General features: G+C 44.1%; 1 protein-coding gene across 1 annotated transcript; it reads left to right on the forward strand.

Moving 5' to 3' along the window:
- Positions 1-28,791: 28,791 nt before the first annotated feature.
- On the forward strand, positions 28,792-33,988 carry LOC123024431 (iron-sulfur cluster co-chaperone protein HscB-like). The gene is made up of 2 exons (XM_044432147.1): positions 28,792-28,913; positions 33,129-33,988. The coding sequence occupies exons 1-2, from the start codon at positions 28,792-28,794 to the stop codon at positions 33,844-33,846; spliced, it is 840 nt and encodes a 279-aa protein (XP_044288082.1). The 3' UTR covers positions 33,847-33,988.
- The last annotated feature ends 38,101 nt before the right edge of the window (positions 33,989-72,089 follow it).

A 72,089-nucleotide genomic window follows, 5' to 3' on the forward strand; every position in this document is an offset into this window, starting at 1 on the left:
GGCTTCTGAGAACAGTTGAGGATGTGATGCGCCACATCGGCTCGTTTCTCCCTCATATGCTTCATTACGGTGTGTCCTAAATAATGGATGGTGCCACTTAGCAGCTAGAGCTCCTGATCCATCATTTTTTGAAAACACTGCAGGTGTCCTGCTGGTGCCATATGGTAACCTTTGAAGACTGGACAGCCCCTTTGTGTGGGCTCACGCAGTTCAGAATAGTGATTAATCTAGCTCTAATGAATTTTCTGAAGGAGTCAGATTTGTGAAGAGAAATCCAAAAGGAAGGCATGAGGGGCTTAACCATTGCTTTTCACTTATTTGTGCTGCATTTTGGTTTGGGGGCTCAATGGACTCTCTTCCAACATGTGGTGCTAACTTGCCAATGTGACATAGGATTTAGACCTGTTTCCCCAACCTGTTGCCCTCTAGATGTGTTGGGCTTAGGAAGGTAGGGATCTTGCTATAGCTGTTCTGCTTTGTGGGTTAACAGGCAAATTTCACTGCACATCATCCAATTATTGACAGAATAGGATTTTTTTTGGTAGGAGAATTCCATTCTACTTGTGTTAATTGGCATGTTTGCTAATTCACACTTGTGCATGTGTTGCAATGTGCTATTCCATATTTATTAATCTAGATTTGCACAAAAGTGAAGAAACAGGAAAAAATGCACCTCACCCCCAAGTCTGCACTTTTCATGCCCTAGTCTCCAAGGAAAAGTGTGCATTTTCACTTGGCAGGTTTTTCCACTTCATATTTTTGTACAACTAAATTCATGTACATTTTCTAAAAAGTTAAAAAAATGTCTGCAAATCTGTGGAATCCATGCAACTTGGAAAAAGTCAGCTCACTGAAGAACCTGTGGGTCTGAGTCATAGAAATCTAAATATATTTGATTCCCCTGTGGATTTCTTTGATATAGAAACATAGAAACAGCGAGTCAGAAGGGGTCTCCCGGGCCATCTAGTCTGACCCCTGGTTCCAGCCGGCTCCGCTCCCGACACGCCCACCATGTGCATGTCCAGCCTATCCTGGAACACCCTCACCGAAGGGGCCTCAACCACCTCCCGTGGAAGCCCATTCCACACCCTCGGGGTCCTGACTGTCAGGAAGTGCTTCCTGGCATCCAAATGGAACCTTGGCTCCCTGAGCTTTGCTCCGTTGGAGCGCGTTCTGCCTTCCTCTGCAGGGGGAAGCAAAGGTATCACTAGTTAGACTTCTGTTCCCTTCACCCACAGTTGTAAGCCAGAACATATGGAGGGCACTTCTGGGTTGAGACTGGTACACTTCACTGGGCATCAACCGAGGAGACGTAGCATCAAATCCCCGCTCAGTTGAAGGTTCCAGCTTTTGTCCTTAAGGAATCCCTGGTGTACAAAAACCTGCGTGTTTTTAGCAAGGTGCCGTCCTATGGGTGTCCCAGTTCTTTCCAATCTAGAATCCAGTTTCCAGCCATGTATGCTCTATAAACATCCAGCCAAGTATTTCTCTAGTGATCCTTGAGTTCCAGAAAGCCAAAGCAGACATTGCAATCTGTTGAGGAATTGGTCAGAATCTTGTAATATCACAGTTCTATGATATCAGTCTTCAAAGAATTAGTTCTTAGCCCAACCTGAGTTAGTTTTAGTTGTAGAAATCAGGTTACCGGAGCACAGGCTTCTGCATCTTTTAAAGGTGCTTAGGTAAATATTTGGGTACCTTAAGTATTTATTTGTACCTTTGAGTATTCATTTTGTGAGTAAATATTTTCCGCACAAATAATCCTTACATAATTTTCCTTTTTTCAGCTGTTTGGAGTATACCGAAAACCCTAAAATAGTGTCTGTAATATCCTTCAGACACTAAGGTGAAAACTCTGACCTAGTGCATCTAATTACTTGCCTTATTAGTTTCCCATTATATCAGTAACAGTGCAATAGGCAATGTAATTGCCAAGACTTGAGAAATTATTCTCTGCTGTACTATTTTATGCAGTGTGAGATAGTTGTATCTTCTTATTAACTTTTTGCATTTAATGAATTTACCAGATTTTTGCAACCCCCCTGTTATATTGATGAAACTAATAATTAGAGAATTGACCAACCTCACACATATACACACACACACACAGAGTCCCTTGCCATCATTCTGATAGACACGCATTAGGTAGAAGGAATATTATCTGAGTGCAAGCTAAAGTGGAGAATCTCCCAATATTTTCTTATCCAGGTGATGTAGCTTTTTCTACAGGTAAGTGAAATGTGCAATGCAACCCAGGGTTGATCATTGGAGAAGATGCATGTGAAGCTGCCTGGGCACTGAGTCTCTGCTCCAGCTCTGTGGGGTGGGGTGGGGGACCCAGACTAGGGCCTCAGTTCTTGCTCTCCTGGTATTTTCCAGCTAGCCATGGCCTCTTTCGCTGGCCACATCCCGCCTGCATAGATGTACCCTGAGCTAGCATGTGGAGTCACCTTTGCTAAGTTGGAAAGGCACAGGCCTGAAGCTGGAAGGGTGACCACATGTGGAAGCAGAGCAGGGGTTGGACTCAATGGTCTTGTAGTCCCTTCCAATTCTTTCATTAATTCATTTAAAAACATTTGTATGCTGCCCAATTGTGCCACAACACTGTTCTGTTCTGTTCTCTTCAGTTCGGTTCTATCCCTTTTGGCAGTCCTCCCTTCAGAAAGGTTAAAATGCCTTTCCTAAGGCTCAGTGTCAACGGTTTAAGCTAAAATATGGGGGATGGTCTCCCCCTAACTTTGGCAGCATCCCTTTGTCTTTGCCTCCATCCAGGTGGCCTTCAATCACACCCACCACTGAGAGGAAACCTCATAGAGCAATCTCCCAGAGGCTGGAAGAGGCCCCTCACCCTTCTCTGTGGCAACCAGCATCTTTCCCAGCCTTGTTGCCGAGGTCCTTTTGGATGGAGATGCAAAATGGCGGAGGTTAAACTTGGCATGGAGACCCTTTAATCTCTTCCCGTGGCAGGCCATGGGAATGATAATCATACCTTTGATTGGTAACTGACCATGCATCATCCCCTGCTTAAAGTATTTTGGAACCACAGGGCCCATGGCATTTTGATGCTGCGTATGTAATCTCATCCAGGCCAGACAGGTGCATTTGAACTGTCTTGGAAGCATGATTTCAGTACATCTGAGGCTGCCATGCTTTGTGTAGTGTACTCAGCCTCTGGGTAAGATTGTCCACTCTGCCAGACTTGTGCTAGCAAGGCCTTCCATAAGTGGGAATGCAGTCTTGTAATTCTTAAATGGTGGCCTGGGTACCATTTGATCCACTTTTGGGTGAATTTCCTCAACACTGTTTTAAAAATATTAAGGGAATATTCTGAAGACCCAGGTTCTTCATGGTTCTACCATAAGTCAAAGAAGAAACCTAGAAGAAAGAAGAAAGCAGAAGTAAGTTCTGCCTTTGTCCATATTAACCTGCCCATGATTGAGATTAACACAGGAGGCCCTGTTTGTGTACCCACCTATAGTAGCAATTATGCCGGTAGGCAGGAGGGATAGGGCCTTCCCAGTGGAACTGCCCAGCCTCATTTGAGGAACTGCCCAGCCCCGTCATTACAGGCTTTCTGGCAGTGGTCCTCAAACTGTTTCAGGTTGCTGCCCCCTTTCCTCCTGGGCAACAACCCTAGCACCTCCCTATGTCTTTTTTGTATTAGGTCTGTTGCTCTACTGCAAATTTAGAACAACCAATCTGGCACAAAGAAGCTTAAACAAGCATATGTGTTTCACAAAAAAGCTTCACTTTGTAAAACAATGGATTTAGTTTTTTTTCCAATTAAAAAATAAATTTAAGTCTTATTTGTAAATACATTGTTTTCATAGTCCCGCCCTCAGTACCACTCAATCATATCTTTATTTTAGTATAATGTAAAATTATGCATATTACAAGACTAAAGGTAACTTCCAAGCTTGTTTGTTCTGCTTTGAGCCCTAAACTGGATGTTAAGAAAAATGGTACCTATTTAGGTTTTTGGCATAGCAAGCGATGCAGTATGTTCATCTAACCAATGGATCAAAGCAGGGTGAAAACACCACCACTGCTTATTCCTGCCTTCTCTTTCTTCTCATCCTGTACCTCCAATGTACTCTGAGTTTCCGCTGTACCTCCTTTTCTCCCTCAGAGTCATTGAGTCATTTAAAAAGGGCTTGTGCTGATTTTTTTCGTTGTGTTGACCCAGAGATATCTGTAGGGAAGGCCGAGAAACCTGCAGTGGACTCAGATGGGCTCAGTTGAGTTCAACCTGCAGGTTCCACAATGGACTGGCTTCTCCCAGGGTGCACAGATTCTGTACACTTGTGAACTTTAAAAAAAATCCATAGTTTTATGCAAATTTACTTGTACAGAAACATGGTGAATTAAAACAACAACAACAACCAAAAATGTTTATTTCCCCTATGGGTTATGTTGAAGTATGCATTTTTTCAGGGATTTGCATATTTGGGGTACGCATATTTGAGAGTATAGCTTTGTGCAAGTGCAGCCTCATTCGAATATGTCCCTCCCATCTGCATTTCGAAGAAGTAGGTAGAAGATGACAGCAAAACTTCCACTGGAGATGCACTAGAGAGCTACTACTGCAAGTCAGAAAAACATTGTCCGAATTTTGCAATGGAGTTCTTCAATAGGGGAAATTCACACAGAAATGTGTACATTAGTGAAAGCCTTGCACAACAGTATAATATATAGAAAATTCTGTAAAATGAATTTTCATAGGAAAAAAATAAAATGCTTATTTATTTTTATGCTTAAAAAGTGATACTGTTCACTCAACTGTGCTGGCTCTCCAATATTCTCAAAGTATGACATAAATTCAACTTAAGATTGCTGTGGGGGGAGCAAAGTTCATGATGAACCAAGAGTAAGGCTGGAGAAATGAGAAACTCAGAGAAACAGAAACTGACAGGGAGGTCCGTACCGAGCTCTCTGGCCTTGGCAAGGGGATGCTGTTCTTTCCCATGGCCAGGGAAAGGCTGCCTAACACTTAGGGGTGTTGGAGAAATGCGCCTTTGGATTCCTCAGTGGACCAACTTTTCCTGGGGAACGCAGATTCCCCAAATGTTCAGACCATTTCTTAAAAATTGCATCATTTTCGCATACTCAGAAGTCTCCGTTTATGAAACGGACCCCAAGTAGGCCTTTCCCATATAGGCTAAGGCATGAGAATGCACATTTTTTCACGGGTTTGTGTATTTTGTGCCCTTTGGGCGAATTTGCAAATTGGTGTGACTCCAGATTTGTGCAAATGCATGTGAACATATTTGTGCACAACTACTTCCATCGGTGAGCAGATAGCAGAATGAAAGGCACTGGCGGGTCTGGCAGTTGTAGGTGGAGCCGATTTTATCATCTCTGTACACCCCTTCCAGCATGGAAAGGCTTCATGTCACTGAGTGAGGAACGTGTTCCGTGCCTCCCTCTGCATGGTGAGAGGAAGCTGATGACATCCAGGACGGACTCTTCTGGAAGAAGAAGCCTGTCCCAGAACATCACCTGGCCTCTGGGGTGGTCCCAGGAAGCCCCCTGTCTGCCCAGGCTTGGACCGTCCATCATCTCCATTTGAAGGACATCTTCTGTCATGCCCTCTGCAGTCCCCATGCATATTATCCTGCATTGTATCTCCTGTGTCAGCTGCCTGTCAGGTCTTTTGCTAGGCAGAAGGTTGGAAAATAATGAATAAACCTAGTGCTCATTGCCTACACCCTACAGGCCAAATCTCAGAATACTCGGAACAATCTGTCTTAGCATTTCTCAGATTCAGCATTTATTTATTTGCAACATTTATGTTCTTTACATTTATATTCTGCCCCACAGTAGATACATTCAGGAGCAGTGGATGAGAAAACCAGTATGCTGGGATTGAGGGGGCACTTACTCTTGGGGTGCATTCCCAGGACCTGCTGATCTGGCCTCGAAGGAAGAGGAATGGGGATGCTTGGAATGTGGGTCTGTTCCAGATGTTGAGATGAGGGAGGCAGAGGTGTTTACCCCAAGGCCTGGCTCCCCAGCGGTCCAGACGGCCTTTGAGAATAACCATGTTGTACAGTTAACTGGAGGGGTCTTGGAACAAAGGAGGTCCTCAGAGACGGACAAGGCTGGCTCAGTTCTCAACTCCATGACACAATGTTGGCAGAGGAGGGCAGCCCAATTGGAGAATTGGTGTGCTTGTTTCCAAAATGCCCCTCCCAGAAGGATGGGGCCAGGCATGCTCTCATCCTGGAGAGCTCATAAGGAGAGTTCTTGGAGGTGAACACTAGATTAGGTTCAACAAAGCACTCCGTGCATGCCCAGAGATTCATTCTGGATGATTATGGCTCTGGAAGACACTTTGGAGAATAAAGAATATTTTGCAGAGAAAGCCAGTGCCTTTGAATGTGTGATGGAAGGAAATCTAGCTCACAACACAGGAAATGATGTTCACAGTTTTCTGTTTGTCACCACGCCTAAATATTTAGGCACTTCTTTGGACAAGATGCCCTATACTGCCAGCTAATGTTCCTATGTGCTCTCTCATCTCAGAGGGACAGGCATGGCATCTGTGAAATGGTGTTCAAAGATATACTGGGCACGTCCAGTTCAACACAATCACTGATATGAATCGCACTATGATAGTAAGTGACCCCCACCCATGTTACACGAATACTGACTGCTGGTGAGGTGGTTCTTCTGGGGAGCTGGCATGCCAGTAGTGCTTGCCCTTTCAAACCGTGCTTCATGAACTGTTCCAGGTTAGCACCCAGTCCCCTGTCATTTTACCAGCAACAAGTACTTGAGGTATTTGCGTTCCTCAACTATTTCTTACCACAAACCTTCAGATCCTGTGGGTTTCTCATGAGCCATCATTTTCAGTTGGATACACATGAAAGGGGAGGATGTGTTAATCTTCCCTTACTGAGAAACCAAGTAAGAGGGAGAGAATGAATTTCATTTCCTTTTGAACTAAATTAGCGCAGACTAAACAAAACCCCCATGAGGAGAGCCTCTGACTGATACAATGAATAAATACACCAAGCCCTTCAAACTGTGACAGAGAAGCCAAAAAGCAGGTTCATCAGCAAAAACCCATGATGTGACTCTGTCATTGCTTCCAAATGAACTTGTCAGTGGAGACTGCTCCTCCTCATCCTCCTCGTCCTTCTCCTCCTCCTCCTGTATCAATTAATTTCCATTCCTTACTAATAATTTTCATGGAAGCAATTGCTTATTTCGAACCCTGGTTTTGGTTTTTGTTGTTGTTGTTGTTACTGATATAGGGTGCATATCTTTTACCAGCAACCAAGAAGGACCTCTCCCAAGTTAATTCATGTCCAGCTGCATGTGTGAACATCAGGAATGAAGCTGGCAGAGAAAGGAACTGTTGGGAATGGACCGATACAGGCAGTCCCACCTCTTCCTCCTTGCATTCCTTGATCACCCAGTGCCTGAACAGGGCTGTAGTCATTGTTTTAAATGGAAAGTAGGAGGAACACGGAGATGTGAGTATAACACCTTTTGTCCTTTGCACAATATGGGTAAAGTGCTTCTCTTTGAAGCCTTCCCACAAATTCTGTGGTTTGATTCTAAGCTCAGTGGGCAGAGTTTTGGTCAGGGACTGGGCCACTCACAGGTCTTGGCTTCCGCTATGGCCTCTGAGCAGCCAGGGCTTTTGTGAACCTGTTGGAGGTAGGGCTGCCAGTGGAAAGTGCCTTCCCCACCCCTTCAGGGAGCAGAAATCCCACTGACTCCAAGCTCTTTATGTTCACATGAGGGGCCTTGCCATGAAGAGGGGGACTGTCCTCTCATGGAGAAACGTTGTGGGTGCAGCTGTGTGCACCGGCGTTTTTAGTGTATATAGAGGCATAGAAAGTAGGAACACGGCAAACAAATGTAGAACACATGGATATGTTCATCTGGGTGTTCCTCGTGACATTAGGATCAGGAACGAAGGGGAATTTTTTCAGTTTGCTTCTTCGTGCAAACTCACCATATTTGTACTAGCTACACCTCTACACGAAGCAGAATATGCTTAAGCATCAATGTAATTTTCCAAAGTTTGCCATCAGTGTTTGCATATGGATTAGCATCTCCTTCTCCCAGCCTCACTCTTTTTCTCTTTCCAGCGGATCAAGACCAGAGGCCAGCCAGGACTGGCTTTGTGAATCTTTGTAAAATAAAGGGCATTATTAAAAGGCATCTATTGAGTTAAGTCTAATTGTGGAGTTAGTTCTAGCTCTAACCAGGAGTTGATTCCAGACTGAATTCCCCTCCTCCCTGTGAGTGCGAATGGGTTATTTACCCTTGTTATTATAATTAATAGCCATGTGTTTACATTCATATGTCACTCGCAGCATGCAGAATGACACGGCATCCTGTTACTGTCAGGCCCTTTGCTTGGAGTTTAATTTGTCATTACATTTACCACAAGACTAACCACGAGTTCTCTGCATCTGGCTCTCCGTGAGAACTTACTGGGACTTCAGTGTTGATCGACTACCTTTCTCCTTACAGCCATCCACTGAATGCCTAGTATATTCACCGCCAATGAATGGTGAGGGATGCGGGGAGGGAGATGAAGATGAGTTGGAAGAATGCAAGACCTTCTGGACTTGCCGTGTGCCTGTGGCTGATGGGCTTCATGGCTTGTTGGGAGTTGCTGAGAGAGGTCTGGCTATTGGGTGGTATAGAAATGGAGCAAGGCAAGGCAAGGCAAGACGGAGGGAGGGAGGGAGGGAGGGAAGGAAGGAAGGTCCTCACCATCCGCACATTCAAAGTGTGTCAGGAAGGGATCCAGTGTGGTGTGGTGGATAAGAGTGCTAGATTCCAGTTCTAGGTTCACAGGGTTCTAGTCCCCACTTAGCCATGGAGCTCATGGGTTGACTTTGGCCAGTCCCTGACTCTCAGCCCAACCTACTCACAGGGTTGTTGCTGTGAGGATAAGATTGGGAATTACATGAGCCACCTTGAGTTCCTCGAAAAGGAAAAGGGTGGGATGGAACTATAATGAATGAATAAATAAATAAATGACCCTGGTCATGCACACATGCCTCATGAGGAGGGAAATCCAGATTGTGCCGTAGTGATCATCTGTTTGGGAGGCTTGTGCGTAGCTGGATTCAAGAGGAGCATTCACCCTGTAACGAGCTGTTCAGACACTGTGCGCTGTGTCTGCTCCAGTGCAGAGGTCTGCACACATAGGCCAGCTGCTGGGAAGCACATGGGAGGTCCTGTTGCTCTCCTGCCCTCCACAGGCAGCTGACCGGCCACTGTGTGAACAGAATGCTGGGCTCCGTAGCCCCATGTTCTGATCTGGCAGTGTTGTGAACTGAGGTTTTTCTTCGAACAATCACCAGCCAGACCATTTTCCTTGAAAACTTCCTTTATTGCTTCAAGTAGAAATCACCCAGAAGGGATCTCTGAGCATGCACAGAGTGGTTTGTTGAACCTAAGCTAGTCATTATCTCCAGGAACATGCCTGGGTCCCATCCCCTTGGGAGGGGCTCTCTGAAGGTGAGCAGGCCTTCTCTCTGCATGCCGCTCATTCAGTTGGTCTCTTACCTTTGCTGGCGCCTTGCCATGGGGGTCAGGTGCAGAGGAAGGGCTTGGTCTGAGCATTCTTCATCCTCAGAGACCCTTCCCAATGCCTGTACATCCTGGCCATCCCCAGGAACTTCCTGGCCTGGCGAAGGGTCTGGCCTTGAGATAACCACCTCCTCCTGCTGCTTCTTAGGAGCTTGAGCTAACCCATGCTCCCCAATCTCACCAAAACATTCATCACCTTCCAGTTCTGAGTCAGCCTGTGGAACATGGCCAGTGGTCTGAGGGAACACTTCTCCAAGGCTCTTGCTCCCAACTAGCAGAACTTCTGTATGCCTGAGTCTAGGATTCCAGCAGTAGGAACTTATCCTGAAATGTGAGGCTGCTCCCTGACCTCATTGAAAAAAATCCTGTGCAAGCTCAGAATGGGGCCAGGCGCATTCCAGGGATGTGGGATGAGAAGGATGGAAATCACACAATGGTGCTGAAGGCAGGGATTCAGAGTAGCCAACTCTCAGTCATCGGGACCTGGAAGTGCATTCCGCCCTTCCTTCCTGCCTAATAGAAAGGGGCCATCTGTCAGCACGTAGCGAGTGAATAGCTTTCTCTGTGTTGTGCTGGCAAATCCCAGACTCCTCAACTTGTTTGTTTCCTTCTGTTTGAGCTTTTGTCAACAAATCCCAGCCTGTTCACTCGGTTCATCCCACGTTGCTGAGGCTTCATGCCAAACAGGTTTGTGGCATCCAGATGTTCGGCTTGCAACAGATCTCAACATGGACTGTACTGCCCTACTGCTGACGAGAGTTGCAGGTCCAAACTGGAGATGTGCCAAGCAGGGGAATCTGGCTTGTTTGGGCCAGATGGGCTTCCTGGCCGTGCATATTGGGCTGCAGAAGAACACGCCTTTTGCATTCTGATCTGTGTGAATCGATTTGGCACAAATCATGCTGGGACCACGTGGGTGCACGTGGATATACTGCTGCTGATCCTGGAGGTAGCACAGAGACCTCACATCCGGTAGCTGTTGCTAGGCCTCAGATGCTGACTCCTGCTATTGGATCCCTCAAACATTCCTCGCCAAAATACCTGGAAGGCTGCAAGCGGCCTGCCCGCGACACAGGAGTTCTCAGGCAAGCTCCATCTGGAGAGAGTCTGCACCCATTTGATGCAGCCTGTGAGAAGAGAAGGCGACACGGGCTTGATCACTCCAGCAAGTCTAATTCCTCTGCTAAGAACACAAGAAGAGTCGCGTTGGAACAGCCCAAAGGGCCACCCAGCCCAGCCTTCTGTTCACACCATGGCCAGCCAGCTTCCCTTGGGAAGCCTGCAAGAAAGACCTGAGTGCAACAGCAAGCTCCTACCCATGAACCCCAGTGACTGGAGTACCCAACGAACTGTCTCTGATACTATAGGAGGCCTATATCCATGAGGACTAATAGCAATGATAGACTTTTTCCTCCACAAAATTGCCCAATCTCCTTTTAAAGCACACTCCCTCTTAGGGATAAGGTCCGCAGCTTAGGAGTACTCCTCGACCCGGAGCTTTCTTTGGAAGCTCAGGTGACAGCGGTGGTGAGGAACGCCTTCCTTCAGCTTCGGCTGATTAATCAGCTGCGCCCCTACCTGGAGTACGACTGCCTGGCGACAGTGACACACGCGTTGGTGACTTCCCACCTTGACTTCTGTAACGCGCTTTACGTGGGGCTTCCCCTGAAGACAGTCCGAACACTTCAATTGGTGCAAAATAGAGCTGCCAGGTTGCTGACGGGGATGGGGCGTTATGCTCACATGACTCCAGTCCTCCGTCAGCTTCACTGGCTTCCCATTGAAGCCCGGGCCCAATTCAAGGTGTTGATTATGACCTATAAAGCCTTAAACGGCTTGGGTCCTGGCTACCTGAACGAGCGCTTATGTCCGTATATGCCCGACCGCCCTTTGAGATCTGCGGGAGAGTTCCTTCTCCGGGAACCCTCCATGAAAGAAATTAGGAGAGTAAGTACTCGGAGGAGGGCTTTCTCTGTGGTGGCGCCCAACCTATGGAATTCACTCCCCAAAGAGGTCCGCCTGGCACCATCGTTACTGGTTTTTTGGCGCCAGGTAAAGACCTTTTTATTTAAACATCATTTTAATTGTTAAAACATATGATCTGGCCAGGGCAACTTCTTCTTCCTTCTCTTTTCTCCTCCTATATTTTTATTTACTTATTTTATACTGATAATTTTAATTTTATATTTGTAACTCAGTGTATTTTTTGTATTTTTGTATTTAATGGTAATTTATTATGTTCTATTGTATTTCAATGTATTTTATCATGTTGTAAGCCGCCCCAAGGTTTCGGCAAGGGGCGGCATAGTAATGTTATAATAATAATAATATAATAATAATAATAATCTCCAGTGGGATGACCCCAGGTTTTGGCATAATGGTGGAGGAGGAAAATGTATCTTTCATTACTCTCTCCAATGTCTCCCTATATGCCTTCTATTGTTTAAAGCATCAGTGAGGTCTATCGGCTTTTATATCTTTTTGATATCTGCTTCTCTCATATAAGAGAGGTCTAAAGGACCATCTGCACCCATACGCACCTACCGGCCCCCAGCTCAGGAGGCCTTCTGAGAGAACCATCACTCAGGGAGGTGAGAGGGGTGGCAACTAGGCAAAGGGCCTTTCCCACTGCTGCTCCCCACCTCTGGAACTCCCATCTCTATTTTCCTTTTGGCGCCAAGCAAAAACATATCTTTTTAAGACTTTTTTTAACATTTAGCTTGCATGCTGTGGCCCTTTTTAAATTGCTTTCATAGATGTTTAATTCATTATGTTTTAATTGGGTTTGTATGTGTTTCACTCTATGAATATCTTTAATGCATTGTAAGCCACCTAGGAAGACCATGGCAATTATAGGCGGCCTATAAATACATGTATATAAATAAATAGCGTAACCCTACTCCGGCCTTAGGTCTATTCACATGCCAGGAATGCGTGGAGGAGGAGAGGGCTTAGAACCCTCCCTGCGATCAGGAACCCTGAGCATAAGCTGGATTCTGTATGCGTCCAGCTGAAGGTGTGAAGGTCAGGAATGGAGCTGGCAAGGAGGGAAGAGATGACGCAGCCCTGCCTCTTCCTCCTTGCATTTCTGGAACACCAGTTCCCGAACGGGGCTGCCGACATGGTGTTACCTGGAAAGTAGGAGAAACACGGAGACATGTTCTTTGCTCTTGCTGGTGGAATATTCTTTCCTGGTCGCATCGGCATGTCTTTTAATTTTTCATTCCCGTTTTTTATTGCTCTTCACTCCCCCAGGAAAGAAACTGTACTCTGACTGAATGAAAGCAAGAGAGAGAGAGGCAGAGAGGAAGAAAGGAAAGACTGAAAGTAGCAACCATGGGGACTTTCCTTAACGTGAACCTTGCATATATTGTCATATGTGATGGCATTAAAGAAATCACCTTTAATTAATAACTAAGTGCACTCTGATTTGGTAATCAAAATGAAGCGCCGTTGAGTCCTTCGAAGCATGGTGGCTGGAGCAATGCGGAGCAGCACCAAGAGAAATAAGGTGGCCTTAATGTCTAGTGGCAGCTGGTGCCCAGGGCGACAGGGAGGGCTGAGAAGGTCGGCAGGAATGGTGTCCTGGGGCTGCAAGAGGATTCTGCCCCACCAGGTAGAAATGCAGTGCAAAATTAAATCCATCCTGACAGGTTTTTAATGCCCACTGCTTTACTCCTTGGCAGGGATGCAATATACTATTAAACACAACAAGAGATTCTCCTGCTTAAATAGATTGATGGGCCAGAAAGGCAAAGAGGCAGGCCTTTCTTCCCACACCTTTCCAGTGCCTCCTTCCTCTTCTTCTTTCTCTGTCACACAAGGATGGGGGCATGTAAGGGCTGATCTACAGCCATCTTGTGCCTTTCCAAGGCATTGTTTCGGGTGGGACTGGCTTCCTGGGCCACAGGGCTGTGCCTCTGACTGTCTGTTTGTTTTCCTTTGAGAAATAATCTGCAGTTTTGATGTGCACACCCCCCACCCCTTTTCTTTCTTTTGCTAGTGGAATGCATGCATGTGCAATGGAGTTTTTGGAAAGAACTGATGCTGCCTGCCAGACTAGGAATTCTTCCTGATACTGCAGGGAGGAGGAGGAGGAGGAGGAGGAGACACAGCTGTCACCAGCACAGGATGGACTCATGCAGCACTCTTACATAAAGAAAGTTTTGTAAAGAAAGTATGTAAAGAAAGTTTCTTTCCTTAGGGGGATTAGCAGCAGGGGTGGGCAGCAAACCCCAGCCCCCTGATTTGCAGTGGTGCCGCATCTCCTCCTCTGGTTCACTGGTTTTAGTGGTAATTTATTATGTTCTATTGTATTTCAATGTATTTTATTGTGTTGTAAGCCGCCCCGAGGCTTCGGCAAGGGGCGGCATAGAAATGTTATCATCATCATCATCATCATCATCATCATCATCATCATCTCCAGGACCAGCTCTGCTCTCCACTGCTGCTTTCATTCCACCCACGCTACTCTTCAGGTTTAACTACCACCAAGACTTAGTAAGCTCATGAGCAATCTCCACAGGTCCACTTGGATTTAAAAGCAAACCAACACACCCTTTAATGCAAACATTTTGGCACCCCTTGCACACTGGGGTGGTATCATAGGCTGACATTCTGCTTTATTTTGGGTTGGCGCTATTTCATTCCTGAGCTCATGGGCCCTCCACTACAGAATTTGCTGTACAGAGCAGGTAGCACCTGTCACAAAATGTGGCATGGTCCCTGTGCAGGTTTTGAGACACTCTATTTCTCCCCTCCTCCCCTCTTGATTTTCCCCCAGCAGTGATCTGAACCTCCAGCCTCATACTTTGGGGTTTTCTGTAAATATTGCTTTTACATCTGCAACCCTTGGGGGTTCCTGCAAGCTTGATGATGCATCGCTCAGGTGTGTGCTTTTGCCGTTTTGGCAACATAAGCCAAGGTGCTCCCTCGCCCCCAAGTTTCCAATTACAGGAGGACAAGTCCCCTCCTTAATCATTCTCCCCTAGTGGCTTGGTTTGACAATGCAATGCATTTCTCCCCAATCTGGATACCTTGGGAAAGATGCACCTGTTTGGCTGCATCCCCCCCCCCCCGTCATTTCTGGAATAGCATGTTCGCCGACACAAGAACGTATAGGGCAACCTTCTTCCCTGAGATGGTCTTTCCCCTCTGCAAAGAGAAAAGCATCTTCTCTCGGCCAGCAGTGAAGCTGCCTTTGCTCCTTCTTTGGAAAGGTGTGCAGTGCCGGCGCCTGCGACTGAGCAACTGAATCGGGTGGAGGAGCCCTGCCTTGGCTCCTCTCCTAGGCCCACCTTGGTCTCTTGCTGTGGGAATGAGCTGCGAGGCGAGGGCCAGGAGGTGGGCACAGGCTGAGATGCTGCCATTTCGTTCTTGAGGCTTTATGTGGACTTGGTGGCTGCCATGGTGACTGCCAAAGGCAAAGCAGAGCCCTAACAGCAAAAGCAGATTAGAAACCAGACTTCTCACTTCAGCACTGATTTTCTTAGCCTTCATGCTTTTGCTGCCTTACCAAATTCTGTGTCGGAATTCCACAAGTAGGTGGAATTCAGGTTGGACTCATTCATCCCTCACCCAATTAACTGTTTGCTTTTAATGACAAAACCCGGGCTTGAATAAGGCATTGTAATAACAATAAAACATCGTAATAACAAAATAAAACATGGCTATTTGGAGAAGAATTGCTGCAGTAATGAAAGCATATTACCTACCGATGTCTATTGTCATGCCCCCTGAGAATACCTCTCTTTGTTCCTTCAGAGTCTTCTGCCATGAAGCATTTGATGTGAAGCACACAGCCCAGTTTCCCGTAACCTACTGCAAATAAGCCGAGCTGCCAGAAATGGAAAAGCAAAACAGATTCTTTTCCACTGACTCCCTTCTCCCCATCCGTCTGTTTCTTTGTTGTCTCTCTTGAGGATGTTTCCAGACTGGGAGCCCCTTGGGTGTTGGGATAATCTTCACATTCTGTACAAAGCATCGTGTGTGTGCAATAACTGTACATGCATGAAAAAAATGGTTCAAGTGCATTTTTGACGAGAATTTATCCAGCTCAAACCTGAATCAAACATAGAGCTTGGTGTGTCTGCAGACCAAGTCCGTACATTTCTGAGCTCGCAGTGTGATTTTTGGACCCTCAAAATGCATGTATTTTGAGAGCCAGTCTGGTGTAGTGTTAAGAGCATGAGACTGGGACTCAGACGGCCTGGGTTCTAGTCCCTGCTCAGCCATGGAGCCAACTTGGTGACTTTGGGCCAGTCACAGGCTCTCAGCCCAACCTACCTCACAGGGTTGTTGTTGTGGGGATAAGATGGAGGAGGAGAATAATGTAAGCTGCCTTGAGCCCTTTGTAGGAAAAAGGCAGGATATAAATCCATAAATAAATAAATAAATGCATATATTTGAAATATACACATAAAAGGCATGCTTTTGGAAAATGTGTACATTTCAAAGATGCACACAGTCGATGTATATATTTGGAAATATGGAAATATGTTTGGATGTTCATGCAAGAAGAAAAAAAATGCTTGTAATCTGATATTGGCTTGCATCAGAATGACTTTAGAGATGGAATTTAGGAAAGGTTGACGTGCTTGAGTTTTGCTGATTCACTTGACCCTAATTATAATGGTGCATAATAATAATACTGAGGATGCTGAAGATGCCGATGCTGATGATACGATTCACACACCATCTGATTGATCTACTTCCCAAAAATCTCATTTGAAAAAACTTCAAGTAATGAATCTGCTTCCAATGGACTGATGGGTGCTTTCAGCCCTGCAAAATAGGTTGGAAATCCTGTATGCAGACCTGGGAGCTAACATAAAGAAAAGCCACTTCCATTCACTCCTGGAAGAAATGGCATTTAAACATATGCTGTGGTTGCAGTTAGAATTTAGACAGCCAGATAATGTTAAGGTCATTAATAAAAGCTGTAGCTTCAGAGCTAGGGTAATGATGAGGGTAATCAAATCTCATGTTTCAGAGGGTTTGAACACTTTTCAATGGGTTGGAAAGACTTTTTTTTATCTTGTGCCTCGCACCGAATCATTAGCTGAGTCAGGTTCCCCCCCCCCCCTTAAATCTCCTCTGATGTAACATGCATCGATTGCTCTTAAAACCAAAAGAGTGGCTCTCTGTTTCTCGAAGTGCAGATGCAGAGTTCATTAATCGGAAGCCGCAGAATGCGGCTGTATATTGCTCAGAGTCACTGCCACGAGAGGTACTGATGCATTTGTGCGATCAGGACCTTCAGCTTGACGGGTTGTGATTAGAGGCAAGTTAAGGGTGACCCAGAGAATTTGCATAACGTGTCCAAGTAGAGGTTCTGGGATGCTGGACCATTGCAAGTGCTGGCTATGACACAGGATGCTTACCAGTCCAATAATACCAAAGTAACAGGTCCTCCCAGAGGCTTTTGTGTGCTGAAAATATCTTCAGTACATGCCAGAGCACAGAAGCCTCCAGGTAGGTCTGTGTGGCCAGGTACAAGTAGAAAAAAAGATCACTGCAAAATTCGATACCTTCCCCTCCTGTAAAGGAACTTTTTGTGTTTAATTTTGTTTTAGGACATCATGGGCTCAAATCTGAGATGATGGGGTTACATGGAAAACCAAAGTTTCCATTCATGAGACAGAAACTTCAGAAAGTTTGCTGATTGGTTGCGGCTGGCAAGAGGGAACCCTCTTACTTTTAGAGTAAAAACAAATGGCAGAGGGGCAGAGGCAAGAGAAGCAGGAAGGGAGAGGAGGAGGAGGAGGAGGAAGAAGGAAGAGAAGGAGCGAGAGCAGTGAGAAAGAAAGCCTAGAGAAGAAGGGTGAAAGGAAGGAAGCAGAGCAGAGAACATCAGGGTATCTAGTTCTGGAGAACATACTGAGAAAGCTGGACCAGGGACAATAAGGTATTATTTGGAAGGAACCTGGATAAATTGGGGACCGTCTAGCAAGGTTAGTTGAAGGTGTTTACGTATCCCTAGCTGCTTTACGAGTATTCCCCTGTTGGTCATGCATTTCTGTGCAGGTATCCATCTGAGTTTATAACGTCTTTCCTATAGACACTCTCTTCAGTAATCTTTTAATTACTGGTGTTTGTGGGTCACTCTTTGTTTGCCATGTTAGCCATCCTTGCCTATCAGACAGTCCCCAGGCTCCCTGGAGTGGATCCTGGAGACCCAGTGGGTTCTGAGGCTGGCTTGGCGGAGGCAGCCGGTGGGAGAAAAAAGGATGTTGACATGTTGGCAGAAGAAATGGACACAGGAAGGAGAGGGCAAAAAGGCTGATTGTGAGGCCTGTCCCATCTTCCGCTCACAGAGCAGGGCATTGCCCATCCATTAGCATCCCCCAGCAAACCACAGCAGGATCCTTCCTTCCTTCCTTCCTTCCTTCCTTCCTTCCTTCCTTCCTTCCTTTATTTACATGTATTTATAGGCCGCCTTTAATTGCCGAGGCCTTCCTAGGGTGGGATCCCTGTATGAAGATTTAGAAGGTGCTGTTTTCTTTTGTTTCAAATGAAATCTTACACCTTGGAAGGAACAAGAGGAGGTGCTGTGACAAAAGCAGAATTCTCTGGAGTGCTTTGAGATGTCTTCAGCTTCAGCTTGTATTTCTGTATCACCCAATAGCCGAAGCTCTCTGGGCCATTCATAAGCAGTATAGAAAACACAAGAGAAATGCAATATAAAACACAGATAAAAGTAAGAGCATCATAAAAACATGCCACCAAATCTAAAACCCAAAATTAAACCAAATTTTAAAAAGTCCCATCAGTGGCTAACATACAGATGTCCACATTTTGCCAGCCACTGGCACTAATTAGAAGGCTTGAGCAGTCATTTGAGTTTGTCGTGCTAAATGGTTATGAATGAATAACTTTATAATTTAACTGGAGGCTTTTTATGTTGTTCAAGGGCCTGTTCCTCCCTATGCAGAGTATTCAGAAGAAAAGTGTGTACAGTGGGAGACTGCCATCAGTAGAAAACTGAATATCTTGGATGGGGTATGTGAGGAATCTGATAGGAGGTGAAAATCCAAAGGAGAGATGAATCCAAAGGATTTTCATGGTTTCATGGCTGTTTGCGTGCTTTGCCCTTCAGCCCAGTGCTCGTGCTAAGTCTTGTGGTGTGAGTTAAGTCTGCTTTCAGAATTTCCTCTTTAAAAGGACCATGATTTGCACATCTCTTTTGGACTGCTCATAACATTTGCACAAATTGGCACCTGCAAATCACATGGCTCTGGTGTGATTTGTTTCAGAATTGGACTGGAGCTGCGTGGTTTTGGGGGTGCTTATTGGCACAAATTTCATTAGCAGTTAAAAATAGGTGCAAATTGCAGTCTGTCCTAGTGACAGAAGCCTTTGGCCTCTCCCTGCCTCTACAATTGCAGCCATTTGGGATGATCAGATTGGAAGCGGGTGGGAAATCTGTCAAACTCAAAAGAGCTGAATTTCCACGTTATGGTACATAGGATGATCCAAACAAGGAAGCATCTCTGGAATTTAAAAATTCCAAGAATAGCGTAGCAGGTTCACAGGAAACATACCTGATAGCAATACAGGTGATTCAGAGATGTATTGTCCTTCCAATATCATGAACTCTTGCCAGGGGAAAGATGCCAAGGCATAACAAGGGCTGGCTCGGGCAAAGAAATTTATCAAACATTTACTTAAGCTTTTAAAAAGAAGCCATGAAGGTAAACACAGAAAAAAAATTAATTCAGGAGCGTGCTCTTTTGCTCTGACTCCTGCTGAGCTCACTAAACTGGCACACTGGTTTTAATTATCATTTAGCTAACTGCTCATTTCAGTGTGGAAATTCTAGGCATAGAATTGAATGAACCTAGGAGAAGTATGTGGAATGAGCAAAAGAGCCATTGTAAATGAATTACCTTGAGGAGCACAGCAGTAATTATCCTGCAGATAGAAATTGCTGCATGTGTTGCTTTTACAAGCCAGTCTTAAACAGAAGCAACCCGACATAATTTCCAAGCTTCCAGAATCCTCTCAAGATGGAGTATTAAGGGCACTTTCAGAACTGAACCCAAGGGTGCACCTACACTGTAGAATAAACCTTGTCATCTCTCTTCCCAGGGAACTCTGTGATGTGATTCGTGGTACAGGGATCTCTGGTGATATGGACCCTTACAGATCTTTTATGGGATTGTGTACTCTTACTGGGTGTGGATTTCCACTCATTGTGTAGAGGATCCATGTGCACGCTCGTTGCTGTGTGGAAGCTGGGATGTGCACATGAGATGTTCAGCAGCCCAAATTGTGCTTGCTTGCAATTTATCCCCCATGAAGCCACACGTTTCCTTGGCTAAATCCAGATGGGGAGGATGGACTGTCTGGGATCAGCAAGAATGCCCTATGCTGTCCCACTCCTGTGTTGCCGTAGAAAACACTTGGCCTTGTCGCATTGCTGGGGGAAACCTTCCATGAGTCTACTTGCAGCTGTATTCTGTGAGTTGACCTGTACTTACGTCTATACACAAAATGTCTAGTAGCTTGGGGCAGATCCACCTTTTGGTGCTGATTTACATCTAAGCGTTTCCTGTCTTTCTCAGGCACCTCTGACCTGGGTGATCATTGGCAGGAGCAATATCAGTTCCCGTAATTACCACTGCTCTTTTACTGACTATTTCAGCCAGCTATAGCTGGGATGTCTTCACTCACGGATAATGTTTGTCCACAGAAAAGCCTGCTCAGGAATGGCATGTGGTTTCTCGAAATTGGCTCTCTGCTGACAAGCTTGATGTTAGAGCGGCACCTGATCCCACAGTTTGCCCTCTGGAGTATTAGTTAATGTATCAGCCAAGAGTGAGGAGAAGTGGTGAGACATTCACCATACCTTTTTGGAAACATTAATGGTCACATTAGCAAGAAGGATGTTTTAAAGAGGTTGCAGCCTGAGAGTGTAAACGGCAAGATATTTCCTGCAAGTATCAAAGGGATATCACCAAGCGCACTGTTTTTAAAATGAACTGTTGTGCATGATGTATAGCAGAGATGTGGCTGTAATGTTGAGTTCCCTTCATTCATGCAAAAAATAATTGCTGTGTTTAGATGAGTGGGAGTGAACCAAATGGTCCATTGTATGCAATCTTAGGGCACAGTTGTAGGCCCCGTGCCCTTGATGCACGCAAACCTCCAGACTTGGAGGTGTACTTTGATCTTATGCCCAAAACAAAGTACAGCCCTGCGTCACACTGGGTATTTTGAACTTTTTTGGCCAGCTCGATTTTGTGCAGAAGAGGGGAAGGATGTTTGTTGGGAGGCTGCCAGGAACTTGTTTAAACCTGCAGCTCTGCTTTCCTCCCCTCCTGGGCCCCTCCTGTGGCCCTTTTGTCCTCTTCCAAGGTCTAGTTGCAGGGGGTGTATGTGGGAATCTGGCATAGTTCTCTCTACACTAGTAGCAAACAGGACAGCTTGTGGAACTGGAGCACCATGTCCTGCAGACTTCTGTGCTCAGACTCTGAAGAGTCCTAAGGGCTTCCAGCTGGTGTTGAAGGCGGAGGATTGCTTCCTGAGTCACCTGTTCTGAACTCTTCCAGGGATCCTTACTATGTACCACACTGGAAATTGACTCTCCATGATAATATCTCTTACAACCAACAGAATGGATAGTTAATAGTGTTGTCCAATTGGCAACTATTATATAAATGATACCAGATTCCGTAATCTAGAATTATTTATCAGATGTTTCAAACAGTGGTCATTTCAGAAGCCTGGTATATACTTTACAAATAGAATAAAGAGAAATGAAAAGGAAATGTTTAATGGCAAGTTATTGAACCTCCTCCATTCCCCCTCCCCTTCAGAAGCCAGTGGCAGATAAGATATTGCAGAATGCACAGGTAGGGTAAACCTCCCTATTTGTATGAATAGGTGAAGGAATAAAAATAATCTGGAGGGCTCCAAAACTGGGGATGGTGGATCTAGAAGACTGGGTGGCAGAAGTCACAAAACAGAGAAATAAATCCCCCCTCTCTGTTAACTGAAGCTGCACAGTTACTACATATACTTGCAAGCTGCCCAGATCTGCCAACCTATGGAGAGCCCTGAGAACAATGCATGAGGCTTGTAGACATGCCAGCGAGAAAGAGACACAATCCAGTAATGTTTTCCCTTTCAGTGACTGGCAGTGAATTCCAAGTACAGTGCATGGTCAGCAGCATTGCAGAGTTCCTTTAATCGTCTGATAATTTCCGTGTTGACGAGACTCACTCCCCTACCCCCGTGATTGCTATTCCGCTGCCCTCCATCTGCATTAGGGCAACTTACGGATGACAACACAGGTTGCTCATGGAGGCACTGTGTGGTGCTAAGCATCGACCTTCGTTACATCTCTTGTAAAATTTTATTAGCTTCCAGGAGCAAAAATGACATTGGGAAAATTGTTCACTGTTGGAAAGCCACCACCCTGAGCATCGTCACACAGCCAGTTGCAATATTTTCGGGAGAGATGCATAAATGCACGCAAAATATTTGCCATGGAAAAGGGGAGACAGGAAGGGGAAGAGCAAAGCATTGCAGTGCATTGTGCTAATCGTATCAAACTTCCAGAATCTTTCTGCCAGACAGTAAACTGTTGACTGATACAGTGACCAAAGTCTTATGGCCCCTCCAGCTTCCCTTTCCTCTAATGCAGGGTCACTGAGCTTTACATGCACGTACATTTGCACAAATATGGCCAGCACATGCAAGCAACGGCACAAAGTGCCATAAATTCGACTGCTACCCATCTGCTTACCTTTCTTGACCTTTCAAATCTTATTAAAAGCAAGCCCAGGTCTGTAATTTTTCACCAGTGAACTTGCTTCTCCCTTTCTTTTTTAAGCACAGCAAATTTGGAGAGCTCCTTCATTCTCACAGGTAAGAGAAATGTGCCAGGTAATGCAATAATATTTTGCAGTGGTAGTTAGCCCCGTACTGACAGGGTTGAGGATGCTGTTTCTGACATTTGTGGGATTTAAGGGCATCTTCGACCTCTTCATCTGGTTGTGGGCATTTAGTTTTACAGCCACCCCTAACTGCACTTGAATGAGTTCACCTATCAGTCAGTGCTGGGAATTATAGGCAGCAGCTGCCTCTCATTTGGAATAAGCATTTGCAGTGCCTCATTCTGCTCCCACCCCCTTCTCTTTTGGCTTCGCTTTCAAACTGTTTAATGGAATCGAATTGTCTCTACAAAATTGCCTTGCATAGTTCAAATGGTAAAAATGTCTCTTTCCACAGCATTGGAAAGACGTATATGGACAATTAACACAGACGCCACCCGCGCCATTAGAAATTGTCGCGTGATGCCACATAGCCGTGCTTTGCGCTCTGCCGGAAGAGGAAGGAAGCCTAGTACTCCAGATGGCCAGCAGGAGGCGCTACAGCTGCCAGCCAGGTGGGGATTGCCACATGATGCTAGTGGTCAGTAGGGTGTCATCAGGCCCTACAGAACCGCTGATCCAGCCCCTCAAGTCAGTCTGAGCAACTCCTTCTGCAGTGCAGGCTTTGCATTCAGATTGGCTGTGCAGGCGTGGGAGAGGATTTCATTTCGGCTCATTGATTAGAACAGTTCACCAAAATTCATAGAATTCCTCACATTTAGGATAAAAAAGAAGGTGGTTTTAAAAGACAGAATGCAAAACAAATGGAGGAGAAACTGTGAGGGATAGTTTTGCCTGCCTAGTCCTAGTGCCTCTAGTGCCTAACTTTAGTGATGTGCAAATGCAGAAAATGCTGCCCCTCCCCCCCACCAAATACTTGTGGAGTTTGGGGTGAGTGTTGCCCCCCTGCTCTCTGATTTGTGGGCTTGAAATTTGCACAGTGTGTTTTTGTATATTTGCACAAATTTGCACACCTAAAACGTGCAAATTGGCTAAAACTGTAAATCCTCAGTGTATTCATTTTCATCCATTATTCAGGTATATGCTTGATTGTTGATTGTTAATTTGCACATTTTTACATGGCTAAATTTGCAAAGAAATTAAAAAATGGGTCCACAGGCCACATGCAATCTGGGGAAGCTGGTCCTCTGCAGAATCCACGGGCCAGACTGTGAGAAATCAGGACTCCTTTGACCCTGTTGTGGATTTCCTCAGCATCCAAACTTAGCTTTTAAAAGTGTGTGTTCTAATCCCTGTGTATTCAGCCATGCAGTCCTGCGGTAGGCCAAATATATTGGGTACAGGTTTAGTCCTCAAGGTCCGCAGATAAAGCTGAAAATCTGCCAGCTGAGAACTGTGCTCTAACTGGACCCATGATCTGATGGATTATAGTGTAGAGCCCTATACTTCTCACAGATTATTTATTTATTTATTTGGAGTATTTCTAGCCCATCTAATCACTTTCGCGTCTGGACAGCTCACAGGTTCCTCATCTATAACAGCTGATGGCACGCAGGAGCTGTCCAGGGTTTCATGGTCTTTCCCAGCTCTCCTCCTTGACCTCTTTTAACTGGATGTGCTGGGAGAAGTACCTGGTGCCCTGAGCATGCAAACCATGTGGCCTTCCACGGAAGAGATGTCTTTCTGGAGATGGCTCTTGGACATTTTGGGGTCAGAACTGGTTGATCAGAGGCTGTGGAGGGGTTGCTTCATTCCAACAAAATTGGAGTCTACCTGACCCATACAGGTATAGAACACAGCTTGTCACATCTCTGTAGCTTCACCATCCTACAGAAGGGTGTGACCTGTTCCTTGAGGATGTGCAACGTGGATTGTTTGATTTGGCAGCTAGGTGAGTTCATTCCAATCTCAGTTGGCTTCCTCTTGTTGTGTGTAATGCAGAAATCCAGGTGGACAAATGGGCTACCATGGGGAACACACTGAGGCACCTGAATGTCCCCCTCTGGTCCCTTTCTGTCCTATGTCCCATTACACTCTGTCTCAAAAGGATGGAGGTGGACAGCAGACCTTGTGCCCCTTAGGAATCTAGCCTACCCTTCTCCAGAGCCAGCTGAAGCTGGGGTCAGACTAGATGGCCCAGGAGGACCCTTCTGACTCTTGCTGTTTCTCTGTTTCTCCACCTGGTGCCCTCCAGTTGCTTTTGACTTCAGCACCCATCAGCCCCAGCCAGCATGCCAATGGTCAGCAATCCTGGAAGATATATTCCAAAACATCTGGACAGTGCCAGATTGGAGAAGCCTGTTCTGGCCCATGGATCATTGACCAGTGAGGATAAACTAAAGCAGTTGAGGTACCCCTTGGTCCATATTCATGTTTGCTCAGTCTGATGTTCTTCATGTTGGGGGAAGTGACCTGAAGAAGCAGAATTAAAGGGTCCCACATATATTGGTGGGTTGGTTCCTAGTGCAGAATCTTGTAGCAAGTAAGAAGTTGCAACTCTTTAATCCAATGTCAGTGCCTTGCGTCTTTCCTCCTAGGTGCCATCTGTGCATCTAGTGAAAGGGAAATGGAGAAAAAATTGAACCAGTGGGAAAACAAGAGCCCCTGGGGATTAATGCATTTTAATTATTATTCATGCCAAACCAGCCATCTTTGGATGAAGGCCTCTAAGGCTTTAACGCTATGTTGGTGGTGCTCATTAAACCCCAGAGGTGAAGTCATTCTGTGCAGAGTAGGAGGAGAGGCAGAGGCAATCTGGTTCTGCATGGACCAGAAGCTTTCTTCCCCATCCAGCATGGATGGAGAAGGAAAGGGGGCTTGAGCAGCATCAGGGTAGATCACATCCCCCTCTCTGTATCCCATAAAACACCCTTTCATCTCACTCTCACCCTCTTCTTGAGCTAACTGGGAGGGGGCAAAGGAAGGAGCTGATCTTTGATTCCCGGCCCTTGAGATGGGAACACTGTTTTGGACCTCAGACTTGAGACATGGAGCTATCCTGTGACCCCTGGAGGAAGGGAAAATCCAGTGTTTGGATTGCTCCCTAATAGTATTACCATACTTGGCATTTTGCAATGTTGACATTTATCTTATCTCAATAATAAGCAATGATTCACTGTAGCATTGCATTCATACATTCTAAACAATTGTGCTTCAGCAGGCAGCCTGTTCAATGGTCTTGGCCATTTTTTAAAGCTAAGCAGAGCTTTCACATCTCCGATGGCACAGATATATAGAAACATGAACAGCTGGAAACAGATATAAAACAGTTGCTGGATCTTCCTGCATCTTCCAAGTTCTGCTCCAGCTGCATGGCTTAGAAGAGAATTTGGGAAGACTTCCACCAATGGCACAGGCTTAAACCACTGTCTGTGTCCCATTCACTCAGGACTTTGGCAACCATGGAGCAGAGGCTCTCCAAATCGTATTTAGCTTTCCAACTTAGCAACCAGAACCGAGCAAGCAAAAGTTGGCTTTGATTTTTTTCCCAAAGTGAAATTAAATTGTTTGGCTAGAAGAGACATAATAAAAGGTTTATTAAATCATGAGCAGTGTGGATACAGAGGAGAAGGAAAATTGTTCACTTTATCCAATAGATAGATAGATAGATAGATAGATAGATAGATAGATAAATAAATCTCAGGATCAGCTGAAGAAATTAACAGGCATTGGGCTTAAGGCCAACAAGGAGGTTCTTGTGTTGAACTGTGAACAATGCATTCAGGTTACAGATGGGGACACAGATGTGTAATGTCCAACACACCCCTATTTTGTGTAACGTGGTGTGGATGACAATGTGATTGTCCACTGTGTTGAAACCCCACCAACTGTTTTTCAGGGTGAATACATTTTGTTGCTATCCGATATATTTGGATCATGTGCAGATTATGGCTGTACTGAATGTTTTAACCACTGACCAAACAGAGATTTCAGAGCATAATGTAGTTCCTGAAAATCCCTTTTTTATTGAGAGTATTAGCCTGTTTTCAAAGTTTAAAATGCTGTTTTGGCACCATCTTTTATTTGCTAGGGCTTCATTCTCCTTTGGACATTGGCTCCAGCCAATCAGGGATCATGCATGGTATGTGGCAGGGAATGCGGGGAACTGTAGGACTTTTTTCCTGTTTAATCATGCATAGGATTGCATCCTAAGAAGATTTAGCTACGTGCCAACATCACTAAAGACAAATGAAGCCGATCTGAATAAAAGCCGTACTTGCTGCACTGGTCATATGGTTGATCCTAGCCAATCAGGAACACAGTATCATTGATGCTAATTGTTTAGGAAAATGTTGTTTGATTAGATGATCATTTCCATACCATTAACATCAATAACTAATAAATGATCAGGCACTGAACTAGGTGACAGTATAACTTCTGCCTTGTGAGCCTTTCTTGGGTTGCTGTCTGATGTAAACTGATGTGATCCAGCTTTACTGTTATTGATTGTTGCCTAAGTAACTTCATATGATCATGGTAGAGTTTGCAGAGTGTGTAAGACACACAAGTGAGTGAGTAAGAAAGGAAGATAATAGCCAGGACTTGAAGAACTATTCTGCTAGCTCCATGTTCCAAAGAGTGCTTCAGATGGATGTTTCTCAAACCGCAGCCAAAGGGATCATGGAAAGATACATCAGGGAAAGAGTTTCAAAATAACATACAGAACATACAGAATGTAGGGATGAGATACAGAATGTGTGGGTGCATATGCATGCGCTCATGTACAATATTTGGTAACTAATGTTAAAAACTCATCATATGGTGCATGCGCAAGCCCTCATTTATCTATCTATCTATCTATCTATCTATCTATCTATCTATCTATCTATGCATGCTGTGGCCCTTCTAATTGCTTTTATAGATGTTTAATTCATTACATTTTAATTGTTTAAATGTGGTTTACTCTGTTAATGTCTTTTATGCATTGTAAGCCACCTAGGAAGGCCTCGGCAAGTATAAATACATGCAAATAAATAAATATTTACCCAAATTTAACCAGTGTTCTCTAGTAGATTATAAAAAAGTTAAAAGGATGAAATGCCATACAAGGAGTCAAACATATAACATGCACTATAGTTGTTGTTTTTTTAAGAACTACAACACACCACACAGCTAAGAATAGATAAAACAGGCACAGTGTCCAGAACTAGGTCTTTAAAATGCCTGGGGGAAAAGAAAGATGATTGCCTTGCATCCAACGATCACTGTGCCAGTGTCAGCTGAATCTCTTTGGGGAGCGCATTCCATAGGTGAGAAGGACCTCTCTCTTGCAGCCACCCACCTAGCTTCTTGGACTGGGGAACCTGCATGAGGTCTTCAGATTACATGGAGATTCCAGGGAATTATGTATGTGAAGAGGTATTCCTTCAGATACTCCAGTCTGAAGCCGTTCAGAGCTTAGAGCTTCAGTGGAAACACTGAACTGGGCTGAGAATACAGCTGATGAAGAGCTGGCTTCATCGGATCCTATCAGCCAATCCCAGGGACCAAGCAGTTCTGTTTTGGACTATCAAGTTTCTGAACCATCTGCAAAGGCAATCCCACATGCAAGACACAGCAGTGCTGTCACAGCAGCTGAGTCAAGTGAGGTACTGAGAGCAGTCTGGATGTTACCAGAGCATGATGTTACCCCAGCTTATCTCTGTCTAGATAGCATTGAAACTGCATGATGTTACCCTAAGCTTATAAAAAGTGCTCCTGGCCACTGAGGACACCCTAAGCCTTATATGACATCACTGAATGTCCCCAAGCAGGGGACTGTGGCCTTCTTCAGGAATGGTTGAATGCCAGTCAGGCAGGCAGATGGACCATCTCTGTCTTCTGTGGATCAAGCTTCAGTGTGTTGGCTTGCACCCAGTCCACTAACCTGCTCAGGCACCAGTTCAGGACAACTACTCCCTCATCTGGGTTATATGACTCGAGTGCAATGGAGGAACCTCCTAGTGAGTACAGTTGAGCCCTGGTAAGTACCTATGATCAGGTATATTTGGGGACAATGAGGGTGGCTAAGAAACCACATTTCACTGCCTCCATCCATTTTTCCACTTGCCACCTAGCAGAACTCTTTAGGGTCATTCGGGGCCTATTCCATGCTGGGCTTAAGGACATCTTAGACCCACCTGAGACCTGCTGTAATACAGGTCACTTCCAGAATAAAATGCCTCGCATCCCCCAGGACTTGGACTCCAATCTTATAGCAGTTGAGTCAAGTGAAGTGCTAAGTACACAGTTTGGTCCACTATTATTGGATGAGTTTCAGTTGGTTCAGCATGAAGATGTTGGCAAGGTGCTTGGGCAGGTTCATACCCACATGTCGATACTGGCCCCTTGGCCGGCTTGCTTTCTCAAAGCTAGCAGGGAAGGAACAGCTACAGCTGGTTGGCTCTCAATGCCCCCCATGCTACGGAAAGAGGTGGTGAGGCAACTCCTGACGAAACCCTCTGTAGATCCAGAAGATCTAAATAATGTCAAGCTGGTGGCAAATGCCCCCTTCCTGGGCAAGGTCCCTGAGTGGGTGCTGGCTAGCCAGCTCCAGACACTCTTGGATGAGACTGGTTATCTGGATCCATTTCAGTCAGGGTTCATCCTGGGTTTTAACAGAGAAATGGCTTTGGTCATCCTATATGATAACCTGTGTTGGGAAAGAGGCAGGGGGATTATGACTCTGTTGATACTCCAGGATATCTCAGTGGCTTTGATTTCATCAACCATGGCACCCTTCTGGGTGACTGACTGAGTTGGGAGTGAGTACAACTCTGTTGTAGTTGGCCTGCTCCTACTTGGACACCCATCTCCAGAAGGGGGTGCCTGGGGAATATTGGTCAGCCCCATGGAGCCTCCAACAGGGGGTTCTTAGGGGTTGGTCTTATCCTGTATGCCATTGAACATCTGCGTAAAACTGCTGAGTGGGATTAACCGGGGTTTTGGAGTGCTTTGCCATCAGTATGCTGATGACGAGCAGTTCTATTTCTCCTTTACATCTTCAGCAGCTGAGGCTGTGGAGGTATCAAATCAGTGCCTGGTTGCAGTGATAGATTGGGTGAGGGCTAACACACTGGACCTTGATCCAGAGAAGACTGAGAAACTGTTGGTGGTTCTTTTGACTAGACGGAGATGGCTCAAGTTGTTCTGCATGGTATGCTGGCTTCATGGTTTGGGGTGCTCCTTGACCCATTTTTGTCAGGTGAGGCTCAGGTGGTTTCTACCAGCTTGGGAATGTCTTCCACCAGCTTTGGTTGCTGGCTTGGACCTGCCTGGACAGGGATAGCCTGGCTTCAGTAATCTATGCCCTGCTAATCTCTTAACTAGACTACTGAAATGGACTGGCATTATGGGCAGGTTTTAGCAGTTCAACTGGAAAAATGTTGTTTAAATATGCTTTAAATTTTAATTTAATCATTACATTTTATTTTATATTGCATTTAATCATATTTATTATTGTTCACTGCATAGGCAGTGTTGGCTCTTTGGCAATATCGAAATAGAATAATTACTTATTACGAATTAAAGTTTTCATTTAAATACAGAATTTGAAATGCATTTTCTCTTAAAACATAATTTCTAATTATATTTTCTTGCAGGATATGTCAATTAAAAGTTCTCAGTAGGGTGCTGCTTTGTTTTACATTCTGCTTTCCGGTCTGTCTGTCCTTCCTTCCTTCCTTCCTCCCTTCCTTTTGGAGCCAAACTGCATTTGGAACATTTGGAAAGTGTGGAGAATGAAAAATAGCTAAATTCTGTTCTGCACATTAATCTGAAAAGAGTGGAATAGGACAATTCATATTGAAATTCACAAAGATTGAATTCCTCAGTATCCCTATCTGTAAGAAGTACAAGAATAATTGGGGTCACACGCAGAGATTAGCTTTTGTATTAAGTCAGCAGTGTGGAGAAGGGAAAATGGAAAGGGGGCTTCTGTTTTGGCTGAAGAAAAGAAAACCGCTGGGGAGCCATTTGTGGCTAACTGGTCCAGTTTGAGGAGGAGAATCTCTCTGCATAAATATTTTTCTAATATGAAAATGCCATGCAAGCCATGCCCAAAAACTAAAAAAATAAAATAAAAAATATAGCAATTTCCCAATAAAGCATCAATTTATTTACAAAATGATTGAAACCTCCACTTAGATTGTGGACAAGGGATACAGAAAAGGGCAATTCTATTAGTGCTTGCAAGTTTGCTTTAGATCATTTGTAATGACATTTGGCCCAGGGGAAAGCAGCGAACTTGCTTTACATACTGATCCCTTGATCTGTATTATGTCTATTGCACTGTGCAAAATGATGGTTCGCCCTATCTGCCATTCTTTCTCCATTAACATTTCAAATGATGCTTGTTCCCCAAAGACAAGGAAATGTCACAGAACAAAGAGAGAGTGAGCCGATTGAAATGCACGGCAATGAAGGAGAATGGAAGAAGCAGGGAAGGAAATATAAGGGAAATTAAGATCTCAGCAGGGCAAACTTGCGAGAAAATGGAGGCACGCCACAAAGGACGGCACTGGCTTCTTCAAGCATTTGGACCACCATGTCATAAATTCGTTTTTAGAATGTTCTGCAGATATGTTACATTGATATCATATGACATACACACCCCACTGCAGAACTCAGCATGTAGGAATGAATCAGGCAAATTGCATCCTAGTGAGATATAAATCTGCTCACATTTAGCTGAATCATGTGCCTTTGTAGACCAGGGGCAGAATCCAGCAGAGAACTGCCAATTCCTTTCTGCAAGAAGTGGGTCCAGCTGATTCCACTGCCCAAGGTGGACCCACAGCTTGTGGGAAGCAGATTTAATGCTTCCTAGATGATGCTCCAACATGAGCAAAAACGCTAACTCCTGGAAGAAGGCAGGTCAGCAGAGTTCCTATCCGAGCCCTGCCAACCTATTTCCTTCCAGGAATAGTGAAATCCAATTGTGGAAGGAGGGCATTAGAGAATAGGTGGGGCTGTAAGCTCCCTGTTGAATTCCGCTTTATGCACCTTCTATCAGAGATCCATACTCATTCATAAAAAAAATGCTATTTGCCAATATCAGAAAATTTTCGAAAGGATGTGCCATACTGTTGCCCTGACATATGTAATACAAAGCATCAAAACCTGAAGCATGATAGTTGTATTTAGTCAAAACATGTTTGTAGCATGAATACTAAAGAATATATTCAGGAATATTGTCCAAATTCAATAATTTCATGCACACACGCCCCAATAAAAACAGCCACCTGATTCAATTAAAATATGGAATTTGGCAGGTCTTGCCTTGCAAATTTATCAACAAGAAACATGATTTTTTAACATTCAGGATGTACATCACTGAGAAACTAGACCTGCTTGTACCTCGTGGACGTTTCAGCACCTCTCCAACTTGAGAGCTGAAAGGGCTTTTATTGGCTTTTGTTTTATTTTTTAATGGCTTCTGCTTTTAAAGCAGGGCATGATTTGTGTTTTACTTTTTTAAAAAGCCAGGGGAATTCTGACTACAATTTGCACAATTTGCATAAATTTGGGATGGAAATTGTGCGAATTGCAGTTGGAATTTATGCAAAATATGCAATCCAGCTTCTAACAGTACACAAATTGCAGCCTGCTTTAAAAGGAGGTCTCTCCTGGTTCGACATACATCAGAGTGAGTAAATGCTAGTGCTGGTTTGATGGCTGGAAACCGGGAGCCCAAGCCAGACCTATCAGCCAGCTTCCTTCCATATCCCTATTTAAAGTATCCTTCAAAAACAAAACTGTTTGTTGAAATGTCAAAATGCTATTCACAGAAACGGTGCTAACAGCACTCTAAGCAAATGATTGAATTCTCCAACAATTCAGGCAGCGTTATCACCGTTGCTTTCCAGCAGCAGTTGAACATTTGACATCACCACCAATCCAGTTCTTCCTTTGATTAGCATCAGGCTGCCACCTCTTTGTCTGCTAGCAACTGTGTCTCAACTTTTCCCACCAATTAACAACCTCTCTTTCGCAGTCTTTTTAGAACACACAGCATGTGGTGTTCTGATTTTCCTATATCTTATTTGAAAACCAGTGTTTAAATAATGATTAACATTCACAGGAAAATATCATTAAGTGATACAGTGATACACATAAGGATGAATGAATTATAAATATTGAGCTATCAGAACCACCTTCACAATTGCTTTTGCAATCTAAACCTGGGGCAAGACACCTGTGATAATATCATGGTATTAAATAATAGATTTGCTTCAAGATGTGCTCTTGCAGCTCTTAGAAAATTGGGAAGAAGGCCTTTTGGTTTGTTTTGGTGGGGGTGGGTTTCCATGTGGTTTCACAGAAATTCCAGTGGGTGAGCAGCTGGATCCAAGGACACACACACCAGGAATGTGTGGGGAATCTGTTTTGGAGGTGAGAATCTGCTGGTTTCCCTAGGCTTGGCTCCCCAGCCTGCTTCCTCAAACCTTGTGCACCTTCCTGGCAAGTATGGTGACTGTTTGCAGGGGTTCCACCTTTGAACCTTGAGCAAGCAGAGTCCCTCTTCTGTGTACATGGTGCATGGTCTTTGTTTTTCCTGCACATGCTATGGAAAAAGGTTGCTGGTTGCTCAGCCAGAGTTCCATGAGCATTCATGGACTTCCTCTTGACTTGACTCACTTCCTAAGCAAAGACTGAGAATGAGAAGAACCCTGATGAATGGCAGAAGAGTACCAGATTCTGGGGAGGATCGTCAGAACCCTAATGCACATGCCCACACACTTTCAGTGATCTCAAAGCTCACTGTGTGAAGGCACCGCACAGGCCACTGCAGGCGGCGCTCTGGGGGGCCCTCGCCTGCCCCCGATGGGCCCTGCCTGGCACCCGCGTGCACAGTGCCCAGCCCAGTGGCCGCTGCTGGAGCTGTGGCGATCCCCTCGCCGGCAGCGGCTCGCCCGCACCCTGCTTCTGCCCAGCCTGCCGTGCCCTGCAGCCCCTGGAGCCCCGCCAGGACCTCTTCCGCCTCATAGGATGTGACTGCACCTTCTGTGTGGACGTGACTCTCCTCCAGCAGTGCTTCCGGACTTTGCAGCGCTTGCTGCACCCCGATTACTTCAGCCGGCGGCCCCAGAGAGAGCAAGATTTTTCGGAGCAGCACTCCTCCCTGGTCAACAAGGCCTACCAGACGTTGCTGAACCCCTTAAGCCGCAGGCTGTACCTGCTGGAATTGAATGAAGTAGAGCTGGAAGAAGGAACAGACACTGAGGCAGATCCAGAATTTCTCTTGGAAATCATGGAGAAGAATGAGAAACTGTCAGAAGTGCACAATGATGCTAAAATAGAAGAGATAGAAAATGGCATTGCAGCAAAACAAGCAGAGCTGATTGCGAGTGTGAGCGGAGCCTTTGAGAAAGATGACCTTCAAGAAGCCAAAAAACTTTTAGCCAAAATGAAGTATTTTGCAAAACTTGAAGAAAAAGTGAAGAAGAGGAGAATCCCTTCATGACCCTCCATACTCAATTGCGATGAATTTTTTCCTGTTTTAATTTTACCCTATTTGTTCAGGCAACTCCGAGTCCTATTTGGAATGGAGTTGACATGATGCAGAAGAGACCAGATCCTCTCTCTGTTCCTTAGACCAGGCCAAGCAGTCAGTCAGTCCTGTGTTATACCCACAATTAAAACTATTGCATGGCTCAAACTCCATAACAATAGGAAATTGGAACCTAAGACTGATACTTTAACTGAAATACCCCAAAATCAGTGTGATAACTTAGTGAAATGCCACACACTGTATCTGCTTCCAAGTAACATTCTGTGGACCCACTCTTTTCTTTAGCCTTGCAGGGGCAAATCCAGATGGGGAGGGTGGGATACCAAATGGGACTAGCAAAGATGTCCCATGTTCTCCTGGTTCTGTATTGTCCATCAAAGTTCCTGAGCTTTGCTCTATTAGAGCGATCCTAGATTGAGTTTACCCATTAGAGCGATCCTAGATTGAGTTTACCCATGGCTCTTCTCATTCTCTCATGGAATGAGTGGCCAGTTCTCCGAGCCAGATGTTGCCTGCAGCCTTGGAGTTCATCAGAGTTAGGACATGGCTCCATCAAATCCACTACAGTTCACATGGCTGGACAGAGGCTCTTGCTCTCCAAGGCTGCAGACAGAGGGGTTTCCCCAGTCCTGGTAGAGATACCGAAGTTTGAACCCAGAGCTTTCTACAAGAAAGTGCTCTGCTATTGAGCTTCAGCCCTTACCGGAATTACTTTTGAAATGCTCAAGCAATGTGAATTCTAGCTCTGGAATCCCATTTTAAAGTCTCTAATAAAAGGTGAATTCATTTATCCTTATTTAATGCAACTTAATTTAACTTATTGAATTAGTCAGGCAAAACCAGGCTTTAACCCCTGCTGTGCAAGCAAGTCTTGTGCCATAACAGCCAAGGTGGCATCCTATGTATAGCACGTTTAACAAAACAAGAGCACCAGGATAGGGAAGCTGAAGGGGTTATTGCTATGGCCTATTGGCTTCTAGTCCACAAGATGTATAAGTGATCCTCTCCAAGATCCATTCCATCTGTGCTCTGAAAAACATTCTTGGCTGCTTTATTTGGGCACATCAGTAGCAATATATGGAGAGGTGGTCTCTTCCCTCCTTCATTCTTTGTTCAAACTTAAGATAATCCTTTGCAGTGCAGTTCTTTTAGTGGAACTCAACAGATTGGAACTCAACCCTATGAACTCTAAATAGCCTTCTGCCAAAGTTGAGGGAGAAGCTTCTGCCCATGTGAAGAGTAGAATCCAAATGGGAAACTTCCCCTAACCCCTTTCCTCTGTCAGTCTTCTGACTCCACCCTCAGGGTGGCTCTTGCAGGAATGGCGGGAATGGTGAGGTCCCTCCAGCCGAGCAGCTCATTTCTTCCTGATGGCTTCTCACTGGGGCAAGGCCTGGGTCTCGCCTACGCTCCCCCTCCCCTCCTGAAAGCCACCCGTCCCAAAGCAGGCCAATTCTCAGTGCCTGCCTGAGAAACTTCACAAGGAAACCTTGAAACGTCCAAGTCTTCTCCCTGCACTTGTTCCTCCACCTCCTCCTCAGAATCCATCAGAACAGTCCACAAGGAGCAAGGGATGGGCCCACTCTCTAGGCCGTGGGGTTGGGAATGTGCCACCCAGTCACGTGGGCCTCATGACGTGACCCCGGCAGGAAGTGGAATCTGTTTAAGATATGGTAGGCACCAACTCCAGGAGGTAATTAGGCTATGTGAGTCTCCTCATCACCAAAGAACTGTGGGAAATTTGTCACTTTCATCCCATAGCTATGTAGCACCAAGGAGGACAAAAATGGGAACTGCACTTTTTATGGACTGTTCAAGGTTATCATAGAAACAGGGTGAGTCAGAAGGGGCATCCTGGGCCGTCTAGCCTGACCTCTGGCTCCAGCTGGCTCCGCTCATGACTTGCCTTCTAGGTGCATGTCCAGCCTGTCCTTGAACACCCTCACCAATGGGGCTTCAACCACCTCCTGTGGAAGCCAATTCCATACCCTCAGGGTCCTAACCATCAGGAAGTACTTCCTGGCATCCAAACTGGACCTTGGTTCCCTGAGCTTTGAGTATAAAACTGTCATTTAGTTTTATACTGTCACTTCAAGGAAGCTGTTCTATCATTAACTAAATTAGTTTTCCTTAAAAAAATATCACCTGCCAATACTCTCTTTCCCTCCTTGTGAGTTAATTCTCCTAGAATGGCACAGAAGACAGAACTTGGACCAGCCACTTTGCTGAACACAGTGGCTTAACACACTCCTCAGAGGACAGCTAACTTCTGGAGACTTTCCCTCCCTCTTCCTCTCAGCAATTTTACTTCGGCTTCTCCTGAAGTCTTCTGTCTGGTCAGCTGCTACTCCCAGGTCAGGACACAGCCAGAAGAGTGCCACCACCGCCTGCCTGGGAGGCTTCCTGCTTCATGAGAGCAACTGGACTCCCAGCTCTGGACTCAGCCGCTCTTGCATCTTTTGCCTTCCGTGATTTCAGCTACGCTTTTCTCTCTTCTCCTTCGCCTGCTAACCACCAAACCATATTTCTTCCACTGACACTTGACAGTTTGGAACGGCTCTTTAATACCGTGTCAGTTGGGGCCCTCTGACCAATGACCTTCTTTTCCTCAATATTTGCCAGCTCATTGGCCTATAGGTATAAGCCCATGAGAGCCAATAAAAATTTGCAAATGCCCCATCAGAACGCGACCTTTTGAAGTCTCCTGTATAATGTATAAGCTGGCAGATCTAACAGTGAACTACGAGGGGGCATAAAAGCATCTACAGTAAAATCAGGAACAACTTTACTAGCCTTTGGCCAACCGCCAGCAGCCAGCCTGTCACAGGGTACCCAGCCTCGAAAGAAACCTTCTCAGCCCTCCCAGCCCTCCCAATCATAACAAGATGACATTGCAGAACACACTTATTGATGAATTGTACAGAACATTTTAAGCAAGGATTGTTAGTTTCTCTGCATAATGGACTCCATTTTGGGCTTTGCAAATCTGGGAAGTGCATGAAAGGGACCCGGGAAATCCTGGCAGAGGCAGCAAAGGCGAGAAAAGTTGGCTTGATAGATGTGGTGCTGGTAAAAAGGGATTAAAGGTGCAGGATAGTCAGTGTATGAGGGATTTGATTTGAGGGTGGGAATCCATCAGATTTTCTCAGCTGAGCTCCCCAGATTCTTGCCTGATTTCTCTTTGCCCTAAGTCTGACTTGAGCCAAGCATTTCTACAGGCATTTCTGGTGGGAAGTGAGCTCAATTCTTGACCAGGTAGAACTAGTGAGGCCGGCTTTTGCACACGCTGCCTGCTACCCACACACTTGCGATGCAAATGGAGTTTTGCATCTGTACGTGTGACTTGCAGGCTTTGCTTCGTTTGTGCAGTAAATGAATAAATAAGCACAAAGAAGGGGCTCGCAGGCTTCCTGCTCCAGGACCGAGCATGGGAAAGCACTAAGAAGGTGGGTTCTTGCTGCATCTTCACATCCCTAGTGTGAGATACCAGGAATGCTACATGGAAGCTCTAGCTTTCTAGTCCTCAAGGTGAGCCAGGCCATGCAAGTGCACCTTGGGACTGTCTGATACAGCATTCTGTGTGCTTACCAAAGGTAGGCCAAGAGGCAGTGACTTCAAATGGTACGCTTTCAGTTATCAGTTCAGGTTAGGATCTCAATTAGTTCTACATGCCAAAGAGGCTTTAGTTTTATTTTACTTCTACCCTAAATCATGTGGCAGGTCTATTTGGAACCAAGGAGTTTACAGTAGGGGTGCTGTGCAAAGAAAAGAAAAAAAATCAAGTTCAGTGGGAATACGCAAATCTTTGTGCATAACTTCAACAGTATTTTGGATCCCAGCACAGAATACCTTTCTAATGCAAAAACAGCTTATCAAAGGAAGAAACTGCTAGGTAAGATGTACAGAAGAGCATTTGGCTAAACCAATGTTTTAGATTTAAGGAGCCTTGCTTAACTGGGGGAATTGCACTATTATCAGCAACCCTCCTGCTATTGTGACAGCCAATCTACTGCTTTACATGCTGTTGAACAGAGCACCATAAGAATACAAATCTCTGCCCCAAAGAGCTTACAGTATAAATGTGGATCAGGTGGAAGCAATAGAGGCAATCAGGAAAGAAAGGGAGAAACAAGGGTAATGAGAAGATTGTGCACACATGCAGTTGCAAGTTCTGTTTGACCCTACTCACACTGGCTTCCCAAAATGACACAATCCTAGTCTGTTCTTACTGTGGAATAAGAATAATGGCATTGCTTGGATACTAAATGCTCTGGCGGCAGGCACCTCCCAGGACTTCACTCGTGTGATGCTCCCACAGTTGGAAGGGAGAGGGGAGCAATGTCTTCCTCTTTCCTTCCCCCCTACAGCTCCTTCCACTCCTGAAAATCTATTCCAGAGGGCAGAGTGGGAACCTGGGAGCAGAGCAGAACAAAAGTTAGCAAAGATAATTTCCCATTGTTCCTCTGGTGGAATTTTTTTCTTACATAACAGGCAAAAGGAGCTCCTTTGGTTGCAGAAGAGATCTCAGGATCCAACCCACCAATTCCGACTGAGCAAACACCAGCCTAATCTTCTTTACTATTAGACAGAGAGTTTGAGTTGGTTCCATGCCAAAAGATACAAACACAATCTCTTCCCTAGCTCTGGCCCACAAACTATTAGGGAAAGCCAACTTGGAGAATTTTTTTCCCACCCTCATCAAATTTGGAGATACAGAATATATTCTATTAAGGGAATCACACCGAAGCCAAAATGACTTCCGAAAAGCTAATTACATGTCTAGGCACAACAAATGAAAGTTCTTTTTGTTTTAAATACTAAGCTGGAGAGCATTTCCTCACAGAAATAAAAGAAGCTTTCTGATATCGATTTCAAATGAGCGCTGCAGGTTTCAGTTGTCTGTGGGTTTTATTGATTGATGAAAAGCCATAGTTGTTTTGCCCTGAAAGACAAGCTCTGTGCTAGCATCAGATATAAACTAGGAGGAAAAACTAACACTATGTTTCTCTCTCATCAGATATGGTACACACACACACAGGAAAGGGGGGAGGGAGGGAGAGAGAGAAGAGGCTGCATATATATTTTGCCTGCACGACTATAGGCTCTTAATTAATCAAAAATGTTGAAGTCTTTCTGAGTTGCTTCTCCTACTCTTTAATCAAGGACCAAATTTAAATTTGCATTTAAAGCTTTAGTTGATGACTAAATGCTGAACAATCAACTGAAGCTTGCCAGACATAATGTTGGGTTTGTTTTAGCCAGAGCAAACAAACAAGCACAAACATTTAGAGCCAAGAATGAACAGTATGTGAGAGAGAGTGTGTGTTTGTGTGTGTAAAAAGTCCATTGAAAAACAACAATGATCTTGTAAGCATCCAGGCAAGAGCAACAATAGCAAGGCGGAAGAAGCAGAAACTCTCTCTCTCTCTCTCTCTCTCTCTCTCTCTCTCTCTCTCTCTCTCTCGTGTGTGTGCGCGCGTGCGCGTGCGTGCGCATATAGTAACAGGAGAAAAAACTCCTAATAGCCATATAGTGCTCCTGCTCTCACGGCAGTAGTTTAGAGACTGATCTCTAACTAGGCATCAGGCACAGGGTAGTAACATGAAGTTGGGTGGGGTATTTTTTAAGTAAGATTTTAGCAAAATCCAGAAATTGCTGCCTATTCAGGATAGAAAGAACCTGGGATGTTAAAACAAATTCTGAATGTGTGAAAGAACAAAACTGTCAGACTCAGCCATCCAGAATGGGGATAGGTGTGCTCAGGTCCTTTGCATCTTTGTATATTCAGCCATATTAGACTTGAATTAGGGTTGCTTTTTCTTTTCCCGCAACAGGGTCACCTCTTAACTGCCGCATGGCAGACCAGCACAACTGCACTGCTGGGATCTGAGCCATACAAGAGGGTCATAATATCATTTCTGGGTTGGTGGTACTGTTTTATGAGAATTTACCAAACTTTGCACATTTGAGATGAAAAGAACTTGAGATCTCACAAATGAAAATATTGGGGAAAGTGCAACCGGGAGATTCATTGACCTGCCAATGTGATCAACTTCATTAGCTCTATACCCCAAACACCCTTATTCTAAAAGTGCTGAGATGACTTATAGGTCACTCCACCCTCCTGATTCTGAGTGCTCTCATGTTGGGGCCTCTGACATCCGAAACCCAGCCTAAGTTCTCCTCCTTCCCTCCTTCTTTTGGAGGAGGGTGGGTTGAGTGGTCGTTCTCTGCCCTGCTGCTGGAGCTGTGTTGGATGTCCCTCAAAATGCTTCAGATGTTTGAGCTGAAGAAGTGCCTTCCACTTTGTTTCAGACAGTGTCTTAGGAAAAAGTTGGTGAACACTTGTGTGTGCTCAGGGACCAATTTGACCTCCCAGTAGCAAAATTTCAGGGCAAGTGAAGAAAAGAATCTCTCCTTTGCCTTGATCATTGACAAGAGATAAGAGAAGAAATTACCCTGACTCCCTCTAACATATTACCCACCACACGTTAAAGCAACAATCCTTATTTTCCTCTGATCAACAATCAGAGGTAACCCCAGAGACTCCCTTAGAGCATCATTTGCTGTCTGAGCCGGGAGCCACAGAGCATCCTGGGAGCTTTGCCTGCCCTGCCTGATCCCCAATAGAAGGTGCTGGAAAGGAGAGTCCATTTCTGCTCCATTCTCAGGCCTGACTGAAAATGTTGGTATTCCCCACTCTAATTGGGCCGGGCCGAGTTACCGGAAGGAGCGGTTCCTCCATATATAACAACCCACTCAGACCCTCCGATGCCCTCCTCCAGGTGCTGCTGTCAAATGAAGCAAGGTGGGTGGCCCAAAATGGGGAGACATTTCAGCTCTGGTGTGCCAGTTGTGGAAAGCTCTTCCCATAGAAGCCTTCCAGGTACCTACATTGTGGCCTTTCTGGCTTTTTTATTCTCCCAGGCATTTTATGTCCTTCCATTTTTATTGTGTTTAATCTACTGTTGTATTTTAAATATTTTTAGATCTTTATAGTGTTTCAGTTTTTTTAAAAGATTCTGGTTAAATATTGTAGTCTTAAACTTTTCTAAGTGCTTCTATTTTGTTTTATTTTGCTTTATTTTATGGTTTAATTTACTGTGAACAGTTCAGATAGCTTTCACTATTGGGTGATATATGTAATTAATAGATACATTTAACAGACAACAAAGGCAGCCTTCCCTGATGAGACACCAGGGGGCTTCTTTAGCCTGATGAAAACAACCCTAACCCTAATCCTTGCCTGACTATACATCCCCCACAAAAACACAACAAAATTTCCTGGTATGATGAAACTCTTTAGAGTGTCCCTTGAAATGCCTTGGATATTTCATTCCTGGAGGAGCTCTCACACCTGATCTGGAAGTTGTTTGAAGCAGAATTTTGGGGTGTCTTATGTTGATTTCAAGGAACTAGAACCCAGGTAGGAAGGTGAAGGAATTTCGGTTTCAAAGCCCCAAATGTACTCAGTACTACAAGGCCACCAAAAGATTCACAAATTGCTGGGCGTCTGTGCTTGAGTTCTTCTCACACTTGATTTCTTCCCATTTCAAATTTGTGCAAATTTCTCAATTTGTGCAAATTTCTCCTGCAAACCAAACTTGAGTCCCACTTTAGTCTATGGAGGAAAGACACACAAATTTGGGGAAATTTGCTCAGACTATGCATTTGATTGCTGCTTCCTATATATTCCATTGCACAGAACAATCAGTGATCACAAATGCAAATAGGAATCAGGCACAGCATGAATGGTAAGCCGATGTTTGGAGAATCCTCACCATCTCAGAACATCACCCATTCACCTGTCCCTTGGGTCTTTCACTGAGAAGGTTTTGCCAATGACAATAGTGGGATTTTGCCCTGTATGCTCACTTGGATGCCACCTTCTTTTTTGACATTTTTCATTTAATTTGTTCTTCCGCTGTAGTATAATCACTTGGAAAACATAAGTGAACACCAAAAATTGGAATGATACTTCACAGTTGTTGTTGTTGCTGTTGTTGTTGTTTTAATGTCTACTTCCAGTACTTCATAAAAGCTGCAGGCACTTGGCTAGTGTCCTCATAACTCTGTATGTTTCTAGCGATTATGCATGTCTCTTCAGAGAAACCGTCTGTTTTGCAGCCCTGTTCACTATAGTAAGTGGGAGAAACATTGGGCATTGTCCAGCCAAAGGTTTACCCTTCAGAAGTAAAGGAACTGCTAATGTTATTTCAGCTTCAGTCCTGAACACCTTTACGGGGGAGTAAGTCTCAATGAGCTGAGCAGAAAATCAGAGGCTAATTGCAAGGTATGAGACTTGATTGTGTAAAATAAATGCATCTAAGAGAGCAGTCCCATGGTCCTTGGGAAAGTATCTCAGGGGTCATAGGACTGCTCAGAAAAACCTTTCCAAGGTCAGAAGGTGATCTGGATATATAGCTGTCTTCCACAGCCCTTCACATCAGGAATGGAAAGGACCATTCCACAGGTTAAGAAAAACAACCTTGGAGAAGGAGAGAAAGGGGTGCTCTGGTAGGTGAAGAGAGAAGGAGACTGCAGAAGCCAGGACATGGGATGTCCTGAATATCCTCCATCCTCCTCCCCCTCCCCTCCAAAGCACCCTCTGTAGCAAGGCTGCTCAGACCATCTGGTGCAGATTGGGGGAGGGGGTGGGGTAGATTGCCTCTACCATTTTCCTTGCCCCACCAACTTCAGCCCAAAAAGTCAAAGGCAACTCAGAAGCCTTTGAGTATGGTCTTCTGAAGAGTGGGGACACAACTGATAGGGCTGTGCTCTGAGTGAATATAGGCATGATGGTTACAGCTGAAAACAAGTTTGGGATTCTGCTGTCTGTCTGTCAAAAATGATGAAGGTCCAACAGGATAGAACTCTCTGCATTTTCTGTCTATTCATGTTAATAATGGTTGTATTAACACTGAATCAGTAGAACATAAGCTGGTGTTTAGGGGAAAATCCACTAAGGGGCATGGCAGTGGTATATACAATGATGCTTGGTGTAGAAGGAAAGAGGATCTTTCCTCTCTTGGTATATGAGAACTTGGGATCAGCCACTAACATGGACTAGCAAGAGATTTAGGGTGGACAAAAGGAGTACTTCATACAGTACATTATTTGATGTATGGAGCTGCTGCCACATCATGACTCCAGAAGAGGACTGGACAAATTCATGGAAGGTGTCTATAATGCCTAAGAGCCATGGTGGCCATATGGAAAGTTCAGAAGCAGATGAATCACTGAATAGCAATTTATTTATTTATTTATTTGTTTGTTTATTTATTAAAACATTTTTATGCCGCCCCATTCGCCGAAGCCTTGGGGCGGCTTACAACACTAAGTTAAAATAATTATAATATACATCAAAAATATAAACATTAAATTAAAAATACAGGGTAGGAGGAATAAAGCAAAGGGGTCCTACTTCTGGAGCTTCCCAGAGACATCTGATGGAGCAGGATGTTGGGCCTGATGAACTTCTGGCCTGATCCATGAAGGCTGCTTGTATGTTCTTATGAACAACCTGATGTCACAGCTGATAGGGGAGCGTTGAGCATTTTAGCATGCCACCACTGTAGGAATTGGTGAATGATTTCCCCAAAAGTGATTAGAAGTGTGACGGACCACATACACCTGATGTTTCAACTTGAGCATGTCCTTGTGTTGTCTTTCTGTCCACTGAAGATGGGTGACTGTTTTATGGTAGAATGTACCTCTGCTCTGATTAAAAACACACACAAGACATTGGGTTGGATTGAAGGTGATCTTTGGCTCAGGAAGTGTGTCTTCTGCTACCAAGTGGCAATTCCATGCCTTATGAAAGTGCTGCCAGGGGACAGTGAAACACAGTGCCGAGACTTTTTCACTGGCGGGACGCTGTGGTGCCATCTGCTGATGCCTTGGACTTAGTTGTGATTTGCACAGTAGCATCAGAGAAAGGGATGACTGAACTAACCTGGGTATCATCCAAGCAATGTGTTGCTTTGGGTTGGCCTCATCTTGAATGTGTAGTTAAGAAGACCCCTTAGTTTTACAAAAGTCCTCCTCCTGGCTTGGTTGGGAATGCTAGAACCAGTTCACTGATATGCATCCATGTGGCTGTATTTTTGCCCTCTCCACACAGGCATGGTCTTGGGGACCGTACTGATGAGTCCCTGCACCCCAAAATTTGCCACAATGCTAATGAGCAGAGTGTTGTGTAGGGAGAGAGGAGCAAAATACTGTGAAGCTGCAAGTCCCTTCAGCCCCAGCCAACCTGCCCTTGGGGTGGGGGGAAGGGATGCTGGGACTAGTAGTTCATTGGTATCTGGAGGGCCATCAGTTACCAGCTGTGCTTTAGCTCCTGAGGATTATAGCACTGCATGAGTTCTTCAGCATTTGTCCAGCGCTAATGATGACTTTCCTTCCAGTCACTGGATTCCGCCCTGCGAGTTAGATCAAAAGCAGAGTTGTGACAGCCAAAGGGGAACCTGCATGTCTCAGTTCAGACTGCCTGGACAGAAGTGACAAGGGATGGTCATGTTCAAGCCAGATTCCCATTGTGATTGCTATATGGGGTGGATCCTGCAAAGCAATTTCAATGTTCTTATTTTCTTACACATAGAATGGCAGTGTGCCACTTCTGATAGGCCAAGTTTATGCAGATAAAATGCATCCCAACTCTGGAATCAGCTCCCGGAAGAGGTTTGCCTGGTGCCCACTCTTTATTCTTTTCAGTGCCATGCTAAAAGACCTCTTTATTTACCTGATATTTTAATAATCAATGAAATTTTAATGCAGTTTTTTCATTGTATCCATTATTTTAGTGCTACCATGCCTTGCCTATGGTTTAATGAATCGAGAATGTAGTTTCTGCCATGAGAAGCCTCACAATGCTATTGATTATCAAACTGATACCTATAGAGCTAGTAAAATCCATAATCTATCTGATGAGCTTTATAGTTGTGCAAAATTTCAAGCCAAACTGATACCAATTAGCACTGATGCAGCAGGTTAGGAAAGGCATATTTGTACTTCGGCTCTAGTTATGGCTCAGCATCTCATATATATCTTTAACATTCTGGGCCCATTGAGGTTGTCCTGCAGATTATGCATAGAATACGTAGCATAATGCGTGGGAATGATCTCCTGTCTTCACAGATAGATAGCATGTATCCGCCCCGAGGAGCGACAGCTGACCCGAGGTCCTGGCTGCAAGCGTGGTCACCATGCGGTTAGAGTAGAAGTGGGACGATCCTTACGAGTGCCTATGGAATTACTTTAGACTGTGTGAAGCATGCCTGGACAGAGAGTCCCTTGGATGGCAACCCAGTGCATTAGCCCAATCGATTCCGCAGAACAAATGTGTGCGAACGGGGTGCAGGAGTGCTACCTAAGCCAGAGCGGCCTTTTGACATTAATTGTCTGGGTGGTCTCAGAAAGGTATTTTATTTGCCATATGTGCCTACCTTGCACACACTGGATGCTGTGGTCGCAGAGCAAATTCATCAGCAGTCTAGACAGTAGGTAGCTATTTTCAGACATAGCTGTAATGTTCCCCCTGAGAACTGGGTTGCTTAAATGAATCCCCCATTTTCTTGAACTCTGGATCTGCCAAGCTGTCTAGATGTAATTTGGGGTCTGGTGTGTCAATGTTTGCTTTTAAGAAATTGTCATTCTTCCAAGCATGCTTTCCAGTTACGCAGGCCATGAATGCCTGGCTCAGAAAATGCCATTGCTCAAATTAATTTACATGAGACGGGCTGTGATGCAGCAATTTGCGAGAGGATAAACATTTTGCATCAGATGCCTTTCAATTACATCCTCCCTTAATACTGTTACTGTGGTCCTCTGGGTCAGAGTCTCTCAACTTTTCTCTCCTGTGGAACCTGGTCAGCCTTTTAATTGTCTAACCTTTTTGTAAACCATGTCCTCCAGATGCAGAAATTGAATATAATTTCCCTTTATTCAGTATTAATAAACTGTAAGCAGCATCATTGCTGCTTCTTGGCAACCTGCCTGAATTAAATAGGTCTCCTAATATATCCCATATCTGCACCACAGAGTTCTTTTAAAGCAATATACGGAGCATGCTGTGAGCAACAAGAAGATTCCTTTCCAGTCCTTCAAACACTGCTTGCTTGTTTTTATGCACTGATTTTATTCCCTTGGAGGAGCAGTGGATGCTCTTACAGCCTGCTGGGGGTTGGGGGAGGCAGCATTTGCATAGGATATGCATGGTGCGGAAGTGAATTTGCAAGAGTCCGTCTCCTGTAGGATCAGGAGCTCATGCACAAATAGGAACACAGACGTCGTCCTTGCTGCATCCGGCTCATGCCGTGCTCCTGTTGCCAGGCCAAAGCTGGTGTGCTGTGGTGGTTAGAATGTTGAACTGGGGACCCAAGAGGTTCAGGTTCTGGTCTCCACTTGGCCATGAAGCTCGTTGGGTGACTTTGGGCACTCCACCTAGCCCACAGTCCCACTGGGTTTTTGCTGGGAGAATAAAAGGAGGTGGGGCGGGATTGTGTAAGCTGCCATGCAAGAAAGATAGGAATGTGATCTCATCGTCATCATCATACATATCCAAGCCAATCATGATGTTTGGAGCAGTCTATCTGGATGGTGTGGGCCATGGCCTAGTCTGCACATATAGCAGGAAGTCTGGCAATGAAGCAGAACAAAGGCAAACTAAGCATGATCAAAGATAGAAACAGAGCAAGTGCGAAGGTGCCTCCTGGGCCATCCAGTCTGACCCCCGCCTCCAGCTGCCTCCACTCATGATATGCCCACCATGAGCATGGCCAGTCTGTCCTGGAACACCCTCATTGCTGGGGCTTCAACCACCTCCCATGGAAGCCCATTCCATACCTTAGGGATCCTAACTGTCAGGAAGTACTTCCTGGCATCCAAATTGAACCTTGGTTCCCTGAGCTTTGCTCCGTTGGAACACAAAGACATGTCTGAAACTCTACACATAGAGTTTACAGGGTGAGAAGTGTAAGATGGCTAAATCTCAAGAACTGTACAAAGATGTCCAAGATGTGCTCATTTCAAAGTGTTCCCTCCGAACAACCATGTTATGTGTTCAGGTGTGCTCTTTGAGATCTTATCCCAGATTCAGGAATGTTGGAGGGCGGTTCCCTTTGATAAATTGTACAGCATAAGCTAACAGTATCAGAAACCCTGTTTTGTTTCAAGTACATTTGTCATTTTGTGTTGTGTTATAAAGCTCCCTTAGAAAAAGCAGAATAATTAATTTTTCATTTGGTTCAGAGGCAGTCTGTAGATTGGTTCCACCAATAAAAATCCATGAAGAAGAACCTATAAAAGCTCAAAGTGCCCAAGTTAGTGTCTCGACAGCTCAAAGGATGCTGTACATTGACAAGAATGGATCACGTGGAGGCATCTACCACAATTTAGATGCGCAGAATACTTTCATCAGATCTTCACAGGGAAAATGCATTGGAATAACTCTTTGGTGGCAGTCATCTTTCTTCTTCCAGCTGCGGGAACTGCATTTTCCACAAAGTTCTGACATAAATTCTCCACCCTTCTGAGATAGCAAAACAATCGACTGCTGATCGGCAAGATCCATGTTTCTATTCCGCTTTCTCAGGATTCCTTGTCTTTAAACCCTGACTTGGACTGGACAGAAGATGCAGCCCAACCTACCTCACAGGGTTGTTGTTGTGGGGATAAGATGGAGGAGAATGATGTAAGCTGCCTTGAGCCCTTTGCAGGAAAAAGGCAGGCTATAAATCCAAAAAAAAAAAAAAAAAATACAGAGCTGTCCTTTACCAAGTAGAACACTTGCCATCTTACCAAATGTGAACTGTCAGAAGTCAAACCACAGTCGACTGTATATCAAGCCACCACCAACCTAGGATCAGGGCAGGGCATGGGTGCGATTCTGCTTTTGTCAGATTCCTCGGGCCCAGCTCCCTGGACTCCAGTCCATTTTGTTATAGTTGTGAGTCCACGTTCTTGGTGAGCACAGTGAGCATTCACATGGCCTTTCCGGACACCGATTCCCATACAAACATTCCACAAGTGGCGTCCCTCTTCTGCAGCCCATGCAGTAGCCTTTGGTCATGCTACATGCGGCACGGAGGAAGTTGCTCAGCCTTCATTCTGCAAGCTGACTTTCTCTTGGCTTGACTCACTTGCTTGAACGTGCAGGAGAGGTGCATCATCCAAGGCACCTTTGAACACCAGACGGATGGACTCCGTGGAGCGTCATCACAACCCTAAGGCAGGGAGATGTGAAGCCTCGTGCTATCCTAAGGGATGTCTGCTGGTGCAAAGCAGCTTTCTCACTCTCTTGTCCCCACGGCAGCCCCCTGCTCCATCCAGAAGTCATTTCCAGATGATTTCAGAGCCCTCTGGGGCAGATTTTGCAGGCACGTGGAGCACTGTGAAAGGGGATTGTTTCCTCTGTTTCTGCTGGCTGGAGGAGTACCATCAGCGAAGCAACACCGCTGTGTCTGTCACACAGGCTTATTAAAACATAACAATGAACAATGTTACATTGAAATTACCCAGATTAGCATGGGAGTGCTAATTTATTTAGTATAAGAAACTGAAGTTTTCTGTGACTCATACCACCTAGTTCTATTAAATATAGTGTTAAGGGCTTTTGTTCACTTGCAGAGGGATGACAATAAGGTTTCTAAAAAATTACAAATACTCCCCTTTACTAGAAGTAGACCTTTATGTGAATAGCTCATTTACTTCATGTTCATCTTTTTGTTTACTGAAGAATAGCTCCTGATGCCACCATTTAAACCTGCACAAAAATATCCTAAATATGTGTTCCCTAGCCTTATGGAGTTCAACTTAGCCATGCTGAAGACCTGCAAAATCTCATCAATTTCAGTCGATGGCATCAATGATCCTTAGTTTGCATCTGCCACAAAATGAGGCAACAGAATTCTGAAGAGGTTGGATGGACTGCGGGAACTGCATTTTCGAACATTCTCCACATTAGGAAAAATTGGCCTGCGAGCTGCGACTTACTGATTTTAAAAAAGCGATTTCATGCCTATCAGACCCCACAGTATCACTTTAGTTAGGGTTTCTCTAAGTTGGCTAATTGTTGGAAGTGCAATGCTTCTAATGATGCTTCTTTGAAGCATACATTTTGGCAATGCCCGCTGATTTCCCCTTTAGGGGAAGAGGTCATAAGGAGAAATTTTGAAAGGGAACTCTGCTTAATATTATTGATGGATATGCTCTCTTAAATTATCTACCGGCTTCCTGGTCAGTGCAAATACAATATCTCAAAAGCAAATATTACAACACTGGAAGGCTAATCACTCCCCTTCTGTTATGCAACGGATTAAAGGCCTTGCAATATGTGCGGTATTTGATTCGTGGTGCCAAGTGCAAGATGGTACATATTTAGATACTTTGGCTGCCTTTGTGATAGCTCAAAGATACCTTCATTTTCTCTCTCTTTCAAACACACAAATGTTCTGAAAATCTATTCCATCCCCGCCGCCACCCGATTTTTCTATTTGCCAGAAAAGAAATTGTGCTTGAAACAAAATTCAAAGGAGAAGAAAACTTGAGAGAAATTATTAAGGGGCAGGTTCTTGATTCTTGTGTTGACTTAAGAAGTAGTTGAAGGGTGCAGATAACTGTCTTGTCTATCATTATACAATCATCTTTCCGGCAGCCTCTACCCTCCTTGGCTAAACAAATGCTAAAGCTCAGGAGAAGACACCAGTGTTAAGCAGGACAGAAACCACATGGCCTGCTTGCACAGGTAAGCCATACCTGTACAAAACTGTTGACCAGTTTCTCCTCCTGGAGAAACTCTGTAGAATTATCTCCCCAGTTTATTTGTGGAAAAACAAGGTAGAGAATGTCACCCCATTTAAGCCCTCATATATACACTTCAAGCCATTTAAGTCCTCTTATATACTGCTCTCATATATATACTTCTTACACAAGCATTGCAATGGCAATACTCAGATCTATGTAACCCCACTTTTCTTCTATTGTTGAAACAAACAAAAAAAATTGTGGAGTGGGGGTGTTAAATAAGTGAGCATTCTAACATGGTGTGTCTTGTAGTATGAAGGGTTACAGGATACTCCCCTCTTGAGCTTTTTACCATGTGTAGACCTAGCCTCAGACTTCAAAGCACTTCATCTCTAGGCTGGATTGTGCCCATGGGTTGTGCTTTGTGTGACAAAAGTAATTCTATGAAGGAAAGATTTTTCTGTTGACTTTGGCTGGCCCTGGGAATAGTTTAGTAAGCACTTCATGGTAAGACAAATATACCTGATATGTCTGTGGAGCTTTTAATTGCCTCACCAAGTGAGCATATGTTGGAAACAGCAAGAAATAAATGGAACAAAATTGAATTTCTTAACGCTCTGTTGTCTTAGGTGTTTTGGAACATGAACAGCAGAAAATGAAAAGGTGAGATCATGGGACATTTTCTAGTATTAAAATCAAGGATAGGTGTGCTAGTTTCAGCGTTTGGCAAAGCCTCTGCCTGATTCTTTGAACTTAATGCAAAATCAACATGGAATGATCCTCCATACCCTTGTGACAGATAAAAGGCTAGCACTACAAATTCAGAAGAAGAAACAGCCACCTGTGTTAATGCTCTGGGTTGATGATCAGACTTCCTCTGAACCGTTTCCAGTTTGTCCACATCTTTCTAAAACTGTGGTGCCCAGAAATGGATACCGTGCTCCAGAGGGGGACAAGTAGCCTCCAGATTAGGTTCTAGAAGATCAAAGTTGGGCTGAGATAGCTACACAAGCTTGCCTCTAGGACATGGGGCTAGGCAGGGCAGATCCGGTCTGGCACAGCTCCCCCCAGGAAGTGCACCTAACCAGGAAACTGATATTCAGCCTATTCAGTGGTGGATTTTATCAACCCCTTTGCCCACCCAACAGGTGCTTCATGAGTTCAGTTCTAATCATTCCAACCCCAAGTGTTATGCGTGCTTCCCATTGTACTCCCTGGGCCGAATACTGTTGTGCTCTGAGATCTAGGAACCTTACTGTGCTTCAGCTGAGTGTGGCAAACCTCTGAGGGCAGTAGAATTAACTCCTGCATGTTCTACATACTAGGAACAGAGCTAGTGCCTGTCCTTGGCTGCATTAGATGGAAGAAGATAGGGGCAGACAGATGTGACCCAACATCCTACACGTATTCTCTTTGTATCCCATTGTTTGGATTATCCAAAGGTGGTGCGCAAGATGTAAAAAAGAATGCTTTTTTACATGCAACACTAGGGATGGGTGCAAATTTTATCTGGTTCATTTTCCCAGAAGTATGTGCCAAAATGCACATATCTCTACATAGCATTTGAGGGTTCCTTTTAAAGAGAAAGTGGGAGAGAGTAAAACTGACATTTTCCCATCCATGAAGAGGGCTTGAATAAACAGTGAAGGGGTACGGAACATTTTACCCCACAGATGGGATTGGGTTTCCTGTCTGCCCCAGCAACCCTGTCCCCTGCCTCCCTTCCCCTCTTGCCATGGCGGAAAATACTGATCCGAAATTATGAGTGCTTTTCCCTGGTTAGCACCGGAAAAATCTCATTTCTCAGTACTTAGCAGGGAGAAGCATATACGAATGTTTCCTCACTGGGAGCTGTTTCTTATGCACTCATAATTCCTTACACACCATTGTTTGCTGATTCTTTAGATGATACCATGGCCTCGAGTTTGGATTCTGTTTTTAAATAGCACTTTTCCAGGGTTTTTAAGTAGCAAGGTATATGGAGTTTTATTTCTGAAAGACTTATTTTCCTACCGGTAAATACGATCTTCCATTATTGGATAGGACCACCTAAAGGTGATATAATATAAATACAATAAAGGAAAGGCTGTTTGTGTAGCACTCAGATCCAGATTCCGCAACAAAACTGAAAAGAGATACCTCAAACTAACAGCTTCATGTAGAAAAGCTCAGTGAGGCAAGGGGTGTGTGTGTGTGTGTAAAAGAAAAAGTACAAATTTTCCTTTTCCTACTCTGCAGAACTTTCCCTTCCTCCCCAGCTATAGAGTAATGAACTATTTATTTAGTTCAGGGCTGTCGTCCAGTTTCAAACCTTCATAGCTCAAACGGGGAAGGTTTCGGGAGGGGAGGAAAGAAAAAAAGGTTGCCCCTTTTCTTTATCCTTCCTAAGACTATCTCCTTCCCCATTACAGTCCCAAGGTACTCTATAAAGCTCTTTTAGGCTCTGAACTAGATTGCAGTTTTGGGGGGCTGAGGATGAATAGAAACATTTTATGATAAGTCCTCATTTGTTCTTTAGAATGCTCTGTGTTTGCCTTAGGCGTTCCTTCGTCTGTTGACCTGACTCCACCAGAGTGGCTCAGTGGCATTTCTTTGAAAGCCGCAAACTTCTCCTCTTTTCTTAGTCTTCCATCTTGCCATGAGTAAAGGCATTTCATCTATGCCAAGGGTTAGACACACCAGTCCAAGCAGTATCACTTCTTAAGGAAAAGATGCATATCAAACACCACACATCCTGAGGGAGCTCAGCCACGTGCTGAGAATTGATACGAACTAACCTGAAATGCAGAATGTAAGATGAAGTATTTGAATACAGTGATCAAGGGAGAAATGAAGTGTGATGTTACATCGCACAAGGATACAAGCAAAATATTTTGTTTGTCAACACTGAGAATATTGGTGGTTATGGGTGCCGCCATCTGTTCAGCTCAATCTTCTTTTTTCCTCAGCCTGTTTCTTTTTTTCCTAAGCATTAAAACTATGGTTGTGATCCCCCCAAATAGAGTAAGATAATTTCTGTGGATCTGAGGGCCAATTTCCAAGCATTTGCTCCACATCATAGTTTGCTGCTAAATTGCCACTGGAGTTTGATGGTAATTTGGTGGGGGTAGCGGCGGCAGCAGCAGCAGCATCAACAAAAAGCCAATTTTCACTTTAAAATGAGGTGTGTGGGGAGAACACCCCTTGTTGTGATGTGTAATTGTGCTCATGGAAACTCAGAAAGCATATGAATTTCTGTTAAACCCAGGTCCACATTCCTTGTTTTAACATGAAAATGTGGCTTTTTTGCTACCATGGCATTGCCAAAATTTGGGGGCAATTTTGTAGTAATGATGACCACCAAATTACATCCTGTGCATGTTTAGTCATATGTGTTAGGTTGCATGCAATGAATCCCCTCAAAGTCATTTGCATAGGATTTCAACCCAAGATGGACAGGCATTATTAAATGAGAGAAATATTTGTTACTCCTTTTTAAATTTCACTTATTTATTATGGAAGGATTGCACTGCATTTGTGAATGCTATATTGTGATTCGATTGAATATTAATAGGTATTTATAACAAGCAACAAGCAAGGGATTCTAAAAACTTTCTGGGATAATAACTGGGCTGCACATGGAACATTGGTGCGTGTGGCCAAAGGTGGTGTTGCACTGTAAATCCCTAAAAACCATTGCAGCAGAATCTTTAACATCAACATAACACTGCATCAATTTTCTATTATAATTTAGGAAGAGAGAATGTGAATCTTTTGGCCCACGCTGCATCTTCCTTGAAGCTTAAAATGCCACTGCAGTGTTTAATGGAGCCACATCAATTACTGCTTGGAGGGAAACCAATGGTGTGTAGTAATATGTAAAATCATTATTTTGAGAAAGGAGGGACTTATTAAAAATATTGCAAAAACACAAGAGTCATTATTGTAGCAATGTTAGCATCACACAGGATATAATCTGAGCTAATTCTTTCAGAAATTAACAGCACAGTCCAATGAGCCTGTCTGTAACTTGTTGAACTTGGTGGAGTTCAGGCAGGGAGGAGGGCAGAAGCAAGGGTCAACTCTGTGTTCCTCTTGTCCTGCAAAACTTTTGGATGGCCGATTTCAGCAAAGGTGCCACCAGGACACCATCTGCTCCTCTGCCAACCCTGAAAAGCCCATCTCTGAAGTTCTACAGTTGTAATTTTGCACCGGCAGAGACAGTGGGAGGAAGTCAGTCCAAGCTTAGCATTCCAGCTCTGATCTCAAAATAAGTTTCTGAATTTTCATCTGGCCATGGAATTGTGCACTAAGAAGCCAATAAACTGAGCATTCTTAAAAAAAAAATAACAACAAACTTCTAATTTAAGCTATATTCCATTAAACATAATTTTAAAAATGTTTTTTAAAAAACAAATTACGTAATCACTGGGTTCAGAATGCAATGTTGTGAGATTCTGAGTTCAGAACATTGTGATTTTGGAAACCAGATATAATTAATAAAGATGATCCAAGTTATGATACAATTGTCTTGTCACTGTCTTTTCCTTTCTTTTGTTGTTGTATAATTCATTAATGTAACTATAAAAACAAATCAACACTTTCCTCCCTATCTGTTCACTCATACTTGATAGGATTAATGATCTCAGTTCTGAACATATATGATCCTTGCTGCTGTGGCCATATTAAAAATAGTTCTTTGCATTCCTGTGTAACAAAACCATCAATATAACTTGACAACAAAACCCAACATTTAGCAAGAAGGGAGAAACTGTTCCTGATGGATTCCTGAATTTTCTTAGAGCCTTATTTAACTAGCTTCCTCACAATAGAACATAGTACTTTGAACCTATTTCAGTCCATTTAGCCTTTCCCCATTCCTTTGCATTTCCATTACTGAACACCAGTGCTGGGGATTCAAGTCTCATGACTTGCTCCCAAGTCTGACTCAAGTCATGTCAGCCACTTGGCTCAGATTCAGCTTAGGAGCAACAAGCAAGTGACTTGACTTGACTCAAGATTTCTATTGTTTTCATGACTGAGGCACTTTTTGGCATGAAGGAGGCAGTGGGAAGGAGGAACAAGGGAACGGGGGCAGGAGGTGGGGGCTTGTGATACAGGTAGTCCCTGGGTTACATACTTATGAATACAGGGACTGCTGCAAACCCTATATGAATATCTCTAACAGAAAGCTGTGAATATCTCTAGAGAGCTACGTGACGTGTTTGGCCACACATTATCATTGGCTACGTGGTTCCCTAGAGAGATTCACAGCTTTCTGTAGAGATAGAGATTCCCTAGAAATATTCACAGGTTTTTGTTCTGTAGCATTTTTGCTTTTTTTCCTCAGTACACTCAATGTTTCAGAGTACTTGTAAGGCCTCAAGGAGGAAGCAGAACCACGGCAAAGCACTTTCTGGGAAGGGCAGAAGCAGGGGTGGCCAGATGACTTCTCCCTACTCCTCCAGTGTTGCTGTTTTAAAGCTTGAAATCCTGTTTTTATTCATAACTTGCTAATCCATGAGATAACACTAAGCCTAACATTAACTGATAATTATGGGGATAGACCTGGTGCTAGATAGTCAGGGTTTGAAGTCCGGCTGTGAGGGCAGGGGGTTACCACTGGAGGTGCTGCCTTGAAGTAGTCCTTGAGGGTTGGTTGCATGGCCATTTTCTTTTTCTCGTCATACCTCACCTGTAGCAGCTGAGGGCCTGGCTACAAGGGCAAATGCTAAAGGGAAGCTAGGCCAGTATTAGCATGCCCAGACTACAGATGGGGAAACGATGCTGAATTGACAGCAGGGCAAGCGAGAGCGAACCAGAACCTGCCTGAGTAGCGTTTGGCAGGCTTGATCTCCTCCAGAGTGGCCAAGAGCCTGCAAATACTACCCAATTCTATAAAAAGAAAGTTTCTTTTCTCTGTTTTGTTTTGGGTTTGGGTTTGTTTAGAGCTGTGGCATTTTATTATGCTTATGGTTTATTGTCAATTTGCAGAACAACTCAGAAATATATTCAGAAAATGACGAACAAAAAAACCCCAAGCATAATGTACTTTAAAGTGCTCAAAATACTTCATGATCTTGTTATAATCTATGCAAAAATGATATGGACTAGCTTGACTCTATAGACACTGATCTGAAAGAATGTTCTAAACTGTTTTAAGAACTATTTCTTTTACTTGTTTTCTTTTACATTACTGCATACCTACATATATACATACAGATTCTCTTTCTCTCTCTCTTCAGTACCAGTAGTTACTTTATTATCACTGTTTTATCATTATTACAATGATGTATTGTGTTGAAGATGCCTTAGTGAATATGGAAGTTTTTCTTAGGTGTTTTATATGCATAGAAAGGTAAAATATATACATAAGCTAAGACCAACATTTGGCTTGCTCATGTGATCTGACTTCTATACAAATTCGACTTAAGGATGCTCTCAGGAATGGAACTCGTCCGTAACCCAGGGACTACCTGTATAGGGAGAAGGCTTCAGTTTCCCCCTATACCGCTTCGCTGTCCTTGGCAGGAAGAACAGCAGAGCTTCCCCTGCCTGCTGTCTCTGCTCTGTTCCCACACATTTCCAGGGAGAATAGCAATGCCAGGCTGGGGGCCAATCATGTCGAGAAAATCGTTTTTCAAATTGCAATCCTGATAGATTGGAATAACAGCACAGCTTTGTTTAAATAAATCGTCGTCGAAGTAAAGGACTTTAGTTCATCACTGAGAGAAGTGCAGATGGAAACACTGGGGGTGGAAGTTACAAATCTTCCACCCACCCCCCATATACACATCCCCACCACCTCCCTTTCTCTGTTAAAGTTGGCTCTTGACACTTGAGACTTGGGAGTCAACTCAAAAATTTCTTGCAATGACTTGAGACTTGGGATTCAACTCAAAAATTTCTTGCAATGACTTGAGACTTGACTTGGTCTTGAAAGGAAAGACTTGAGACTTGACTTGGGACTTGGAGTAAAGGACTTGAACACATCACTGCTGAGTAGAGCTCTTTTCCCCTTCGATTTTGTGTGTTTTCCTGAAAAGTGGCTTGCTTCTCCAGCTCTAGGTGGATTCTTCAAGGGCAAACATTCAGTTTCCACCATCTGTTTCTGTCTTGTGAGCATTAGTGTCGTTGTGTTCTTGTTGTTGTCATTTCATGCACCATCTGGAAGAGCACCAGGGGCCATTAGTAGTGCTGATCCAAAGTTTAAGAAGCAAATCTTTTTCAATGAATACACCAAACTTTGCACAGAGCCACTCACTATATATGGTGAACATGTCATGCTGTTCTGTTTATTGCCGTTCAGACCTTATATTCTTCCAGATTCCAGGAATTCTGTGGTCTAACTTAGTTTATGTACCTGAAGAGTAATTCAGAATCAAATGTTTGTCTGTTTGTTTGTAGATCGAAGTTTATTTAGAAAGGACTATTGAACACTGGTGGTATAGAAATTAATTAATTAAATAAGGATAACTTAAGATAGAAAAAGGCAATGGTTGCTCCTGAGTGTTATCGCCATATGGTTCACCATGGAGTTTAGACAACAGAGCAGTGTTGAAAGAGAACTCACGATTTATTAATCTAGGGTATTTACAATAAAATATAAACAATTTATTGCAACATAGAACAGAAAAGCAGGAAATCAAACACAACATCAACTTATGTCTCTGACCATTCCCTTTTGCAAGTTGTGGGACCCACTGCTTCTATTATGCAAACAGGACTCATCATTTATGCACTGGGGATCTAGCACTTCTAGGAGAAGTCTTGAAGCAAGCAGAAATCCTAATTTCTTGATCAGGACAGTTTAGCAGAGCCCTCTTACGCAAGCTCCATTGTTCTCCCCCATGCCGTAAACCAGCAGGTCTGCTGTTGCACAAGTTGCTGTTGCACAAACAGCAGGAATCTCTTGCACAATAGAATCAGTGGGGTGGAAAAAAATTTGCAGGGACACAGATACTTTATTGCTACTGCCCACAGATTTTAAAGCTGAGAGGCCAGGACCATGAATGATTTGAAAGGCCTGTGTGACCAGGTAGATCTTTCCCAGACACTAGGAAGAATGCAAGGATAAAGCTTGGTGAGCCCCTCTAGAAGAAACTGTTCCATTATGGGTGCCCTTTCCTTGGTAGTTCATGCTCCCTTGCAGGAGCACTCAGAGTTGGATCTCTTTGAAAAATATTATGGTTCAAGTGGGAATGTATACATCCAATTGAACATGAAGCCCATCATCATGTGCCAACAGGAAATCTCCATGTTTTTTAAAATATCTTTGATGAAGGTAAGAATTTTCTCCAAAATCATCAGATTTTACCCCACTTAACCTTGCAAGCTCTCAGCTCACACATGATACCCTATCATTAGAGGCATTAGGTACCTGGAAAAGGTCATATTAAGGATAAACTTTATATTGGGATGTTCTTTAATATTTACTGACACACATCTTAAATTATTAACCTGCTGCTTGGAAGTTAATGCAAAGTCATCACAAATGGATTTTCTGTGCCCTTTTGACAGCTAAAAGAGTGCTGGTACAACACTGGAAAGATAAATGCCCACCTTGTACAACACAATGGGTTACAAACCTAATAGTATTTTCAACATTTGAATGGATGGTATTTATACACCACCAACAAATGGATAAATATATGGATACTTGATATTCCTTTCTTGAAGTATATGCATAATGGTTTCTATTGATAGCTCGGTTTCATATTGATGGATAATCTCATAGGCAACATTTGATTCAGAACTACTTTAAGAGATTTATTTCCATTTATGTGAGAAAAATCCCATGTCTTTTCCTCATGATTTTGTTGAAAATAACAAGAATGAAATGATTAATGATGATGCTGATGCTGATAATCTCTGCTATGGGGCTGAGGCTTTCCCATTTCTTGTGCTTTTTAACTTCTTTACTTTCCCCCTAAAGGCACCCGAGGCTTCGGCAAGGGGCGGCATAGAAATGGTTTAATAAATAAATAAACAAACAAACAGTACTCCCTCTGATGTCATGGTGCATTATGCAAAGTGTGGCTGGAAGGAAATGGCAATCAAGGTCTCCCACTGACCACACTTCCTGGAATGTTGACGAATGAGGAGCAGCACTGCTATTGGGGTGTAAGGTTTGTTTAAGTGAAAGAAGACAGGTAAAAATGGGAAACACCTTGACCAGCCCCTAAAATAAGCAGAGCATGAGTACCTGTACACACAGTTCACACAGTTTTAAAAATATGTATTCTCCCCCCCCCCACACACACACATACCTTTTTGTGGGGGAGAGAAATTCATTTTACTCCTACCCATCTATGGTTGAAAAAAAAAAAAAGGTTATTTCATAATTCGTATATAAGTAAGACTAAGCTTTATCTCTAGTGGTAGATAAACTTGTCATTTTTTTTCCTTCCAGTTTCTCAGTTTTCCAATTATAAGTTTGAACTATCCTGAACTATGAGAAATTTTAAAAATTAAACATACATTGATGTGCACATTTCCTAATGCATTTTTGTACACAATTTTGTTGAAATGCAGACTTTTACAACCCCTAAATGCATCTTGAACAATATTATCATTAATACACACTTTTTGTGAATGTTTACTAATTGGAGAAGTCCTTTAACAAATTCAAAGATGTGCCAAAATCAAAGGATAACTGAATTTTTGGTGTGTGTATTAGTTCAAACATGCAAAATAGGGTATGCTGGCATCAAAATGTGAACCAGTGACTTTCTCCTCCATCCCCAATTAAATCCGCCTTACAAAGATGAAGATTTAGGGAGTCCTCTGAACAGACAGTCCTGGCTGTCTTCTTTCACCCGTGGTAGATATGAAACAATATAGTCTGCACCACTGGTTTGGGTACATTCCTCGTCCATAAAACAAAACCTTGATTCTCTTTCCAGAGGATGGCAGCCCATAATCACAAAAGTCATTTCCCCACAAAGCAAGGCAGCGCGATTGGCTAGCTGGCTCCCCCATCACATCCCTACTCCGTGCCATTATCTAATAGTAATAATAGAACCCCATTAAATCAGAGCCTAGGATTTTGCTAGCACTTGTCTGAACGATCTGTCAGTTTCCAGACCCATCAGGTGTCATTAGCCTGCATTCCATGTTTGCTAGATTCAGTATGGAAATTACTTTTTTATCAGATTAATAATTATATGTCAGACCGGATTGCCTTTTATTAGTCTGTGCAAATAATCAGGAAGTGACCAAATCTGAGAGTGTATTTATAGAACGGGGTGAAGCAAATGGCTTTGGGGGGGGGGTGTAATAAATGTACCATGTGACCTGAACTCTGCTATGCTGGTAATTACTCTATCCGTTTCAAGCAGTGGATGCGTTATTCCCATGGGTGTCTCTTGCCACGAAGACTGTGAAGCAGAAAGTTAGCACAGTGGAGGATTGTTTATTAGCACATCAACATGCAGTGGGGAGGCAGATGAATAAGAGATCATTGGCAGACTTTGAGGGATGGAAGGGGGAACGTGCTGAACGAGGGGGAGCGGGAAGAAGCATGTTTCAGTGGAAGCAGAAGGAATTAAGGCATTCTTGTGACAGACTCTGAGAAGGAAAAGGGAACAAGCAAAACCACGGCAGCAACAAAAGGCTTTGGCAAAAATAAGACAAGGTGGAGGTGGCAGGGAGGCAAGTTGAAATGGAAGAAGCTTTGCTTTCCACAAAGCAACCCCTGCTGAGCAGAACTTGATTTTGGGTGGTATCTTTGGATCAGCAAGCAGAGTCAAATAAATCCTCTCATATACTCAGCCATGAGTACCTTCCTGCAGCAATCTATTAGTAAAAGGGACAAAAAGTTGCCCTACTAAGTTTTGAGGATGGACAAGATGGTCCTCCATGATTCCTCAAGGTGAGCTGCAGCCACTAAAATGGCAGAAGATTGTGGATGTTGACAATACTTTAAAAAGGATACCTGGCCATGGTAAAGTTTCTAGTGTGGGATCTGTAGACACCAAGGTAGCCATAATCACCTTGCTTGATGCCTGACAAGGTCCAATCTTGATTGGCTGGGATCACACAGTGAAGGAGAAAGACATGCATGTATTTATTATTAAAAGAATGGCACCAATATGGGAAGAGATTACAGGGGACAAGGATACAAACAGAAGAGTAGAAGCAGACCTTCTTTGAGGCAGTATTCACACCCATGAGGCAGTATTCACATCCATGGCTAGGACAGATTTTGCTCAGTGTTGCATCTCTATTTACAGGCTGTGCTTCCTATCAGCAATCCACTTGAGTGCATTGATACCTGTCTCTGGACATCCCTTTTTACCTCTGGCAATGGTGTCTCCTTAGTTCTGAGGTGTGAAGAATTATGAGAGATTCACATGGGGCAATCCACACCTTTATTGTCCCTAGATCTGCCTGGTGGAAAGGATAAGGTGAGAAACCAAGTAAGTTATCATTTTGGCAAAAGAAACCGACAGCTGGCTCCTGGGCTGTGCTTTCCCCACTGCTTGCCAATTAACTGTGGGATGAAATGCAAAGTAATGATCAGAGCCCACAAGGACTAAAATTGCTTTGGTCCAGGAAGCCCTAGAAAGCATCTTTTCAAATCAGATTCTAAATTAGACTTACCTCCTTAAGCGAAACAAGAACTTGGTGCCAGAAGCATTGGTGAGAGTCAAAGTTCTTGGCAGCCACCTCTGCTAACGAACAGAAAATGTGATTTTTATTCCCACTAGAATTTCAATGAAGCTTGAGCTGTGTGTGTGAACTACATATTAGGGTGGTAAAAAAGCCCGAAATAAGCCAATCATGGCTAATTCAGTCAACTGTTGGTGGCTCTGCCTACTGCAGGAGTAAACTGTACCTCTGCCCCCGCAGGAGTAAGTCCAGTATCATCTTCATCTTGTTTGCCAAGTGCCAAACTTCTCTGTGACATTAAAGTAGAATTCCTTCATTCTGATGTGGATGCAGGGATATAAAAATAGTGTTGAATTGTGAGGTCTTTGGCATGAGTTTGTTAATCTGTTGTACTGATGTTCAGCTGGATCTCAGAATAAAGACTGGAGCACTACACAAACACTATTTCTGTTCCTGCTTTCCTGCTATGGAACCTCCTGATGGGACTTTGCCAGAGCACAAATGGCAAAAACACTTTGTTTTGTGTTCACAAGTAATACATTTTCTGTGCTTTCAGAACAAAATTCTCTGAAAGTGTTTTGAAGCAACAGAAATGAAGCTGGATGGTCACAGCATCCTCTAATGAATTCACAAACAATCATGGGTGGGGCATGATGAGTGTACAATGAATGCTTTGTGCACATGCATATATTACATTGGTGTTATGCATTATAGTCTATGTTCAAATGTCAGTACTAGTGAGAATCATTCAGGAATGAAGAGTCTCTGTATGGGGCTAGGTCACTGAATGATCATCTTCAGCACTCACTACACGAAGGAGTTTGCATATTTTAAGAGACTCGTTGATTGATAATTATGAAACGAACAAAAGCAAAGCTATTTATATTTCTGTTATATTGCAGAGAGCCAATGTGGTGCTCGACTGCGATCTCAGAGATCCGGGTTCAACTTCCCCCTCAGCAGCCCTGGATTCAATTTGGTGCAATTTCCCTTTCCATATATGAATGAAATGCATGTGCATTTTGACACAAGTATGTACACACACACACACGTACTTGGACCTTGTATAGATTTTGTATGATTCTCATTTTGTACCCTGCTTTGAAAGGATTCCACTCTTAAGAGAAGCCTAAAAATAATCTCAAGTAAATAAAATGTGTTCAGTATTTACTGAACCCTTCCGCCTTTCTAGACAAAGACCATTTCGATGCCACCTATCCAAGTCTCAAAGCATCTGTCAGAAATAAACAGTCAAAACAAATGAAACCACACTATAAAACCCAAACAAAATAAAAACACGAGCTTCCAATAAAAATGCTACACAAAGTAGCTGTTGAGACCAAAGGGCAAACCAAAACCTTCACTCTAAAAGCTGGAAAAAAGAAGGCGGTACGGTCCTTGTAGGTAGGGAGACATGAGGTGACTCTTTGGTCCATGCCATTTCTCACCTCCAAAGAATGAGCACATGAAACACGGCTCAGTGAGTTGCATGAGGTTGATGTGCATGTGTGTGCATGCGTCAGCCCCTGTGCTTGTGCGGTGATGAATGCAAAGGTGCCAAGTTTAAATTAAATTGCACAAAGAAGAAAAAAAAAATCACCATGTTACTACAATGCTCCATGTGGGAAAGAGTGCAGTGTTGTGACAAAGTCGACGTGATCGGCATGGATGCCGCACTGAGTGCATTACAGAGGCCTTCACGTGGCAGCTCTAACATGTAAACTAGCCCAAAGTGGAACATTTACCAAGTGGCAAATCTTTCTGCCAGCTGTTGCCCAGCCTTGGAGCATTATCCACATTCTGCTGTGTGGCAGATGTGACCAAAAAACCAGAGAATGGTCGGGGTTATCTCCATTTACAGAAAAATGATTCCCACCCTAGCTCTTAGTAGTGTTAAGGGTGTATGTAAATCCTTAAAAAAAGTCAGACACTTTACTCAAAATGTGTCATTTCATTCCATGAGGAGAAAGTGTAATATGAAAATACAACCGTCATGCTATTATGTGGCAGAAGTCTGTGTTTAAAAACCTCCTAAAATAATATGTTGTAAACCGGGGTTTCCTCTGGCACAACAATAACACAGTTCCTTCCTGGAGTCATATAGGAAGAGATATTGAAAATGACATTAGCTGAGATAAGACCCTGAAACAAATATTCAAAATGTTAGCTGATTGCAGGGAGATAACGTTTTAAGACGGGCTTGTAATAGCTGTTGCTAGGGGAAACCGCATCTCAGCCATACATTCGGAATAATTCTCTTCCGTTATTCTCATGGGGGGACCAAATTCTTGCTGTGGAAAAGAGATAAAAGGAAATGCTGTCAGAGCTTTGGGGATGGAAAACCACAAAGGATTCAACAGCCAAAGCCTTCACACCTGAGGACTGACCAAGCTGAGGGCAACCAGCCATCTGTTGTGGCCCGCCAGTTGCTGGGGAGACCCACCTGTTTCTGAGGTCCTGAGAAGCAGCTACAGCCAGAAGTTTCCTGAACTTCTGCTGGGGTGGCATTTTGTCCAGGCCCAGCTTACACGTCCCAGGGCAGGCCAAATGAATGCAGCGCCTTGTGCTGGACTGCAGCTTCCTATCTGCTAGGTAGGGTTAGGGATGTGTGAGGAATCTGTTTGGAGGCAGCTTGACTCCCCAGATTGTGGTCTGCTTTTCAACAGCCCTGAGCCCAAGTTACTGGTGCAGGAGCCGCCCAGGTTTGCAAGGCACTTGCCAGGGACTGGGCCTCAAGCCCAGTGCAAGCAGGGCCTCTCCCATGCCTGGTGCAGCCACCAGTGACTGTGGAAGAAGGCTGCTGGCTAGGGCTGCCAGGCAGGGCAGCCTAGATGACCTCTGGCAACACCCCTCTTCTGCATCCTCAGCTGCACCTGATGGGGAAGGTCACTGCTTGTGCGACCAGGGGGCTACAAACATTTGCAGACTTCCTCTCGGCTCAGCTCACTTTGCAGGACCAGGCCAAATACGTGGGGAAGCCCATAAATGCTAGAGGGATAGACGCCAACAGGGTGCATCCCAACGCTATGTAGGATCACACCTAGCCAGGAAAGACAGGCTTCCTAGAGGTTGTCCATCCCTTGGCCAGCTCTGGAGCTCACCTATGGATTTGATGCCAACATGGCAGAATGGGCTAAATTCTGGGAGATGGGGCTCTTCTCTGACATAGTAAGGGGTTGAGCAGCAGTGCCTCTCTCGTTTGGGAGGGGATGCCTAGCTCACCGCACTCCTGCTCAGCACTGTTTGCAACACAGTCGGCAACAGAGCCCAGAAACTTCCACCCAGTGCTCTCAAAAGACTGGCATCTTCTTGGTTGTCAACTGCTGTTGAGTGGATGCAGCAGGAAGCCAAGAGGTGGTGAGCTGGGAGAAGCTGCCTGCCTCTTCCACGTCATCAGTACCACACTGCCCAACATGCTTCATCTCCACTGGGCATCTCAGGCTCCAAAGCAAGATGCTTTTCTTTGGAACGCTCTTCAGCTCCACTTTGCCGCTCCACTCCCAGAATGAGAGACTGGCTCTTCCATGCAGTGCCATCCTGCTGCAGTGCTCCTTCGCTGTGTTAAGCCAGAATAGGGATGGCTGTGGGTGCTTAAGGAGACCATCTGCAAACCATCTGACCCATTTGGCCTGCGCTGAGGAAGGCACGAGGCTGACTCGCACGGTGACTCCTCTTGCAGACAACAAGCTCAGAGGTGCCATAAAGTGAGACAGGGAAAATATAACGGGCGTTTTGCTGGTTCCAGGTTCTCCATCCTCCCCATTTGGACTTGGGCCTGAAAGACTAAGGAAAACTGTCATGGCAGGGAGAGGAAGTCACAAAGAAGCAGTGGGTTACTGATCACAGGCCACGCCTATTAGATATCAGCACCGGCTTCCAGTTTCCAGACTTTACAGTGTGCAGCCTTCATCCTGCAAAAACAAGTAAGCAAACAAAACCCCCTAATATTGTCCAGAAAGGGGGTCATTGTGGTTCCCCTGCAAAGGTGCCTCAGGCAAAGCAAATAGTATACATGAAAGGCCTTTGTTTGGCTGAAAGTTTTCCCCAGGTAGTTTGAATTAGCATGAAAATGGATTTCAGGTTTCAGCTAGTACAGGTAATTTAAGGATTAATCTTTCCTGCAGCTATGCATAACAATCAAATCTGCATAACAATGCTTGACTCGTTGACCTCCTATCTGCATAACAATAGTTTGGCCTACAGTCTTCAAACCCAGCATTAAATGCTCTTGCTCAATGAATTTCAATTCTGTTTGCTGAAGGTTTTAGCTCAGACTTTTGGATTTCAAAGCAGACTAAGATGACCTGTCATTAACCTCTTGTGCATTTGTCTGGGGTGTAAAAGCATGCCACACAATTATTCTGATGGAAACATGGGGACATTTTGTTACCCCCAGAGTGTAGAAGGAAAGATGCTGACATTTGGTGACCTCTTTTCTATGCAAAATTTGACAATATCCTAGAAGGGCTGGGATGTATGCCTACTCAAGTGTAAATTTTAACAGCAGGATGTGAGCCCCCGGGGAGGCCAGGGCAGCCATGAATGCTGGACCTCCCGGACATCCCCTGGCATCCTGGGCCTGCTGCTCTCAGTGTTCATCTGGCAAGGATGCAGAAGGAGCCCTGCTCGTGCTCCCGTGAGTGCGAGCTGAATTTTCCTGGGATGGCAGGGCCTGCAATCACAATGAGACCCCTGCAGACTTGGAGAGATGGAAGCGCCTGAACTATGGGCAATGGGGCCAGTGCACCGGGCTCATGGCCAGCATGCCTGGTCTCATTGTTCTGCCTGCCAGGTCAGCTGAATTCCCGAACAGGACTTCACATGCAGCCAGACCTGTTTACCATTTGCAGAATGCTTTACAACCCATCTCGACTCATCATTATGGGATCCACACTGTTCTCCTGCACTTTCCTTGATTTGCATTTACACTTTTGCACTATTCGACATGCGTTTGAATGCCGGGTAGTGCTTGTCGCCAGCACCATCCGGTGTCTTGACTGCTGCTCCACTCTTCTGAAGGCTCTGAAGGAACCTCAAGTCAGATTCAAGTCATTTCCAAGTAGCTGCTTGCGTTACTTTGTAAACACTGTTGGCTCTGCTGGACCCCTCACCTGCCTGTGCCTTTGTATAAGGCAGTAACAAGAGCAGTAAGCATGCACCACTGATGTTTTCCACTGATTCCAAGGGGAGGGGAGATGCCCTGAAAAGAGCCACCAGGCTGAAGAGTCCAACAAATCTTCCCCACACCCTTTCTCCCTGACTAGAAGACATGGATTTGCTTCTTTGTTCCTCCTTGACCCCACTTAGGATTACATGGTGCGTTCATAGGCAGAGGGGAAAATGTCAACAGCAAAGGGTAGAAGACACTGCATTTGAGCTGATCTCTCATTTGATCATATGCTTCAGATAAATGATAGCCACAGAAGGATTCCAGCCTTGGAAAGTGGGTGTCAGATTGTATCTGAACTCAGATAAGATGTACTGATGATTCACAGCATGAGTAACTTTTCTGAAATGTATGGTAATACCCAAGCAGGCTTCAAAGTTAAATATATATACACACACACACACACACACACATGCTTATTAAAAGGCACATTAAATCATTAATAGAGATTTTAATGTGGAAATGGGTTTACATATGGGTCAATCTGGATCTTTGCCTTTTGAGGGGAGAGAGAGAGAGACAGAGAGAGAGAGATGAATGAATGAAAGATTGACTAACATCAGTGTAATTTCAATATATGTTTAGAGCTAAGTGGCTTCCACCTTCTTTGGTACCTGTGGTGCTCAATGGATACCAAGAGTGGCATTTTGTAATGCTGGGGGGGGGGGTGAACATTGCCAGGAAGAAAAGAATAGAGGAGTGGCATCTATATCTCCTTGGGAATTTTAATTTCCCCCTATTCCAAACTGCAACTCCTGGTATCCATTTAACATCACAGCCACTGATGTGGGTGAAAACCAAAATGCACACACTCTCTCTCCCCTGCTCTTTCTCTCTCTAATTTCCCTGTTTTCTATATTTCTTGTACATTTTTCCATAAAACTGACAACAACATCAATGGCAACCATAGTGTATCCAGCCTGTTTGTTCCTTGCATGTTGTGCTCCTTTACATCCCCTGCCCTTTCTCTTTCTCTGTGTGTACATAAGGTAAAGCTACAACTCTTTCTTTAGCAAGAAACAGATGCATTTGATCCATTTCCAAATTAGCCCTGGTGGACTGAGTTAATGATCTAGTTACAGTGGTAACCAAAGGACTGAAAAACTTTAGAGAAAGATGCCCTCCCACATATATGGAAAGAATTCAGTATATGTTGGCTTACTATGCCCATGAACAAACTGTTTTTATTAGACAGCTTTCAGTTTTTCATTTTACAAGGGTATCTGTTTTTGTGGATAATTTTAGCTACTCATGAAATACATTTAATAATTGTAACTGGGAGAAAGCTCACCTGCTTCAGAGAGGCATGGCATCAAATCTGCAAGGACAGGGGGCTTTTTAGAAGTATATATTTCAAGGGACAGACACCCATTGTCACTTTTTTACCATATTGCAAGTGAGAATTCAATTTGAGGGGTGAAAACACAATGGGTTTTTCTGATTCAGCCCTGCAGATTTCATTCCATTTCCCCCTCACTTCACTGGTATTGACTTGCTCCCCAGCTAGTACATAGTCAGTCTCTCTCTCTCTCTCTCTCTCTGGCACTTGTGTTCTATAGCAGCAATTTGTACATTTTGAGCGCATGGCAGCAGATCTGCAAATTTGTGCAAAATACAACACCATTCACACAAATTTCAAGATTCCATCCCAAATTAACATTTACATGTTAAACAACATTTAACATACTTGTGATATTAGCATATACATCATGGCATAATAACAGTGATATATTGTATAGGCAGAATATAAACTTTGTCTACTGGCCAAAGAGGATAATATTGTTGCTGAAAATGGCAGCCGCACACCTATTTTCATTCTCCTCCTTTGTAAGCTATGCCTTGGCATCAATAAGCTCTGCATTTTCTCATCCCATGTCCCTTATCATTGGTTGCCCCCTGCCATGGGGCAGGCAGGTGCTAGGGGAATGGCTTGGATCCTAACTATTGTAAGGGGAGAAGTGTGTACGAGCACAAGCCCCCCTATCTGCTCTGTAACCCTACAGAGACATATTCTCTTCTTGTCCATATCCTTGTGTCATTCTCTCTTCACGTTACTTCAATTTCACCCAGCTGAGCCACATTCCCTTGTCAATGTCTTGCCCCTGCCAGCACCCCAGTGCTGGGGACATGCTGAAGTGGAGGATGACATTAGCAAGTCCTCTGGCAAGGAGGGAATGTGGCTCAGCTGTGCTAAATGAAGTAGTGTGAAGTAGTGATGGAATGGACTAAGTGGACTTGCACTCATGCACACCTGTGCAAAATCATCAATAAAGACATGATTTAAAACATTGCATCAGGATTTGTGCACTCTGCAAGATGTAAAAAAGGACAAAACTGCAATTTGTGCAAATGGCAAAGACCCATTTTTTTCATATAGGAGGAATGGGTGCGGGGGTGGGGGATGGAAAGAAAACCCAGCTACATTGCACTGCCACCGCCCGGAATGGACATCCAGTTGGATGGAAACCAGAATGAACTTCCTGGTGTTTCACATCTCCAATTGCAAGGTATTTTTAAGCTCCCCTGAGCTTTTTATTGGGGGTGGGGTTTACAATGGAAGCCAATGAGTTAAACAGCATTAAACAAGCTACTGTTCTTGATTTAATTAAGTCCATATCTGAAACAAGTGTGTGTCCATTTTGAAGTCAGTGGAGAATTTTTTTTAAAAACTATCTTGTGGTAGTGAAGATTCAGAGAAAAATGGGAGGGGAAAAGTTTAACACTGCTCTGAAGCACTTTGGTCCCGATCCAGCTCAGGGCCACATACACTTACACAAGACTAAGGGGGAAAATTGTGAAAAGAGGTACTGCACATAATTAGCAGAAAGTTAAGTTTGGCCCTAAGGCTTCTCCATTTTTCACTTTTCAGCAGATCTAAATGGAAGGCTTTTAAAGCAAAGTCCAAAGCAGATTTTTTTGATGAAATGGGTGTTTCCTAAAATGGTTGTTCTCAAATAGCATCAATCAGAGTAAAGTTCCTTCTGATATGTGGGATCAGCCCTTGCCTATGTGAAGGATTGATGCCAAACTGAAGATCCTCTCCTCCTTTCCCAGAAAGAGTGACTTCACCCTCAGGGATGTTCGAATTGCTTGTAGGCCAGACAGCAGGAATTCTGGATATTCCTTGATTGTCCCACTCACTTGATTAATTAATCCAGATCCTCCCTTCTCAGACCATTTACGTTCTGTAGGGTCTCTCCTGAGCCTGAGGCAATTTGGTTCTCAGAAACCATCTGATAAATCTTATTCATCACCCTCGGAATTTCTGTCCCACATTCAGCCCCTCTCCTTCTCCATTTAGTTTACCCAACTGATTTTTAAGAGTGACGGGCCCAATTTCTATAGATGCCTTAACAGATGTGCAATGGTGATGTGCAATGCCACAAGTTATGCTTGCTTACAGGTTGCCTGCATGCTCCCAGACTTGTCCTTGATCTTTCAGGCCCAAATCCAGTAGGGGACGATGGAGTGCTGGGAACTGGGAAAGATGCCTGTGTTGTCCAGGCCACATATTGCCCTGCAAAGCATCTGAACCTCCCCGTCTTGCGAGTGGAATTCTAGAGAGCTCTGCCATTCTGCTGCTCTTGCTTCTGTCTCTGTTAAACAGAGATTGAGAGGAAAGGGGAGGCATTTGAGGAAATCAGGGAGGGGATTTGGAGCTCCATGGATGGGCAGCAGATCTAGCTGGTGCTCAGAAAGAAGTACGGCTATTGCCACACCTTTGGAGAACTAGTCTGGCTGATTTCTGTGCCATGGCTGATGCAAGCCACCGGGGGCTCACCCATCACTTAAATAAGACGATGATGTGATTGAGTGTCTGAATGGTATTAGTGGAAACCTTTTCATTATCAGACAGTTTTGGGTGTCATGGTATGATATGCTTTATACTCAGGAAAGATAAGCTCTATTGAGCGCCAAGGTGTGAGCATCTACTGTATTCTCATTCGTAAACATTTGCAAACTCCAGCTGGCTGATGGCAGATCATAATGGAAAAGGAGGAAGAAATTGCACACCTTCTCTTTTTACAGGCAGGCTGTGAATGAATTGGAATCATGCAGAAAGAAGCCTGCAGTGTTAAATGAGTTGCTAGGGACTGAACCAAATCTAAGATCAAAAATGGCTGAATGGCAGCTCTTGAACGTGGTCTGGAGGAACTAAGATAATTTGGCACCCTAAAATCCAGGTAGAAGAGTGAATGGTGATATTTTTAAAATATTCTTAGTAGAATGTATCCAATTCATAAAACAAAGTCCATTTGCATGTGGCTAATAATACTCAAGTATATGTATTGATTTTATTTTAGCTATCTTTTCATTGATTACCAAATACTAGGGATCCCGTTCTTGTATGCTTATTTTTAAAAGTTTAGCATAGGGTTTTTCCCTACTATGTCTTGCTATCAAAATGAAAATTGTGCAGGGATGAAAATGCATCTAATCGGAAAATTTCAATTCACAAATGTATACATTTGATTGACATTGATTATTCCTGAACAACTAATGTCCAGGTAGATGGGCGAAAAAAGTGATGTTCACATTTGTCCAGATTCTCTAAGCATCAGCCTGGTACTTGTCTCTCAATCAGATTTCATGAAAACATGCAATTGTCGTTTGATTTACGCAAACAGGAAGATTGTGCACAAGGAATGCTATTGAATGAACATGGCACAAAAACTGAGCATTTTGCTAAGTTGTGCATCTTTCTGAAGTGTGAATTGCTCATTTTCTAAAACTGCAGAATTATACATTCCTTTGCCTCCCCCCAAAAATATGCAATTTTCAAACATGAGCACACGTTTGAGAATTTACTAACCTTTTCGTAGAGCACGTCTGCCTGCTTGCACTCATGTTCAAGATGCAAACAGGGCATGCTTGACTGTCTAGCGAGTGCAAATGAAATTCTCATGCATCCCTACATTCCAGGCATTAACAGCAGCCCCACTGAGGTTATTAATATATGTTAACATACCTATCGTGACATTGTAACATAGAGATATTGCATGTTTCGCGAATTAGATTAGCTTGTTGGCTGCTGGCCAGAGAGGACCCTATTGTTGCTGAAAGTGGCAGCTGCGTAACTATTTTACCCCCCTGTGCTGTAATATCTATTATAGCTTAATTGTGCCTTGGCATCAACAGGGGCTGTGTTTCCCATTCCACACTCCGCATCATCGCTGGCCTGCGAAATGTGGCAGGCAGGCAGGCACTGGACAGTCTGAAGGTCAGGAGAGTGACTTGGATTCCAAGGATGCTGGCTGGAGTTCTCCCCCTGGAATGCAGCTCTTCTTTTGCACATGCTTGTGCTCCCAAAGCACTTGTTCAGAAGTGTGCAAAGACCATCTGATAGAATGTGGGATATGTGATAGAAGGGATGCAGAGAGTAAGAAGAGTCAGCAAAACCTGGGGACAACCACCAGTGCTAGGAAATTGGGCGTCTCCTTTGTGGGTACCCTTCTATCTGTCCTAGACTTAACGGCCAATGAGAAGGGATTCAAACTGCTTCAGAATGTATGAAGGAAGCCAGATCTCCTGCCCACGCTCTATCTACCTGGCAGAGAAAATTTCATGATTTAACTTCTTTGCACACTTGAGAATAAGCTGCACTGAATATAGCAATTGTGAATCTGCAAGTTTTTCTAAATTAGACTTCTAGTGTTCACTCACTATTCCTGGGTCATATTTTATGGATTTT

This window comes from Varanus komodoensis, unplaced genomic scaffold (assembly GCF_004798865.1).
Source record: "Varanus komodoensis strain SLA01 unplaced genomic scaffold, ASM479886v1 scaffold23, whole genome shotgun sequence".
Taxonomy (NCBI): domain Eukaryota; kingdom Metazoa; phylum Chordata; class Lepidosauria; order Squamata; family Varanidae; genus Varanus; species Varanus komodoensis.

Bases quoted from the DNA above. Each gene is read 5' to 3' on its own strand.
- LOC123024431 (XM_044432147.1), top strand. From the start codon at position 28,792: ATGCCCCCCATGCTACGGAAAGAGGTGGTGAGGCAACTCCTGACGAAA. The intron at 28,914-33,128 runs GTGGGTGCTGGC...ACACACTTTCAG, and splicing joins TTCCTGGGCAAGGTCCCTGA to TGATCTCAAAGCTCACTGTG.